The sequence below is a fragment of the Electrophorus electricus genome, chromosome 16, assembly GCF_013358815.1.
Source record: "Electrophorus electricus isolate fEleEle1 chromosome 16, fEleEle1.pri, whole genome shotgun sequence".
In the NCBI taxonomy this organism is placed as follows: domain Eukaryota; kingdom Metazoa; phylum Chordata; class Actinopteri; order Gymnotiformes; family Gymnotidae; genus Electrophorus; species Electrophorus electricus.
The window spans coordinates 18,629,683-18,701,771 of record NC_049550.1 but is presented as its reverse complement, the minus strand read 5'-3'; the positions used below and the strand labels follow the sequence as shown (position 1 = coordinate 18,701,771).

The following is a 72,089-nucleotide window of genomic DNA, read 5'->3' as shown; positions in this document are numbered from 1 at the left end:
CAGAATCTGCCCCTGAACTACACCCAGAGCCCCCCCAAAATCTTCCAGGAGCACTCTCCCCTGTGCCGAGATTGCCCGGGAGGGTGGGAGGTTTCCCCGTGAGGGGAGGAACGGTTATGCGCTTCTTCCCCTTCTGCTTCTTACTCTTCTTTCCCAGCATCCTTCGGGGGTCGATGTTTCTGTGTCGCTGAGCAGGCAGAGCGGGACGCAGCACAACGACGACGTAGCTCACAGGCTATCACGGTTAAAAAACATTCACACTTAAACACCTGACTTATATACACGCACACTAACGATACACAATGGGGAGCAGGTGTGAAACACAGGGAGGACGTGGCCATATGGACTAACAAACACACACACACACAAACACACACACAGGGAGACATTTGGGAGGAGGGGCTGTATTGTGTCATATACACATATAAACTCAAACATGAGTAACATTATATGTTATAAGAGTGCTGACCCATGATGACAATGTTGTGTGTTTTGTCATAAGACAACTGACCCATGATGATGATGTGTTTTATAAGAGCGTTGACCCATTATGATGTGTGTTATGACATAAGAGTGCTGACCCGTGAAGATGAGCTGTGAGTATATTAGAGCTGAGAGTGTATGAGAGCTGTGAGTGTATGAGAGCTGTGAGTATATTAGAGTTGTGAGTGTATGAGAGCTAAGAGTGCATGAGAGCTGTGAGTGTATGAGAGCTGTGAGTGTATGAGAGCTGTGAGTGTATTAGAGCTGTGAATATATTAGAGCTGAGTATATGAGAGCTGTGAGTGTATTAGAGCTGTGTGTATGAGAGCTGTGAGTATATTAGAGCTGTGAGTATATGAGAGCTGTGAGTATATTAGAGCTGTGAGTATATTAGAGCTGAGTATATTAGCGCTGTGAGTGTATGAGAGCTGTGAGTGTATGAGAGCTGTGAGTATATTAGAGCTGTGAGTATATGAGAGCTGTGTGTGTATGAGAGCTGTGAGTATATTAGAGCTGTGAGTATATGAGAGCTGTGAGTATATTAGAGCTGTGAGTATACGAGAGCTAAGAGTGCATGAGAGCTGTGAGTATATTAGAGCTGAGTATATTAGAGCTATGAGTGTATGAGAGCTGTGAGTGTAAGAGCTGTGAGTGTATTAGAGCTGTGAGTTTATTAGAGCTGTCAGTATATGAGAGCTGTGAGTATATTAGAGCTGTGAGTATATTAGAGCTGTGAGAATATTAGAGCTGTGAGTGTATTAGAGCTGTGAGTGTATGAGAGCTGTGAGTGTATTAGAGCTGTGAGTATATGAGAGCTGCGAATATATGAGAGCTGTGAGTGTATTAGAGCTGTGAGTATATTAGAGCTGTGAGTATATGAGAGCTGTGAGTGTATTAGAGCTGTGAGTATATTAGAGCTGTGAGTATATGAGAGCTGTGAGTATATGAGAGCTGTGAGTGTATTAGAGCTGTGAGTATATTAGAGCTGTGAGTGTATTAGAGCTGTGAGTGTATTAGAGCTGTGAGTATATTAGAGCTGTGAATATATGAGAGCTGTGAGTGTATTAGAGCTGTGAGTATATTAGAGCTGTGAATATATGAGAGCTGTGAGTGTATTAGAGCTGTGAGTATATGAGAGCTGTGAATATATGAGAGCTGTGTGTATTAGAGCTGTGAGTATATTAGAGCTGTGAGTATATGAGAGCTGTGAGTGTATTAGAGCTGTGAGTATATGAGAGCTGTGAGTATATTAGAGCTGTGAGTATACGAGAGCTGTGAGTGTATTAGAGCTGTGAGTATATGGAAGTATGAAACGTCTTGGTGAGTATGTGCTTGGTGTGCACCATCTGATGGGTTTGTTACACATGCTGACTGATATATGCAGGTCTCCCTTGCCCTCCTCTATCCTTTCAAAAGCTACTCTGCTTGTTTTTAAAAGAGGCGGTTGCTGTGGCAATGGTGTGAACATAGTGGCTGTTGGTTACTGGTGTGTTCAGGCAAGCTTGAGCAGTTCCAAAGAAATAAATCCATGTCAAATTACCAGAATGGAATCGACCCAACTCTTCCCAAAATGGAGAAAAGAGAAGACATCAGGACATTACTCACCTTATATATTATGCATTACGCTGCACAGACGAATTCTGTCCTCCTCCGAATGACTCTCCATGGGTAACTGAATACAGGAGATAAGATACATGCAGTCATAACGGAGGAAGGCGGTCTTATTGTTAAAGAGTCTGTGCAAGTGCTTTGATGTGTGTGTGTGTGTGTGTGTGTGTGTGTGTGTGTGTGTGTGTGTGTGTGTGTGTGTTGAAGGACCTGCACCTGGACAGAATGATGAGCTTCTGCATTGCATTTGGTTCATTCTTATCAATCATATTGATATCCAGGGAAAAAAAAAACAGTTCCATGTAGCACGGGACAACTAAATAACAGTCAGGTTCCGAAGATCATTTGCCTTCTAGAGATCTGACATGATCACTTAATGAATAGAGTTTTGCACAGTTTCTAGCACACTACAGACTGTGTAGTATACTTTAGTCTGTTTAGAGCACACTGCAGACTGTTTAGAACACACTTTCCCGTCCTCTGTCTACTGCACAGTTTAGAGCACACTGCACTGTTTATAACACACTGAAGACTGTGTAAAGAACACTGCACTCTTTTTAGAACACACTGCACACTGTTTAGAACACATTGAACACTGTTTAGTACACAATGCACTGTGTAAAGCACATTGCAGTGTTCAGAACACACTGCATATTGTTTAGAACAAACTGCACACTGTTTAGAACACACTGCACACTGTTTAGAACACACTGAACAGTTTAGTACACACTGCACTGTGTAAAGCACACTGCAGTGTTCAGAACACACTGCATATTGTTTAGACCAAACTGCACACTGTTTAGAATACACTGCACACTGTTTAGTACACATTGCAGACTGTTTAGAACACACTGCAGGCTTGGTAAAGCACACTGCAGACTATGTAAACGTACTCTGAATGAACACTGGAGCCCCCGTTTCCCATGACTGGCTCCAAAAATTTGTCTGGTTGCTAGGTGATAGGTGATATGTATATACAGTGCTTAGACGTCTCAGGTATGTGAGTATTTTGTGAGTCTTTTCGAGTTGAGTCACAAGTCATCAATTTTGTTAATTAAGTTGGATGCAAATTCAAGTCATGTGACTTGAGTCCACACCTCTGCTGTTTAAAGCACACTGCAGACTGTTTAGAGCACACTGCACACTATTTGGAGCACACTGCACACTGTTTGGAGCACACTGCAGAATGTTTAGGGCACACTGTTTAGAACACACTGCAGACTGTCTGCAGCACACTGCACACTGTTTAAAGAACACTGCAAACTGTTTAGGACACACTGCAAACTGTCTACAGCACAATACACACTGTTTAGAGTGTTTAAAGCACACTGCACTGTTTACAACACACTACAAACTGTTTAGAGCACATTTCAGACACACTGCATAGTTTAGAATGCATATTTTAGAACACATTGCAGAATGTCAACAGTACAGTGCACACTGTATAGAGAGCACTGCAAGCTATTTAAAGCACACTGCACTTACTTTACCAAGCAACCTTATTTTGAGTAAACTTCTTTCTTTAGAACATATATCACTCTTCAGAGTGAAACACGCATTGTTTAGAAAGTATAGCATTGTTTAAAACACCCTGTACAGTTTAAGCTCTTTAATGTCTGAACTATTTAATGCAGATGGGTTCCAGTCCTGTACCTGGAGCATCTTTACCCTGCATAATTTAGGTTTTCACTGCGCTAACACAGCAGTTTTCTCCTGATGGAGGGACTGGGAATCAGCTGATGAGGTATATAATGTTCCTGGGCATGCACTCTTTCACACTCTGGTTTAGATCATAATGTTTAGAGTGTGATACTCAGTTCCCCAATAAAACAATAATAGCACTTCACATGAGCTTAGTGGAGGAGAGTAGGCCACCCCCACAAGTTACTGCATCAACAAAGCAGAGTTGACCCCCCTCCACCCCCCACCCCCCAGACCCCTTGACACCCCAGAACACTAGCTGCAGTTTACCATGGAAACGGAATGGTAATAATCTGTTTAAGAATACTGAAGTGCAGTAAACCTTAGCTTCAACTGTGTGTGTGTGTGTATGTGTGTGTAGTTTAGGCTTTCTTAATTAACAGCATTAAGTCTTGATTATAAGCAGGAGTGTGCATATGGCTAAGTGGTGAGTGTGTGTGCATGTGTGAGAATGTCTGTATATAAGAAAATGTGTGCGTGTGTGTGTGTGTGTGTTTGAGACAGAACGTGTGTGCATGTGCATGCGTGAGAATGTTTTTGTGTGTGAGAGATAACGTGTGTGTGTGTGTGTGAAATGCATGCATACATTTGTGTGTGTGTGTGTGTGTGTGTGTGTGTGAGAGAACTTTGTGTGTGTGTGTACATGTGTATATGTGTATGTGTGTGAGAGAGAGAGAGATGGGTATGATTAATGGAGTGGGGTTTGAGTATCCAAGTGGACCAGTTCTCCATATCTCTCTACCACAGACACACAGATACACAGACACACAAACAGACAGACAGACAGACAGACAGACAGACAGACACACAGACAGGTCCAGCAGATGAATTACATTACCCCTGTGTGTCTTTGCCACAGGCCTCTCACAGCTGAGGCACACACACACACACACACACACACACACACACACACACACACACACACACACACACACAGTGCTTGTGTGTATGATAAGAATCAGTCTGTAGAGCTCTTCTATCAATCTGCAAACACTCGCATAATGAGCTGTTTGTTTCCAAGGAGATGGCTCACGGCACAACACTCCCCATGACTGAGGACACGGTGGCTTCATCGCTCCCAAGCATGTGTGAGAGAGATTGTGTGTGTGTATGTGTGTTAGAGTGAGATTTTTTAGGTGTGTTTTAGCTCACTCACCCTAAATAATAACTCAGGTAGACAGCTGTTGTTTTTGTTATAGTGTGTGTGTGTGTGTGTGTGTGTAAGTTTGTGTGTGTGTGTGTGTGTGTGTGTGTGTGTGTGTGTAGGTTTGTGTGTGTGTGTGTGTGTGTGTGTGTGTGTGTGTGATAACAGTAAGTGATGTGGAATGTCTCTCTCTTGCCGTAGGAGTTTTAACATGCTTAGGGCGAAACACACCAGTAAGCAAAGAGAACAGCATAGATAACCAGAGTGCAGCCACTGGTACAGACCAGACCAGCTCACTTTTTGTCAGTGCACACACACACACACTCATACACTCACACACACACACACACACACACACACACACACACACACACACACACACACACACACACACACACACACACACACACACACACACTCACAGTTCTGCACACGGATCAATCTCAGCACTCTGTGAGACATAAGCAGAACTGTGTGTGCATGTATAGGTATGAAGTTTAGATTTATGTTGTTTAGCAGACACTTTTATCCAAAGTGACTTACAATTCTGGCTGAACACAACTGGAGTAATAGAGGGTTAAGCGTCTGGCTCAGGGGCCCAACACTGGCAACCTGACAGTGGTGTGGCTTGAACTGGCAACCTTCTGAATAGTAGTCCAGTACATTGAGGATTAGGGTGTGTGTGTGTGAGAGTGTGTGTGTGTGTGAGAGAGTGTGTATGTGTGAGTGTGTGTGTGTGTGTGTGTGTGTGTGTGTGTGTGTGTGTGTGTGTGTGTGAGAGCGTGTGTGAGAGCGTGTGTGTGTGTGTGTGTGTGTGTGTGTGTGTGTGTGTGTGTGTGTGTGTGTGTGTGCTGAGTTACCCCTGGCCCTGTGAGTTTCCATCTGTATGTATGTTTGTGTAATATTGTGATCTGGAGTTGGAAATCATTTAAGCAGTTCCCCACCATTATATGATCACAGAATATTTTGTGTCAGCCGTTACCAGGTAACATAGTCACCCAGGGTTCAGCTACATTGCTATCTGCTGCTCTGTGTGTGCACAGGTGTGTATGTGTGTGTGTGTGTGTGTGTGTGTGTGTGAGTGAGAGAAAGAGAGATAGAATGTCTGCACAGATGTGTATGCATATCTCTGTGTGTGTGTGAGAGAGAGTGATAGAGAGTGTTTGCACAGGTCTATGTATGTATGTGTGTGTGTGTGTGCGTGTGTGTGTGTGTGTGTGTGTGGCAGAGAGAGAGTGAGAATGATAAAGCGAGTGTGTGCACAGGTGTGTGTATGTATGTATGTGTGGGAGAGAGAGAGAGAGCAAGAGAGAGTGCATGTGTGCACAGACGTGTGTTTATATGTGTGTGTGTGTGTGTGTGTGTGTGTGTGTGAGAGAGCTAGAGTGTGTGCACAGATGTGTGAATAAATAGGAGAGTAGGCACGAGTGTACTGATTTCTGCAGAAAGAACTCAGTACTGCGCAGTTTTAAAGTTGGTAGGGTTCATATATGTATTGGCACTAAAGAGGCTATTTGTCTAGCTTGACCTTGAGAAGCTTGTCAAGGATAGAGGAATAGAGGAGAGAAAGAGAGAGAGAGAGGGAGAGAGAGAGGGGGAGAGAGAGAGAGAGAGAGAGAGGGAGTTAGTTGAGAGGGAGAGGGAGAAGGAGAGGGCTGTGCAGGATGTTTCAAGGGGGAAATAGGATCCATGCGATGAGGAAGGCTGATATTCCAGAGCAGCTGCTTATCAGGATCCAGTTAACACAAAAACTCTTTAATATCCACTATGGGGAAAAAATGAGAGACAGAAAGAAAGAGGGAGAAAGAGAGAGATGGATGGTATATCCAGACAGAAGGATAAAGAAGAACAGTAAGGAGAGAGAGAAATGGAGAGAGACAAAAACAGTCCAAGGTTTCCTTGACTGCATGCTGGTTATTCGGTGGGTTAGCTGTCCTCAATAGAGGAGAGCATTTTGTATCATTTTTCTGTCCTTTTTCAGAGTTATTAAATAACTTATCACTCACTGAGTCCTTTTATTCTGGGATTCTCTGCGTAAGCAAACACAAAACACATCATTGTACTTTAGATCTGATTGACGGTCTCAGTGGATTCTCAAGTTGCCATCATTCTGTTTTCCAGTCAGACAAGACCCAGCTTGCACAGTGGGCCATGAGAATGAAACTGTTCTCAGGTCAGACAAGACCCATCTTGCACAGTGGGCCTTTAAAAAGCCCTTGTTGTTTGGCCATTTCACTTTATCCTTTACCATGTGTTGTTCTGGTCCCCATTTGTACAGGTCTTTCAGACATTTCAGACATCACCTAATCCTAACCCTAGTTTTACCCTAACTCTGACCCTAAGTAACCCTAGCTCTAACCCTATCCGTAACTGTAATCCTATCCCTATATATAACCCTAGCTCTAACTGTAACCCTAGTCCTGACTGTAACCCTACCTCTAACTATAACCCTACTCCTAAATGTAACCTTAGTCTTAACTGTAACCCTAGCTCTAACTGTAACCCTAGTCCTAAATGTAACCTTAGTCTTAACTGTAACCCTAGCTCTAACTGTAACCCTAGTCCTAAATGTAACCTTAGTCTTAACTGTAACCCTAGCTCTAACTGTAACCCTAGTCCTAACTGTAACCTTAGTCTTAACTGTAACCCTAGTCCTAAATGTAACCTTAGTCTTAACTGTAACCCTAGCTCTAACTGTAACCCTAGTCCTAACTGTAACCTTAGTCTTAACTGTAACCCTAGTCCTAACTGTAACCTTAGTCTTAACTGTAACCCTAGTCCTAACTGTAACCTTAGTCTTAACTGTAACCCTAGTCCTAAATGTAACCTTAGTCTTAACTGTAACCCTAGTCCTAAATGTAGCCTTAGTCTTAACTGTAACCCTAGCTCTACCTGTAACCCTAGTCCTAAATGTAACCTTAGTCTTAACTGTAACCCTAGTCCTGACTGTTTGATTTCATGGATCATAATAACTTCCAATAATCAGCAATAGTCAGTATGATTCTCATTCATATGATTGAATGCCACTGTTTAAAGATTCCTATGCAGTCATTCCCAGAGACATGTAAAAACTCCTTCTCTTTCGAAGTAGGGAAAATTCCCATTTTACCTGCTTTGTGCAAAATAGTGTATTCATAACTTGGGTTCAGCCAAGAACTAGCTTATGTGAACATGACTTTTCAATTGAATACCTTGTATCAATATACTTGAGTAAGAATCATTAGCCCTTTTGTTAATGTACCAATTCTGCAATAATTTTAAATCAGTGAGTAGAAAGACACTGTCACCCAAAAGACTGCCTTAAAACTATTACAAGCATTAATATCAATGTTAGTGCATCCAATAACACCCCATTACTTTTAAGGATATCTAGGGTTTAATTTGTTTCACTGTTTATTATGATGCACACATTTGGATAGTTTTTGGTTCCCACTACTTTTCCAATGACCCCACGGTCTATGTTTAATGACCCCAACTGTTTAATGTCATAATGTCCTTGATATGTGTAATGCATCTCTTCTTCTGCATCTTGTGATCTTGCACCACATTGAGAGGAGAGGTTAGTTACCTCATTCACAGACCTGCTAGACTCTTGGGCTAGACTGCAATGGCTGATGTGGATCCACAGGTTCAGTCCAATTACTTTAACTGCTGTAGCTGTTTCTAGGGTCCCTGGACCCTAGGTTGACTCTAGTTTATGAGTCTACTTTCTATGTTCTTTCACATAGACTTTCACATATGTTTGAGTCTACATTCTTTGTTCTTTCATATAGACATTCACATGTCTGAGTCTACTTTTTTATGTTCTTTCACATAGACGTTCATGTGTTTGAGTCTACTAGACCGACTTGTCCAGCTTTGGTAGCTTGTCAGGTTTCTCTGATACTTTGGGATAAGATGGCATCCTTCACCTGGTGGTACAGAGACTGGTGTATAAGAGTTAAACCTGTATTTAGATAAGTCAGTCTACAATCCTCTCATTCCATTTTAAAGAATTCTATCTGTGGGCCTAGATACTCTGGCCCTGTGTAGGGGACTGACATTGGTCTTCCATTGGTCTTTCTTGTGGTGTTAGATGCATTCTTTGATTTCCTGTGTGCCTTATTCTCATCAGGACAAGGGGTAATATGGCTACCCGATTCAATCCAGTGTCCTGGCACATTTTTGCCATTTTGGATTTGATGGTCCCATTTGCTCTTCCCACAAGTCCCACTGATTGAGGGTGGTTCACAAAGGAGAGCTTTGTAGTTGATACCCAATTGTTTTGTCAAGCAGATTATCATGCTGTTTACAAAATGAATCCTGATCTGATTATCTGATAATCTGACATTATTTGACAATATCTGATTATCTTGGCTATGCCAACATTTAGCAATTTGTGTCTTTGTGGTTGGATGGAAAGGCTTCCACCTCTCTAGTGAATCTGTCTACCACTACTAGACAGCATCTTTCCCCTTCTTTCTTTCATTTCAATAAATTGTCAATAAAGATGTGTTCAAAAGTGTCTAAGGGACTTATGTGTCCTGTGTAAGGTTGAAATGACTGATGTGCATTATGTTTCCTGCAAATGTCACAGTTTGCAATGCAACTGTCAATTGTGTGTTGCAAACACAGTGTAAATCAATGTTATTCAATATATTTGTTCATTTCCCCCTTGCAACATTGGCCCTAAGCTACAAGAAAGAAAGGTAACAATTTCACTGGTGCTATCACTTTCCTTGATGTTACACTTTGAAACAGGCCCATTTGTTTTGTCATGTGTCATTTTGGGTTGGCCAGTCAATGTTGGCCACTCAATGTTGTAGGTCAATTAAGCAATTAATTGTCATGGTAGCAGGAACGAGGTCTGATATTCTGGTCTTAAAACTATTTCCCGGCACAAGTCCAATTTGTTACGTTCGCAGACCTGAGCGATCCCCGTTTCCATGGCAACACAGTCACTTCTGGATATTCCGTTTTTGTCTCCATGGTTCTGTGTCTCCTCCCCGTTGTGTCCAGCTGTTTCGAGTTTGTCCCTGATTGTAGTCCTATGAAAACCCTGTCCCTGCAGCTCTTGGTTGTTGGTCATTGCCTCTTTGTCATGGTAAGGTTGGTTTTCATGGTTTCTAGTGCGCTTTGTCAGTGCTTATTGTGTTTCTAGCAAGATTCAGTTTGTCCTAGCCCCTGTTTGTCTCATTAGATTTTGTTTTTGTTCTCACTTGTATGTATTTTGTATATTTCTGTTGAATCTTGCATCTCGTTCCTTGCCCCGCGTTCATGTTTTCTTCCCAGGCTCCGTTTAGTTCCCCTTGCTGTCTATGTTGCTTTCCTTGTTTAGTTCTCTGCTGTTCCCTCGTCTGTATTACTTTCTCTCTTTTCATCTACGTTACTTCCCCGTGAGTATTCATGTTTTATTCTGCTTTCTTTTCTCATTCGGTTTTCTCCTGTCGCTTCACTTCAGTTTAGGTTACTCTTCCCCTGTTGATATATGCAAGCATTGTTTGGTGTTCCTTTCAAATTCTGTTACTTGTGTTTTTCTCTTGGATAATGTTTATCATGCTGTGTATTCCACATTAGTACTAGTTCGAGTCCTTATCGTTATTCTTCGTTAGTCTTCCCTAAGTGTTTCTGCCCACTTTACCCAGTTCCCATACTCACCTTATTAGCCTGTTATTCATATGTTAACCTGTCTATTCTTTGTTCTGTTCTGTTTCTGTTATTAAACCTATTAGTTATTTATTCTATTATCAGTCCTCTTCATAATGGCATCCTCAGTTAATTCCATTCCTCATCACATCCAAGGCACTGGCACTTTGCAAGTGTGTTTGCTCATCACCTCTCCCACGTTACACAATTGCTTCCTTAGCTTGTAGCCACATTGCCTAGGTTTGCAGGCAGAAGTGACTATGGACAATTATGCAGTTTGTGCTGAAGATAATTGGGAAAGTTGTATGCATAGTATTATTTCAAAGACATTAATAAGTTAGTCTACATACACTACATATCCCATGTATCTTTGGTTGGCTTCCATAAATAAAGAGAAGTCCACAAAGAACACATTTCAGAATGGGATTACAGGATTCCTCCAGTTGTAATTTCAGAAATTTGCCAAAAGTCTCAATATAGTCATGTGGAGTGAAACATCCCTCCCCAACCAGAATGGTGGGTTCTTGTTCCAATGTCATGGTACCAACTGGCAGTTGGCAGGCACTTGGTAGTGGTAGTGGGTCACAGATATTCTCTAGGCATCTATATTTACAGAGTGCTTTGTCCTAGGAGTTCTGTCCTTGCCACTGAGGTGGTGGTAATGGTGGTGAACGTAGGGTTGCTTGTTGATATTGCTGCTGTTGTTCATTCTGTTCTGGAGCTGACTGATGTTTGTAAGGCTGTTGCGGTAGTTCTGATGGTAACTTTATCTGCATTCTCTCAGGATGTCTAAACCTTTTACTTCCCCAACACTTGCATCCTCTTCCTGGAACTCCCTGTCATCGAGAGCCAGGGCCTGTCCAGCTGACTGTGTCAAGTAGAACTAGACTGTACAGTTTGTGCCACAAACTTGGATATCCAGGCTTGTCCACCTGCTTTCAGTTTGGTTGGTCATTGACAGCTTTGCATATGCCTTTACATCTTAGCATTTAATATCAGAAGCTGGAGAGCTGAAGGTTCCACATAGGGATCATCAGTTTTATCACATGTCGGGTTGATTTTACTCTGTGACCCTTGAACATGTCAAGGTCTACTTGGCACTTTCTTTTTATTTTTGATCTATTTTGAGATGGAATTTTCTGAAGTAGTCTGCAAACTGACAGTAAGAGTGTTCTAGGACCAAGGTTCAGATTCCATGTTCAACAGCTGTAGGAGTGTAGGGCAGTGGTAGCTCAGTGGTTAAGGTACTTGACTTGTAATTGGAAAGTTGCATGGCCCGCCACTGCCAAGTTGCCACTGCTGGGCCCCTGAGCAAGGCCCTTAACCCTCAATTGCTCAGGTTGTTCTCAGTCACAATTGTAAGTTGTCTTGGATAAAAGCATCAGCTTAATGCTGTAAAGTGTTAGGATACTATGTTCAACAGCTGTAGGAGTGTTCTAGGGCTAGTGATAAGGTTCTGTGTTCTACTATGTTTTTTGTTAGGACAGGGCCTGATTTTCTCTTCAAGGGCTTTGGAACTTTAAATCATTCTACTGGAAACTTACCTCAGTTGTTTTAGTAGTTTATTTGTCTCTGTTTCAAACTTTAATTTGCTTCTGTTACATGCAGGTCCTCATTGACATTGCTGTCCCTCGCTGTTACACTCGACTGTGTAGTCTGTAGTGTCATCCTTTTCCTCTCCATCTGTTCCTCTGCTAACTAGGTTTTTCTTTGCTGCAGCATATTTCTTACTTCTATGACATACATCTTGGTTTTCCTGTGTTTTTGTTTTTTGTTTTTCTTGGTGTTCTGTTGTTCACTCTTTCCTTTGGACCATGGTTTGGTTTAGAGCTTCATAAACCTTGACCCTCCTCTGTACTCTGGTTTGTCCATCTCAGATAGTTCTTTACCATATCTCCTTCCATTTATACTTCCTCTTCTTGGAAGTACCCATATAGGTGGGGTTTTTTTTGTGGTGTTCTCCACATGTCAGCCATTCCATCTAGCTATAAATATTCCACTACTTTTGCCTTTTCTTCCATTCTTGTTTCCATATCATGAATTCTTCTTTCCTCATCACATCTTTGTTCTTCTGTCTTTTGTTTTTGTCTTTTGTTTTATGCTTGCAGTACTGTAAAATTTTCAGCTTCTTGTCAGATTTTCTGGATTTGATGTACTGTTTATAAACCTTTTTATTTCTGCATTGCTTGAAGGGTCAAACATCTTCAGGCCACTTGAAGGTGCCATTAGTCCTGGCTGTTCACTTGTTGCTTTGCTTAATGATGTATTTCCTTTCTGCTATTACAAACATCTTCTAACAGGGTTTGCATTGTTCTCCTAACCTGTCCTTTTTGCAAGTTTCTTGTTTTCCTGGATGCTTACAAAAAATAGTTTACAGTTTCTCCTGTTTTTCTATTTATGCTTTCTCATGTTGGCCCTTATTTTTATTTTTTTTTGTTATGTAGATTTGACCTGTGCAGGAGGAAGAGGAACGATGGTATTAATTCTAGGTTCACCATCATGATACTGTTTTCTATGTTTAGTACTGATATCCAGGATGAAATGGGTAATCTGATCTTAATTTCCCTGTAGTAAGATATCTAAAAGGCTGGGTCCTTTCAGTGTCTGAAGTGCTAAGTCTTGATAAGTCTTCTAAATCTAAACTCTAATGTCTGATTCTTTTACTCCATCCTCTAAACAGGTTCTTTCTAACCCCAAATGGATCTGTTGTCCTCTAGTGGACTTTTCATTCTCTCTCATTTTGGGATATTATTGACAATATTTATTTATTTTTTTGGTTTTATTCTATAAGTAAATGACAAAGCACTTTTGTAAGTTGCTCTGGATAAGAGTGTCTGCTAAATGCCATAAATTTAAATGTAAATGTTTTACCGTAACCCCAGGCAGCACATAATAGTACAGATAATATAACAATTATCTTATCTCTAACACTACTTATTCATGTGCTGCTTTTAACAATAATCACAAAACATCTGCTAACAGATTCAGTCCCAGGCTGTTCTCGTTCTGGTTTTATGTTTTTGATCTGGGGTCAAGGGGAGTCCCAGATGACTCTGGTCTGTATCCTGTCTCAAAGCTCCTGCTCAGCTAATCTGATCTGGGGTCAGTGGGAATTCCAGATGACTTGATGGTCTGTATCCTGCCTCATAGCTCCTGCTCAGCTGATCTGATCTGAGGTCAGTGGGAGTATCTGATGACCTTCTGGTCTGTATCCTGTCTCATAGTTGTAGATCTCTCATTGTAGGTCATATCCTGACTCATTGCACAGGAAGCCTGTTTACTCAGGCAAAACTTCCAATTTAGCCCAAAGCAGTCATTTCCACACTTGCACCTGCAGGTCCCTGGCCCAGCAGGTTACAGTTCTCCCTGTGCTAACACACCCACTGTGAGCTTCTGATGGGGTAATTAGCTCAGGAGTTGAAAGAGGTGTGTTTAGAGCAGCAGACTAATGCTGAAGCAGCACTATCTTCAGCAGTGCTTTGCGGACATGCACAGGCCGACTGCAGAGCGCCCGTCCGGCTGCTGGCTGTCTTGGCCTGGCTGGTTCTGCTGTATCGGCACTGAGCCGCTGCGGATCTTCCTCCCTTAGCTCTCTGTGGGCGACGCCCCTCCTTGCTCATCAGAGCTGTCAACATGCTTCTGCTCAGTCAGTGCTGTTTCGCACCACACAATTGCCAAAGAATGCTGACTGCTAAATAAAATGTTTTTAATGGGTTACCAGTAGAATATTCCTTTAATCCAGAGCCTAGATTAAAATGACATTTTCAGATGCACACCTTGAGACTTTAAGAAGTTATGCACTGGATTTAGGCTCTGTGGATTTAGGCTCTGTGGAAGTCTGTGAATTTATGCTCTGTGCAAGGTCATTTTCAGGCTTGTTACTCTAAAACCCAAACACCCCAAATGCATTTAAAATTACTCTGAATGCTGAATCAATTTATATATAAGTCCAATGTTGGAGTATCCATTTAACCCAGAGTATTTCTTTAATCCAGAATATTCCTTGGCAATTATGTAGTGTGTTAGTGAGCAGGTCAAAGAACTGTGAGTCTCCACAGACAGAAGGATAGTCTTCACTACAGCACTGCATAGAGTGGAGTTCATTATCAAGAACAGATGGGTCCCAACCATTTAATGGAAACTCCTTACTATGTACCTCTCCCCCTCCCTCTGTCTGTCTGTCTGTCTGTCTGTCTCTGTGCCTAAATGTTATAGATTGAGAAGATTGATTTGTATTTTTGTGAGTGTAAATTTCATTGTGTTTTTGTAGTGCAGAAACAGTGTGTCCTTTTAAAGCCGGGACTGCTCATTTATAAAATAATTACCTGCTCCACACACACTTTAGACATAATTACTGTCTGATTGTAGGCTCACGAGATAGCTGTGTGTGTCTGTACCCAAATGGGTGTGCTCATAAGTGTGATGGCCTGAGCATTGGTGTGTGTGTGTGTGTAAGTTAATCTGAGTGTGTGTGTGTGTCTCCCTGCTGCTATAACTCAGATTAGTGCTGTGTGTGTCTGTACCCAAATGGGTGTGCTCATAAGTGTGATGGCCTGAGCATTGGTGTGTGTGTGTGTAAGTTAATCTGAGTGTGTGTGTGTGTGTCTCCCTGCTGCTATAACTCAGATTAGTGCTGTGTCTAATTGCATTCGATCGGTTTGCCCTGGCGTGTCATGCGATATTTTCCTATCAGTATTTAACGCTGGCCAAATGACTGATGAGACGCAGCCTGCATAAAATCACCCACAGCGAGAGGGATAGAGAGAGGGAGAGACAGAAAGAACAGGAACGGAGTGAGAGAGAGGGGGAGAGAAATAGAGAGAGGAATAGAGCAAGGATGAGAAACAATGAGGGAGAGAGGAAGGGGGAGAAACCTAGTCTTGATTCCTGTTATGGTGGAATCTGGTTAGCGCCAGGTGCCACTTGTGCACATGACCATAGCCCTAAACCCCTAACACAGATGAGGTAGCTAACAGCCCTAACTCTTTAACCCTACAGCCTGGATGAGGGCTAACGGCCCTAACCTCCTAACCCTTCAGGATGGATGTGTCAGCTAACAGCGCTAACCCTACAGCCTGGATGAGGTAGCTAACAGCCCTATCCCCTTAGCCCTACTGCCTGGATGTGGGCTGACAGCCCTAACCCCTAACTGTACTGTACTGTCTGGATAAGGTAGCTAGCAGCACTAACCTCCTAACTCTACTGCATGGATGAGTCAGGCCTAAGCTCCTAACCCTACTGCCTGGATGAGGTAGCTAACAGCCCTAATCCCCTAATTTTACTGCCTGGATATGGGCTAACATTCCTATGAACATAACGCTACTGCAGTAAAGAAAATGAGGCAGTAAATTAAATTCAGAACACTCTCATTCTCAGTACACTTTCAAGTCTCCTTAACAGTCTCATCTCCTTCAAACTCTCATCTCCTTAGCAGTCTCATGTCTCATTAGCACAGTCTTGTCTCCTTATCACAGTTTTTATCTGTGCAATATTTACAATATTCATGTTCTAATAATTTGGACTCTCCTGACCCTGCAGCCCTGACAATGTTTCTGCTATTTCTGCTGCATTTGTCAGCTCTGTTCTTAATTGGAGATAAAATATTTAAGTCCAGGGAAGCTTTGTTCTGTCGAACACAGACTCTTGTTCATTCATCAGCAGGAGTGCACGATCAGCTCCAACTCTGACCCTGGATATGTGGGTTTTCATCCTGCCTCTTCTCGTAACTCTCCATCATTATTAAGAAGGTGGATTAGGAATAATGTCTGTCTCTGCCTCTATCTAAACCTCTTAATCTGCTCAATTTTATTCTAACCTAAATCACTGTTCATAAACAGTGTGTCATTTCATAACTGAGTCAGTTTCCATCAGGGATGAGTGATACAGATCATGCAGAAACTACAGTCCATGGCTTTCATAGATGGGGCTATAACTAAAGGGTTAGAATCATATTTAGAAAACTCAACTATTCTCTGAAACATTTACTGAAGTGAAATGTTTCAGATGGTTTTCACTGCTGTGTAGGCGCACCAGTGTAAGTGAACGGCCTTACTTAAGATTACAGCTGGCCAAAAAACGGATCTGATGTGTGTTCTTGGAATTTTAATGCTGAACCTTTTGATTATCTGTGAAGAGTGCAAGGGGGGAGTAGTGAAGAGTGCAAGGGGGGTAGTCTCCACTGATGCCCGACTGCTGCACTTGATCACTGGACTGTCCAGCCATGTGATTCCCTCTCCACTACCACCACACAAGTTACTTTTGAATATGGTATATTAATTGCAATATGTTCGAGTATGCTAGCCTGAATGTGTTAAATGATATAACCTTTCTGAACATAAACTTCCAATCCTTTGGTAATTTTGTACTTTGCACAGTCATGTTACCAAGGACATGACTTGACAGAGAAAGAAAAGGAGAGAAGAGAGAAGAAGCAAGAGAAAGAGAGAAAAAGATGAAAGAGAGATGGGGAAAGAGAAAAAGCAAGGGAGAATGATGGACAGAGAGAGGGATCAGAGAGAGAATGACAGAGAGAGAGAATGATGGACAGAGAGGGATCAGAGAGAATGATGGACAGAGAGAGGGATCAGAGAGAGAATGACAGAGAGAGAATGATGGACAGAGAGGGATCAGAGAGAGAATGACGGAGAGAGAGAAAGATGGATGGAGAGATGAATCAGAGAGAACAAAAGCAATACAATGTGAAACAGGGGTGAGAGAGTGTAAGACCAGCGTGAGGGTGTGTGGGCCATCATGGTTAAAGTGGTTAAAGCACTTTTAATAACCTTCACAAGCACTCAGAAGAGTGATGTTGTTGCACACACGACACTTATGCCCTCTCATTTATTGCCCTGATGCGCGCGCTCTCTCTCTCTCTCTCTCTCTCACACACTCACACACACACACACTTGCATGTGAGCACACAATTGCTCTTATATGCACACTGCACACCCAAATAGTAGCTCACCACACACTGCATCTGGAGTTGCATATCCACAGTAACAGTGATCAAAAATCACCTTTTATTTATTTTCAGTGGATGAAAAGCATATGTGGTGTATTATGGGAAGGTAGTTGAAAGAACTGTATCAGTTCCTGCAAAAATAAACAATGCCAATCCCATGAGAGCAGTGCGTGGCTGAAGCAACACATCTACCAATTCTATGACAGCAGGGTGTGGCTGCTGTGTTCTTTGTGAATCATGAAGCGTTCATTCCATCATGGTGATTCCTGGTTCATCTATAATCTTGAAGAAATGTGTGTCTATTTATCAGCTACAGAATGAGCAGTTTCTTGCTCACTTGGTCTTTATGGCAGAAGAAAGAAACCAAATGAAGTTAGCATGGAATAGAGACTCTGAAACTGTAGTGGTCAGAAGTGAGTAGTTAATAAAATCATATTAGTGATATTGATGCTCTAGAACTTGTATACCATGAGTCAGTTACAGGGAAAAGATGCTATTTTAAAAATGTCTTTCACAAATCAAATCTGACAAGTTCAGATACACCGTATAAAAAAACAAAACAGAAAACACAACAATGGTAACAAAAGCCTAGGTTAAAATAACTACTCAAAATGGACACACTAACGCAAATAAACCACACACAGAAAACTAACACATTTTAAACACATTGGTTTTATATAAAATTAAACAGCTCCAGTCTTACCAGTCTCACTCACCAGAAGCATGTCCAGGTGATTGACTCACCAGAAGCATGTCCAGGTGATTGACTCAGCAGAGGAGATGCCCAGGTGATTGACTCAGCAGAGGAGATGCCCAGGTGATTGACTCAGCAGAGGAGATGCCCAGGTGATTGACTCAGCAGAGGAGATGCCCAGGTGATTGACTCAGCAGAGGAGATGCCCAGGTGATTGACTCACCAGAGGAGATGTCCAGGTGACTGACCCACTACATGCTTTCTTCTTGTTGCCTAGGTGCTTTTTGTATACATTTTCAGTGCAGTATGGCTTTACAAAAACTACAGGTCCCATGGTGTATTGCAGTAACATGATCTTAAACTCTGTTTATTTTCAGAGTACATTTTATAGTGCTAACAATTTCTTTTGAGGAGGCAGTGGATGAAGATTTTGAAAGGAAAAAAAAACAAAACCTGAAGCACACAGACTTGTTGGGCAGTGGTAGCTTAGTGGTTAAGGTACTTGGCTGGTTCAAGCCTCACCACTGCCAAGTTGCCACTCAAGTTGTACTCAGTCATAGCTGTAAGTCTCTGGATAAAAGCATCAGCTAAATGCTGTAAATGTAAACTTGGTGGCTGAGGTGAGAGAACACAGGTGGCAGGTGCATATAAGTGCAGTAGAGACAGGTGTTAGTCCAGTAGAGATAGCTGTTGGGGGATTTGTATGCATTGTGTAATATGGCTGCTCCAGATGGAACCAGAACCACTAAGCATGCATTAATAGTGTCAGTGGGACTGGGTTATGGCCTTATTAACCAGGGAGGCCAGTTTTGGTTTATATTTAGAGGTGCAGCTTGGTTTAATAGTAAGCTTGGAGGGGGGTGAGACAAGTCTCACTGTTGAGCTTTCTGGAGATGTTATGGGCTTAATTTAGTGAAACACTAATGAAGGGAGGTGCCTACCTGATGACCCCAGTGAAAAGCTTATGATCAGGATATTTGAAATCCTACATTATATATAATTATATAATGATTTATGTATGGCTTTATAGACCTCAAAGGCAAACTGTTTAGAGAATAGTGAAAGACCCCATTAATGCAGTTTGTTTTTGTCCCAGTGGGTGAGGAGCTGAAGGGAAGCTGGTTGTATTTACATTTACATTTATGGCATTTAGCAGACGCTCTTATCCAGAGCGACTTACAAAAGTGCTTTGTCATTTACTCATGGAATATTTCCAAGTACAGTATAGTAGGTTAGAATTAAACATACCAATGAACTAGAATACTGTAGAATACAGGGATGAATGCTGATACCTAGAAGTATACATAAGGTCTATCTTAAACAATGATAAGTGCTAGAGTTTGATAAAAAAGCATAAATAATGCCCTACAATAAGTACTAAATTAGTCAGTCAATAAGGGAGCAGTGTCAGTTGTCCTTTTAAATATTCTGCAAATAGATGAGTCTTCAGTCTACGTTTGAAGACTGCAAGGGACTCTGCTGTCCGGACAGCAAGTGGGAGTTCATTCCACCATTTTGGATCCAGGACAGAAAATAGTCTCACTGCTTGTCGTCCATGAGACCTGAAGCAAGGTATTTCAAGCTGAGCCGTACTTGAGGTTCGAAGTACTTGAGGTATGGATTGGGCTTTGACCATTGACCTCATGTAGGAAGGGGCTGGTCCATTTTTGGCCTGATGCGTGCAGCTACAGAGAGCCAATGAAGGGAGCGCAGCAGTGGAGTAACGTGTGTGAACTTCGGAAGATTGAAGAACAGTCATGCTGCTGCATTCTGGACAAGTTGTAGAGGTTTAATGGCTTTTAGAGGAAGACGGGCAAGTAGCGAGTTGCAGTAGTCTAGCTTTGAGATCACAAGACACTGCACAAGCACCTGGGTAACTTCCTGCGAAAGAAAGGGTCGAATCCTTCATATGTTACTAAGGAGGAATCTGCAAGACCGGGTTAGATTAGAAAAATGAGTTGAGAACGACAACTGGTTGTCCAAAGTTACGCCCAGGCTACAGGAAGCTTCGGATGGTGATACCAGGGAGTTCTCAAACAGTAAGGTCGTGGTAAGGGTTGGGAGTACCTGGGATGAACAGAAGCTCAGTTTTACTGGGGTTGAGCTTCAAGTGGTGGGCTGTCATCTATGACGCGATGGCAGTCAAGCATGCGGCGATACGTCTGGAGACCTGCGTGTCAGAGGGTGGAAAAGAAAAAGAAAGAAAGAGAGAAAGAGGGAGAGAAATAATTGAGTGTCATCGGCATAGCAGTGGTAGGAGAACCATGAGAAGATATTACATCACCCAGAGAACGAGTATACAAAGAGAAGAGAAGGGAGCCCAATACTGAGCCTTGTGGAACATCAGTGGAGAGTCTACACGGTTTGGATATGGATCCTCTCCATCTCACCTGATAGGACCGTCCATCCAGATAGGACTGAAACCATCTCCAAGCAGAGCCAGTCACACCAAGCCTGAAAAGAACAGAGAGAAGAATGTTGTGGTTCACTGTGTCAAAGGCTGCTGAAAGGTCTAGAAGAATCAAAACAGACGACTGTTTGGCAACTTTAGCGACATGAAGTTTCTCAGTCGGGGGCCGTTTCTGTAGAATGTGCCGGTTTGTAGCCAGACTGATTGGGATCATGCAGCTGGTTCTGGGTGAGAAACAGACAATTGATTATAAACTGCTCGTTCAAGGGCTTTTGAGAGGAAAGAGAAGTGATACCAGTCTGTAGTTGGTACCGCTAGAGCTGTCAAGTGTTGTATCAGTGGGTGAGTTGTGAGGAGCTGAAGGTGAAATGGTTGTATCAGTGGGTGAGGTGTGAGGAGCTAAAGGTGAGCTGGTTGTATCAGTGGGTGAGGTGTGCCTTGTGGCTGTTTATTCCACACAATTTAGGGGTCTGTGTCTCAGTAAACATCAACTGCTGCAGAAATGCTCATACAAACAGGTCATCTCACAGAAAAAACTACAGCTTAGCTCATGCCTAAGGAGAATAAAAATGAAAAGTTAAGTTTTGTTTTTGAAAATACCGCCAAGTATGCTAAAATAAAGGTTCAGTTATGTAAGCTTCTTTTTGAGGCTTAGGTAGCCATTCTTTTTGAGGCTTAGGTAGCCATTTGTAAAACAGTGGAAAAAAAAAAAGTTCAATTATTTTTTTAAGTGATTGCTTTTTCAGGGACAATAGACATTTACAGCAACTGTTCTGTCAGCACAGACACAAATTTACCATGTTGAAGATAGCACACAAAAATAGATTTTTTTAAAAAGGAAAGGCAAATGACTGACTGTTGTTTTCCTAATTATGTTACATTAGAAAAACTGGACATAAAGTTGTTGCATTAAAACTGAACATTGTCATGCAACCAGTTTCTCCCAGCTCAGGCAACAATCTATATCACTACATTTCCCAGAATCCTGTTCATAGCAAGGAGCAACATTCCACCAATCACTGATCACTTACTTGTTCATCCTCACCTCACTATTGAATTCAGCTGTTGCTTATGATCATGCTTATTTAAACCTGTCTGTTTCTTAAGGTCACTGTGAAGTATTGGTACTATTCTTCCTAATGTGTACTGAGATTTTTTTTTTTTGTTTGTATTTTTTGGTCTTTGCCTGTTTTGTGCTTTTGACCCTGTTCTGCTTTTTGGATTTTTGCATCATCTTTCCCTTTGGGTTTGTTTACCTGGTTATATTTTTCTCTTGATATTGGATTTTTGGATTGGCTCTCTCTCTCTGGCATTTTGGATTCTCCCTATAACTACATTCTCTGTATAAATTAACTTCTTCCCTTTATCTGCGAGCATCTTACCTGTTCTGAACATGACAAACATACTAGCAATTGCACAAATGAAGAGTGCGTACTCTGTGGTCACAAGATTGTATCCAAGTATGTACATTGACTACCAATCATTCAAACATTTAGAAAAGCTACAGCTAAAAGCACAGTTATATAAACAGACATAACCACTAATGAATAGTCAGATTTTGAAGTGTTGGTGCAGAAAATGTGTTATTATAAAGACAAAGAACATCAAAACTTTATTTGGAATATATAATCTTGATAAACACAGGATTATTTTCTTCTCTAAGGGTGGCTCTGAAATGAGTGTTGCATTTAGAGTACAGGACTACATAGTCTGCTGCTAAAGATTTTACTCAAACATCGACTACCATATAAATCATCCCAGGTAAGGGTCCTCAGACATGGACAACCCTATAGATTACTGCTATAAACCATCTTCAGACAAGGACTACACCACAGATTACTACTATAGACCTTCCTCAGACATGGAATACACCACAGATCACTGCTACAGACCTTCCTCAGACATGGACTACCAAACAAATTACTACTATAGACATTCCTGTACATAGGTTCTGTACATTGTACATAGGTGACCTTCACACCTCAGATATGTGAATTTCACACCTGAATGAAACGTAAGTGAACGTTTACAACTTTACAACTTAAACAAGCTTCACACGTGAGCTGGATGGTTTTACGTCTCTGTACGTGTTAGCACTCTGCCAGCCTAGTCTAGCTCAGGTGGTCTTTGAACCTGCTGATACCTGGATAGGCCTCACTGTGGTGCATCAGTGAATGTGGAACTTATCAGTAGGCCAGGCAGTGGATGTAGTCCTCCTCAGTGTAGACCAGGTAGTGGAAATAGACCTCCTCAGTGTAGACCAGGCATTGGACATAGACCTCCTCAATGTAGGCAAGGCACTGGACGAAGACCTCCTCGGTGTAGGCAAGGCACTGGACGAAGACCTCCTCGGTGTAGGCAAGGCACTGGACGAAGACCTCCTCGGTGTGGACCAGGCAGAGGATGTGTAACAATAGGAGGCTAAGCAAGATGCGGGGACGAGTTACAGAAAACAAGAACATACATTTATTCACACCGAGAACAAGGATTACGTAGCCATTGAGCTAGTGTAACATCAAACACTGACAATAGACAACAGAACCATAGGGGGTTATATACACACATTAATGAAAAGCAATTACAAACAGGTGTGACAAATGGGGGGCGTGGCCACATGGACGAACACACACACACAAACACACATGGAGACACTTGGGAAGATGGGCCATACCATGACAGAGCCCGTCCTCAATGGTGCGACTCCCGGTGTGCCAGCCTATCGGGCTATGGCCCTGAAGCCAACACCAAATAACGAAGCCAGAGGTCCGAGTGACCTGAAACGGGCCAGTGCGAGCAGGACAGAGGGGGGAAGGACAGGGACCAGGATGACAACAGACACAAGGATGGACACACTCACAGGCACAGACACAAAGGGGGACAGAGCGACTGGGACAGACAATGTGATGGGGATGGACACAGTGACAGGGATGGGTACAAACTACATAAACTACATAAAGGACTGTTAAAGAGTCCAGGCAAGCTGGCAGGAGCCCCGGCCTGTCCCCCAGTCGTGGGTGGGGCTTGAGACCTACCTGCCTGTGGGGGATCCTATCTGCCGGGGCGGTGACTTCTGTTCACCCATTTCAGGAGGTGCACCAGTTACTTTGCCAGTCTCTGGGGTGGGCACTGGTGTGGCCTCCCTTTTCCTCTATGAGGCTTAGGTGCACGCACATGAGTTCTGTGGTTGTGTGCCCTCGTAGAGGGAGTTCCTTCCTCAGATGAGGTCACCTCTAGGAGTTTTGCACTTGCAGGCTTGCTTGTGCCTAGGTGACACCTCCTGGGTGGAGCCTTGGGCAGTATCCGACGTACCGGAGGCTCATTGTTCCCGGAGATGGCAGAGTGAATGTCACTGTCCACGAGAGAATCCCCATGGAGAACCTCCTCCACCTCCATCGGTGGATCCTCCCAATAATCGGACCCCAAGTCCGATCGCAGACTGATGTCATTGTACTTCCTCTCTCTCCATACTCAGCATAGCCCTCCGAATAGTCCATGTAGGGGTCGTAGGTCCCAGCGGAGTCAACCTCCGAGTGCTGGTTATTGTAGTCAGGCTGGTCTCTGTAGGAGTCAGCAGAGTCTGACCCCGGACCATACACAGGGCCCCCCAAAATCCTCCAGTGGGTTCCTCCCCCATTGTGAAGCCAGGATGAGCGAAGGTCTCTATGCGGTATGGGAGCAGTCCACGGAGTCCAACTCTTGAGGACTGGAAATCATTATGCCAGTCCTGGTAGCCAGACGTGGTTCCGCACAACTCCCCCGCTTCCGCACCTGGGCCACTCTCACCTGGACCACACTCACCTGGGCCACTCTCACCTATTGTAGGAGTCAGGAGGGTGCCTGAGAACATGGGGGGGCTTCCCTGAAGGGCTGTAGGAGGGCATTTACTTCCCTTCTTTCCCTTCTTCTTTTAAACTTTCCCAGGCATCCTTCGTCGGTCAGTGTTCCTGTAACGATAGGAGGCTAAGCAGGATGCAGGGACGAGTTACAGAAAACAAGAACATACGTTTATTTACACCGAGAACAAGGATTACGTAGCCGTTTAGCTAGCGTAACATCAAACACCGACAACAGAACCATAGGGGTTTATATACATATGTTAATGAGAAACAATTACAAACAGGTGTGACACGAACATACACACACAAACACACACAGGGAGACACTTGGGAGGAGGGGCTGTACCGTGACAGGACATAGACCAGGCAGTGGATGTAGACCTCCTCAGTGCAAGTCAGGCTGTAGAGCTGGACCTCCAGTAGATGTGGACATTTTCACTGCAGACCAGGCGGTGATTGCAGAATTCCTTACAGTAAACCAGTCAAAAATGTCAAAATATATTTATATAACGCTTATATAGTACAACAGTTGTCCACCAGTGAGCAAGCCAAGGGTGACAGTGGCAAGAAAAAACTCCCTAGAGCATGAAGAAGAAACCTTGAGAGGAACCAAGACTCAAAGGGGGGCCCCTCCTCCTCTGGCCAACAACGGTCACTACAATAATAACAATATAAACAATAAGGAGCAGAATATGTAGTGAAAGAGAGAGAGAAAAAATAAAAATGAAAAAATAAGTAATCAATGTCTAATCCAGTTTTCTAGAAGTCCTAGTCTGGTCCTGACAGAGGATGTGTGTCGTATGACAACGTCATTCAAGGGCAATGGAGAAGTAGTTGGAGGTGTGGTGGGCTACAGCAGGGGGCATTAGGGGGTGGTGGGAGGAGCCATGGAAGCTGAGAGGGGTTGAGGCTCAGTAACATCATGACATCAGGAATAGGTGAACCTCGGCAGAAAGAGACAAGATTATTAGGCATGTCCAGGTACAAGGGTGTGTAAATTAGGGAACTATAATGTGCAAAGATGGACTCCATCAGATCTGGCTATGGCACAACAGCTAAAAGGAAAGAGCCAGAAGGAACCATAAGCATGAGGACACCCTTTAAAATCAGCAGGCTGCTGCTCTCAGTCAACAAACTTAAAGGAACAAAAGAGAAGTGAAGTGACAGCTTGAAGGGAAAAGGCTATGCCCCCTGCAGTAATGTTCTTATTCTTGGTGGTAGTAGTAGTAGTAAAGAGCTGCATCTTTTGATCTAAGCAGATGTAGTGGAAAATAATGCACTAAGAGTTCTCTAAGGTACTTTGAGCCAATGTAAAGTAGCTAAGATAGGAGTGAAGTGCTAAAATTTTCTAGTTCTAGTTAGAACTCTGGCTGCTGCGTTTTGAACTAGCTGGAGCTTGTTTAGGCACTTAATGGTACAGTCAGATAGTAAGGCATTAGAGTAATCTAGTCTTGAAGTGATATAAATGCATAGACTAGCTTTTCTGCATCATGTGAGGAGAGCATGTTCCTAGTCTTTACAATATTCCTGAGGTGAAGAATGAAGGTCCTAGAAACATTATTTAAATGAGCCTGGTCAAATGTAAATGTAAATGGTCAAAGCCCAATCCGTACCTCGAATACTTCGAACCTCGAGTACGGCTCGGCTTGAAAAACCTTGCTTCAGGTCTTATGGACGACAATCATCGAGACTATTTTCTGTCCTGGCTCCAAGATGGTGGAATGAACTCCTACTTGCTGTCTAGACAGCAAGTCCCTTGCAGTCTTCAAACACAGACTGAAGACCCATCTATTTGCAGAATATTTAAAGGACAACTGACACCGCTCCCATATTGACTGCCTAATTTAGTACTTATTGTAGTGCATTGTTTGTTGTTTAACAAACTTTAGCACTTATTGTTTATAGCACATATCATTGTTTAAGATAGACCTTATGTATTTTGCACTTCTAGGTATCAGCATTCATCCCTGTATTCTACAGTATTCTAGTTCATTGGTATGTTTATGAGTAAATGACAAAGCACTTTTGTAAGTTGCTCTGGATAAGAGCGTCTGCTAAATGCTGTAAATGTAAATGAGCTTCAAACAAGAGACTGGGATCCATAATAAGTCTAAGATCTTTAACTGTTAAAGAAGATGTGATCTGGAGACCATTGAGGTTCATTGAGTAATTAGAGAGCAAGGACCTAGCTGTCTCTGAGCCTAATAGAAGCACTTCAGTTTTGTTATGATTAAGTAAGAGAAAGTTTCTCAGTATCCAGTGTCTGACATCCTTTATGCATTTGTCAATAATACTAAGCTGATATGTCCTCTGACTTGGCTAAGACATATAGTTGGGTATCATCAGCATAGCAGTGGAAACTAGCACAGTGTTTATTTATGTATGTCACCTGGAGGTAGCATATATATATATATATATATATATAGTCTCCATTTATGTTACTGTTAGTGACCAGCTAGATAAGATTTAAATCAGGAAAGGGCTGTTCGCCTAATCCAAACAATATCTATCTAATCAAATGTTGTGACCTCTTTATTAAAATGCTACACTCATATCAAGCAATATAAGCAAAGAAACATAAATCTGGTCAGAAGCCAACAGGTCATGAACAACTTTAATCAGTGCTGTCTCTGTACTATGATGAGGCCTAAACCCTCATGTATCTGGTTCTGATTCAGGTATCCTTTTTCTAGGATCTTGGAAATAAATGGGAGGTTTGAGGTCTGCCTGTAGTTTGACAGCTGACATGGGTTGAGGGTATATCTTTTTGACAAATGGTCTGATTACTGCTAATGTGAATGATTTAGGAACATGGCTAATGTTCAAGGAGGAGTTTATTAAATTTAGTAAAGGTTCGATTACTTCAGGTAGGATTTCCTTAAGAAAGTGTGGGGGCAGTGAATCTAGTAAGCAAGTGGAGGATTTTGGGTGCAAGATCAGAGATCTAAGTTCTTGCTCTTGAAGGTGTAAAGGATTCTAGAGTTGTTTTTGGCTTGGTTATTCTGATCTCTAAGTAGCTGCCCAATGTCATGTTGATACTCTGAATGTTATCTCTAATGTGCTTAATTTTCTCATTAAAGAAATTCATGAACTCATTACTACTATGTGAAGTTGTAATCTGAGCATTGGTGTCAGTTGTATCCCTAGTTAGATGCACACTTGTACTAAATATAAATGTAGGATTGTTTTATTTTCTATTAGGGTCAAGCGATAATGTTCGAGCAGTAATAGGTGCCTTTCTATACTTGAGAAAGCTCTTCTTCCATGCCAGCTGGAAGACTACAAGTTTAGTGTGGCATCATTTACATTCGAGTGTTCAGTTTTAAACTGTGAATGTGATCTTTATACAAAGGTACTAATTTTTTGTCCCTTATTTTTTTATTCTTAAGTGTGCAGTGAAATACTAATTCTGAGCATTCAGTTATTTGATCATGTTCTGTGGGGTCTGAGGGCATCCTAGTCACAAATGATAAATCTGGGAGATTTGCAATAAATTTAGGTGCAGTGGCTGACATGATCATGCATCTGGTGTGGTAGCGAGGTGAGGTTACTATATTGTGGCTCATACGTAGTTCAAATGAAATGAGGGAATGCTCCGAAATGGCACCAAAGTGGGGTAGTATGACTACGTTCTCTATGTCTACACCATATGTCCACCAGAGTGTGTGTGTTCTCTCATACATTGGATGAAAACAATTGATTCTAATATAGAAATAAAGGCCCATCTCAGAGGGTCTTGGGCACAAGCAAATGAATATTGAAACCAACAATAAATCAACCAACAATATATCCAACAATATATCACCAACAATAATGGCTCTTTCTACTAGAGTGACTAGATTAGAGAGAACATCTGCAAACTTGTTAATAAATTCTGAATAGGGTCCTTGTGGCCTGTAGATGCCAATTAATGGAAGAGGCTTGGCAGGCTTCTTATCGCTGGCTACATTGTTTATGCTAGTAAAAATAATTTGAAAGCACTCAAAATCATAACCAGCTTTCTGGTTTATGCCTAATGTGACAGCATAAACCGACATGACACTCAATTATTTCTTTCTTTTCCACCCTCTGACACGCAGGTCTCCAGATGTATCTAGGTATGCTTGACTGATGTGCCATGGATGACAGGCCACCACTTGAAGCTCAACCCCAGTGAAACTGAGCCTCTGTTCATCCCAGGTACTCCCAACTCTTACCATGACCTGTTTCCTTTGAGAACTCCCTGGTATCACCATCCAAAGCTGCCTGTAGCCTGGGCATAACTTTGGATAACCAGTTGTTGTTCTCAACTCATGTTTCTAATCTCACCTGGTTTTGCAGATTTCTCCTTTGTAACATACGAAGGATTTGGCCTTTTCTCTTGCAGGGAGCTATCCAGGTGCTTGTGCAGTCTCTTATGATCTCAAAACTAGACTACTGCAACTCACTACTTGCTGGTCTTCCTCTAAGAGCCATCAAACCTCTACAACTTGTCCAGAATGCAGAATGGTCTTCAATCTTTTGAAGTTCACGCGTTACTCCACTGCTGCGCTCCCTTCATTGGCTTCAAGTAGCTGCACGCATCAGATTTAAAACCTTGATGCTTGCTTACAAAGCCAGAAATGGACCAGCCCCTTCATACATGAGGTCAATGGTCAAAGCCCAATCCATACCTTGAGTACTTCGAACCTCAAGTACGGCTCGGCTTGAAATACCTTGTTTTAGGACTCATGGACGACAAGCAGCGAGACTATTTTCTGTCCTGGCTCCAAGATGGTGGAATGAACTCCCACTTGCTGTCCGGACAGCAGAGTCCCTTGCAGTCTTCAAACGCAGACTGAAGACCTATCTATTTGCAGAATATTTAAAGGACAACTGACCCTGCTCCCATATTGACTGACTATTGACTGACTAAATTAATAATTATTGTAGGGTCTTGTTTATGTTGTTTCACAAACTTTAGCACTTATTGTTTATTGCACTTATTATTGTTTAAGATAGACCTTATGCATTTTGTACCAGCATTGATCCCTGTATTCTATAGTATTCTAGTTCATTGGTATGCTGGACTATAACCTACTGTACTGTACTAGGATATATTCTATGAGTAAATGACAAAGCACTTTTGTAAGTTGCTCTGGATAAGAGCGTCTGCTAAATGCCGTAAATGTAAATAAATAACTGCAATGTTGCCTCCATGGCCAGTATGACAAGGCAGTGGATGTGGACATAGACCTCCTCGGTGTAGACCAGGCAGTGGATGTGGACATAAACCTCCTCGGTGTAGACCAGGCAGTGGATGTGGACACAAACCTCCTCGGTGTAGACCAGACAATGGATGGCATCAAAACTGCCTAAAACGTCTGAGAACCGGATGATCCTCAAATCAACATTTACAGACATACCTCTGAAATGTCCTTTACAGCTGTTCAGCTGGACTGGTAAATGGCTATAGTTTATAGCTATATTTTGCCAGTTATCTCATTACAAAAATGTTTAAAATATATTGACCTGTTTATTTACATTGCAGGCTAAAATAAAATGCAAAAAAAAAAAAAGCAGAAGGATTCAGCACTGTCAAAACATGATCATTGTATATGTTTAAAAATAATGATTAATAATATATGATTAACATGCAGAATTAGGTTTTTATAAACAATTTCATGCTATTATTTTTGTGAAAGATTATGTGAAACCTTTGAAGGTTTTAAGAGAGCAAGCAGTGTAGAGCAGCTACAGTCTCAGTGGCCAGGCAACACTGTAGCTATCAGAACACAGTCTCTGTGGCAGCGCTGTAGCTATCAGAACACAGTCTCTGTGGCAGCGCTGTAGCTATCAGAACACAGTCTCTGTGACCAGGCAGCACTTTAGCTATCAGAACACAGTCTCTGTGACCAGGCAGCACTTTAGCTATCAGAACACAGTGCACTATATCAGAACACAATGTGCTCAGAGCTCACCCTGCCATTGTTCCTTTAAGATGCATCTTTGTCTGACTGAAACAGATATTTAGCCAGTCTGAGCTACTCTCCTCAAACACTTGGGCTGATTAGGCAGAAATAGTTAGTGGTTAGGATTCTGTCTGTCTGTCTGTCTGTCTGTCTGTCTGTCTGTCTGTCTGTGTCTGTGTGTCTGTGCGTGTGCGTGTGCGTGTTCGTGTGCGTGCGAGCTTCCTTACACACACACTCTCTCTCACACAGTGATGGTGTCTGACCTCACAGATGGCTAAGATGAAGTTTGCCTTAATCTTGTGTGTGTATATGTCTCTCTGTGATCAGTCAAGTGTATAAAACCCTGAGAGCAAATGTCTGTCACAACAGTTCATTCAACACACACACACCTTTCTCTCCTGGTTTCCCCATTGCTTCACCATCATAGCTGATTGTTTTTTTTTTGTTTTTTTTTTTTTACAGTGTTGCCATACTAATGGTCAGCTGCACGAAGTATAAATAAACAGGAAGCCCAAGATCTGCCAGGGAAGGTCAGGGAGGTTAATTTATATTTGTCGTGCACCAGTAGGCCTCTGTAGGAAGACGACAGTTGAAGAATTGCTCGGAGAACCAGTGCTTATTGTTCTCATTCCATGGCGCTGTCTGCCGCAGATAAATGGCCTGACCTCTCCTCTGTTTTGAAGCAAAATCCCAGAGCTACCCCCCTAGTCTTTGCGAACCTGACATGCGTAAAATACCGCGCTTTAAGTGACCGCGAGTCCGCCGGTCCGTCTGTCTCGCGGGAGGAGGGATGAACTATTTAATTCGAGTTGTTAGGCGTTTGTAACTCCTGTGAGGTGAACATTCCGCTGCGGGGACACACTCGAGTTTGAGGTCCAGCTGAGTGACATTATCCTCACGCTGGTGGGTCGCCGACAGTGATTACACACTGTGCGCAATAGGAACCTGTAATATATCGCCAACTGATAGAGGCCAGTTTGTTTTTGATGATGATGATGATGACGAATTTGCTGCTTCATGTTAGTATTTTAGTTTTCACTGAAAGAGTCACAAACAGTATGATGTGACGAGTGTTTAAAGAACTTAAGCGCTTGCATGTCTTTCTGTTCACCTGCATGCGCAGAGCGATGAGCACACGGGACGTTGTCACACTGCAGTGATGGATATGCCTTTTTTAAGCGTTTGTCCCGTCCACCCTCATTTTCAGACGCGCGTCACGCCTGGTCAAAAAGTCTGACCCCTTACTGCTGCAAGCCGGTAGCTGCGGCGCCACCACGTGACGCGTTCTATGATATTCTTCACGCAGCGCGAGTGGAAATTATCTCATACTGACACACTGCCTCTCAGCGCTGCGCGCCTATCGCGGTATGGACGCTGCGCGAAGCCTCCCGGAGACTTCGTGATTGTCTCGCGTGGTAGCAGCACTGACCTGCACGCTGTGGAGCATGCGGCGGCTGCTAGTGTGCGCGAGCCTGCTGGCGGTTCTCCTCAGAGCGGGTGAGTAGATGCACGCGCTATTTATGATGCAGCGTGGTGCAGGTGCGAACCTGTTACGCATAACATGACAGAAACTACAACAACAACAACAACAATAATAGTATGGAAAAACAGAGTATTGAGTCAATACGAGAAAGACGTAGTTTCTTGAAGCTTGTGCAATATTTCTGAACTGCTTTAGCGATGCAAACCGTAGAAACAGCCGTGGCGCCTCGCGGTAATAGTTGAGCGCCGCCCTTCTTATTAGGGCACCGAATCTCTTAGTTACCGGGAACGGCGCAAGAGGGTGAGAAACGGTCAGTTTAATAGTGTTAGTTTTGCTCATGGCTTTAAAAAAGACATACTCTTTTCCAGAACGACGGCTGGCGTGAAAGCTTAATGAATATTTGTTTTTTCCCCTGCAAGTTAACTGCCTGTCCCTGTGTTGTTTTGATCAATATTCGATTCTGTCTTGCCAAACGTGCGCCATCAACCTTAATAACTAGTAATAACGGTTTTAATTACACACCGCTCAATCTCCGCGGCGGATGTCCTAATAGGCGTAGAGATTTTTTATTTATTTGCGTGTGACTTATAGTTCACTTGGAACGCCGTCTTAATTACGATAAGTTCCACTTTTGAGTTGAGTCCAAGTTGAATGTAATTTCTCTGCGCAAAGTTTGTGTTTAATCATAATTAAATCTGCGGGTAGTTTCTCGGTAGCGAACGGGGCAGGCGGACGCAAGAACGGAGTTTTATTAGTGTCGATTCAAGGTGACAGGGCGGTTTTATCTCGAACCCTACGCGCCTGAGTAACGCGCTGTCAAACACAACGTTAATGACTACTTCCTTTTAATTAATGAAAAATAAAATTATGCCCAACAGTCTGTAATTACTCCTCCAGGAGTTTTGCGACTATGACGGCCCGGGAGGTGACAGAAACGCAAATGATCCAGATTTAGTTTACAATTAAATGTACTTAATATACTACAGGTGGAAAAGATAACTGTATATTTTAAAAGTATGGTATAAGTTATTTTTTTCTTAACAAAAAAGATAAATATTTGTTAATATAACATTATATTGCACACGCACTGTCACTAAGACTGACGTACGTTTTTAAACAAGCTCTAGATTCACACTGAAATACTAAAAGGATTGAATGACCTTTTGTATATAATATTAGTATGTGTATACAAAGGCGTATCAGTGATTTTGCCAGGGGAGGGTGGGTCTTGGAGCATGTTCCCCAATGTCCAAATCTAGGGAAAAACAAAATAACACTTCTGGAAAATAGAACATTTAATTAATCTGTCATTCATTAATTGAGTTCAACAGTGAACCAGAAAAGACTGCTAGCTTTTAACCTTCATTAGTGATTAATTATTATGTGCTATATTCATATTCTCTTTCTTTCTCTCACTCCATGTTTCTCTCTTTATCTCTCTCCATCTCACTGTCTCTTTTCCTATCTCTTTCTCCATTTCTCACTTTCCATATTCCTCTCGCTCAAGAAATTAACAACAAAAAACAATAACACAGGACATGGTGTAGTTTAAAGGCTGGGTGTGCAGATATAACACAGGATATGGTGCAGTTTAAAGGTTGGGTGTGCAAACATAACAGCACAGGACATGGTGTAGTTTAAAGGTTGGGTGTGCAGACATAACAGCACAGGACATGGTGTAATTTAAAGGCTGGGTGTGCAGACATAACACAGGACATGGTGTAGTTTAAAGGTTGGGTGTGCAAACATAACAGCACAGGACATGGTTTTAGTTTAAAGGTTGGGTGTGCAAACATAACAGCACAGGACATGGTTTTAGTTTAAAGGTTGGGTGTGCAAACATAACAGCACAGGACATGGTTTTAGTTTAAAGGTTGGGTGTGCAGACATAACAGCACAGGACATGGTGTAGTTTAAAGGTTGGGTGTGCAGATATAACACAAGACATGGTGTAGTTTAAAGGTTGGGTGTGCAGATATAACACAGGACATGGTCTAGCAAGTTTTAATGGTTGGGTGTGCAGACGTAACAGAACATGGTGTAATGTTTTAAAGTTGAGTGTGCAGACATACCTCATTTGCACATATATAATCTGTGCACATGTTATTGCCTGTGTCTTATTGTGTGTGTGTGATTGTGTATAATTGTGTGTGTGTGAGTGATGCTGTGTATCTGTGTAAAATCCTCTATCAGCTTGCACACCATCATTATTCATCATTATTCATTAGGCACATTTCTATTATTTTTAATATTCAAGTTTATTACATATTGCACACTTGATCTAGGGGACTGATCCCCACTGAACCCCACTGATATCCCTTATTGGTATCCCACTGATATCCCATATTTAATGCATGACTGGGTGTGCTTTTTTAAAGATGGTGTGTAAAATACTGGTTTCACACTGGCAGTAGGCCATATTACACACTAGAGATTGTCACTGTCAGGTGACACAGGGCATCCATGAGGATGATAAAGAAGGAGATGGTGATGATATCTCAGTGTTGCTGCATTTGTAGAGATTTTCATTAGTGTACAACAGCTGACTAACCATTTTAATGATTGTTCCTTTGAAGCCCTTGGTTTGTGTGGGTGTGTTTGTACGGTGTTTGTGCACGTGTGTGTGTGTGTGGGTCTCCCGCTCCCTGAGTGGGGACTGTCAGCTTGTGTCTCCTGCTCCGTGAGTGGGGACTGTCAGCTTGTGTCTCCTGCTCCGTGAGTGGGGACTGTCAGCTTGTGTCTCCTGCTCCGTGAGTGGGGACTGTCAGCTTGTGTCTCCTGCGCCGTGAGTGGGGACTGTCAGCTTGTGTCTCCTGCGCCGTGAGTGGGGACTGTCAGCTTGTGTCTCCTGCGCCGTGAGTGGGGACTGTCAGCTTGTGTCTCCTGCGCCGTGAGTGGGGACTGTCAGCTTGTGTCTCCTGCGCCGTGAGTGGGGACTGTCAGCTTGTGTCTCCTGCGCCGTGAGTGGGGACTGTCAGCTTGTGTCTCCTGCGCCGTGAGTGGGGACTGTCAGCTTGTGTCTCCTGCGCCGTGAGTGGGGACTGTCAGCTTGTGTCTCCTGCGCCGTGAGTGGGGACTCTCGGTCAAAAGTCTGGTGTGTTTGATCAGGACTGCTGTAAGCATAGCACAGATAGGCATGTCAGAAATTGTGTTTGAAATTTTGTCCGGTTTAAGAGGACACTAAATGGAGTACAATACTTCAATGACAGGAATAATTCAGTGATTTTAAATCTAATCTAAAATTAAAGGAATATTTCAGTGTTTTTAAACCTAATCATAAATTTAAGGATTACTGCAGTGTTTTAAAACCTAATCTTAAATTAAAGCACTACTGCAAAGTTTTGAACATAATCTCAAATTAAAGGAAAATTTCAGTGTTTTTAAACCTAATCTTAAATGAAAGCACTAGTGCAATGTTTTTGAACATAATCTCAAATTAAAGGAATATTACAGTGTTTTTAAACATAATATCTTGATATACCATATATGGTTGATTACTGTGAGCACTTTAGCTTTACTAAGATATGAATGGAAAACTCATTAACTTGAAACATACCCTTAATGGAAACAGTTGGGCAGTTGTTGAATTCTACCAATTAATATTTATGCAAAATGCATAATTTTGTAGAATGAATTAATTTATGAATTCTTCAGTGAAAGGTAATTGTAATGTGAGTAAATCTGTATAATTCATACTTTTAGGTAATTAATTTATGAATTCTTCAGTGAAAGGTAATTGTAATGTGAGTAAATCTGTATAATTCATTTGTATTTACGGTTGTGCCCATTTGTGTACGTACACCACAAACCTTAGAGACATATAAGGCAGTTTTACTGTGCTGTGGATTTTTTAAAGGTGGATAAAAAAATATAAGAAAATATTTGGTAAGACATTCTCTCATATGTGTAAAAAATGTATTTTTGCAGTATAATGCAAAATAATTACAATAATATAATTCTTGAATTCATATTTATTTAATCAACACTTTTCCACTTTTCCCCTAAGTACAGGGAAATATGTTAAAAATGTTGTCGTCAGTCTGTAATTTCAGTAGATGGAGATCAGGCTGAAAAGTGCTTGAAGAATGCAGGAATATGGAAGTGTTTCTTTAAAGAGCACTGTCAGTCACGAGTACCTTTATTTATAAATCCCTTTTTAATGAATACTTTTATTTATAAATGTTTGTTTAAAGAGATTAGAGCACTGTCAGTCATGAGTACCTTTATTTATAAATACGTTTTAAAATAAATACCTTTATTTATAAATGTTTTTTTAAAAACACTGTCACTCGTGAATACCTTTATTGATGGCATTAACTTACATGGGGCATGAGTCAAAAGATTTTTCTGCGCACAGAACTTAATAGAACTATAATGAGGATCGGAGGACATTTACACTACATCAATATTACCTGATGAGGCAGAACCTCCAGTATGTAATATTTCTCAGCCCTCACACTGTGGGCGGCCACATGTGTCTCAGTCCTTACACTGTGGGCGGGTACATGTGTCTCAGCCCTCACACTGTGCGCGGGTACATGTGTCTCAGCCCTCACACTAGTTGTGAGTACATGTCTCCACCCTCACACTAGTTGTGAGTACATGTGTCTCAGCCCTCACACTAGTTGTGAGTACATGTCTCAGCCCTCAGCCCCTAGTTGTGAGTACATGTCTCAGCCCTCACACTAGGGTCATTGATGTGTGATAAAATGCAGACATTTGTTTCCAGTAAATCAAATAACATTATCTTCATGGATATATCATCTTTCTTCATGCATGACAGTAAGCACACTCCTAAATTAATCAGGAGTAGTATTTTACTAGGTCATTACCCATTTCTTAAGTGAATAATAAATTTAAAAAATACATTTTGAAGAAGTGTACCACAGTGTGTTGAACAGAAACTTGTCTGCACAGGAAGCTGGAGAGGAAATGGAGCCCAGCAGTCAGATGGTCTGTGTGCTATATGAAGAAACCCAAAAATAATTGACAGCCTTTGTTCTGCCAGTACTGGCAGTGTACTAATGTTTTGAGCTGGCTTTTAAAAAAATGTTTTTAGATAATTTGTGATCACAAATGAAATTCTGTTTCAAAAATACTTGCTGAGTTTTCAGTAACATTATTATCAGGACACAGGCCTGCATTTCTAAATATATAAAATAGGCTATTAGACAAAAATAGACAAATATTTTCATTGTATAATTACATGATAGGGAAAGCTTAATTATCATTATATAAATCATTCTTTTATCTTTTCTATATAAACATTTAATTCCATATAAAGCACAAATCTAAAGTGAAATATAAATTACAGAATTATGCAAATAAGATGATGATACTAATCGTGACTTACAGTTCTCCACTAGGTTGGTTGTACCAATCATGATCTTCTACAGTGCTTAACTAGGTTGATAATGATACCAGCCATGATCTTCTAAAGTTCTCCACCAGGTTGATAATGATACCAGCCATGATCTTCTAAAGTTCTCCACCAGGTTGATAATGATACCAGCCATGAGCTTCTAAAGTTCTCCACCAGGTTGCTTTTAGTTCCCATCACTTTTCATTTCCTATTTTGCCACCAAACACACATTCATGCTGAGAGGCATGTATACACACCCAAACACAAATGCGCGTGCACATGCGCTACATTATTTGAGTATGTTTGTAGGGGTAGATTATGGCTCAGTGCTCTTATTAATGTTTGTTTTGTTGCATCTTTTGTAATTTCTCACCTAATTAACTAGCATTAGAGTTCAAGCAGGTCTCATACTCTCTTCCTCTCTCTCTCTCTCTCTCTCCTGCCACTCTGTGTGTATATCAGAATACACACAGGTGCTGACAGGTGCTGATACACGAACCACAGACTGTTAACCCTAGGGTTATAATTTACATTAGTAGTTCAGCTCTGTGAAGCTTATATGCCATATAAAAAACACTAGATTTTGAACTGATTTATGGCATAAATTTGTTGTTTTCTTTAGGAAATATTTTATGATATGGCAATATAAGGGCTGAGAGTAAAATGAATGTATGCCTCTTCATGTCTGCTAAAAAAAATCAGATTATTTTTGTAAAGCACATATATGCAAAAATGGGCACGAGTTTGAGTTTTGGTTTCATTTTGAATTGAATGGGGTTTAATACACTGTGACTCCTAGCAAAGTACTATTGAATCACTGTTATAATAACTCCAAAAGCAAAACACAATGATATAATAATTCAACAAGTAAAACAACACAGAAAATAATTTTATTGCAAAAAAAGATTTCTACCTTGTTTTTGAAAGGTGTGGCCACTTCAGAGGTTCAGTAGGTCTGGAAGGGGTGGGGCCAAGGTGGAGGCAGGGCTGCCTGTCATGGCAAGACTGTACTATACAGAGCTAGGGCTAGGTTTAGATTGTATTATAAAGGACTAGGATTAAGGTTAGACTGGACTATAAAGGACTAGGATTAAGGTTAGACTGGACTATACAGGACTAGGATTAGGTTTAGACTGGACTATACAGGGCTAGGGCTAGGTTTAGACTGGACTATACAGGGCTAGGATTAGACTGGACTATACAGGGCTACACATTATATAATTTGTTAATCACTATTGCATTATCAACCTCTTCATTACTGACCTCTGTAACACTGACCTCTGCAATACTAATCCCTAAAGTACTGATCTGTACAATACTGACCTCTACAATATTGACCTTTTCTAAGCTGATGTCTACAATATGGACCTCTACAATACGGACCGCTACAATACTGACCTCTACAATACTGACCTCTACAATATGGACCTATTCAATACTGACCTCTACAATTCTGACCTCTATAATACTGACCTCTAAAGTACTCTGCAGTACAGTATCACCTGAATTCATAATTAAAAGCGTGTGTGTGTGTGTGTGTGTGTAGGTGTTGCTCTGCAGATTCAGTGTTATCAGTGTGAAGAGATTCGGCAGGATGACTGCTCGTCTCCTGAGTTCATCGTTAACTGCACCGTCAACGTGCAGGATATGTGCCAGAAGGAAGTTCTTGTCATGGAGGATGGTAAGAAATTTGACCTCACTTCTTGTCCTCATTACTTAATCATTTCCTGTCTTCATCACCTCTTGTGTAGGTCAAAACAATGCTACACCAGACAGGCTTGTTAACTTTAAACACACACACACACACACACACACACACACACACACACACACACACACACACACACACACACACACACACACAAGCAGACTTGCATGCACATACACATGCATATGCACTCATATTTTGTGTACACACAAACATGCATGCTGTCGTGCACTTCACACACCCATGTACACAAGTCTGTGCAAGACTAATTGCAGATACACAGATGCACACATAATAATAATAATAATAATAATAATAATAATAATAATAATAATAATAATAATTATTATTATTATTATTATTTACATTTATATAGAGATTTTCAGACACAAGGTCGCTTTACAATGACAGTGAAGAAAAAAACAAAATAAAAAAACAGTAATGCAGTAATGTGTAAGACATGCACATGCACACGCACACACACACGCACACAGTAATATGTAAGACATGCACATGCACACACACGCAGTAATGTGTAAGACATGCACACACACACACACACACACACACACACACAGGCACGCAGTAATGTGCAAGACTGATTGCAGACACACACACACAGTAATGTGCAAGACTGACTGCAGACACACATGCACACACATGCAGTAATGTGTAAGACTGATTGCAGACACACATGTACACACATGCACACACACACACACGCAGTAACGTGTAAGACTGATTGCAGACACACATGCACACAAACACACACACACAGTAATGTGCAAGACTGACTGCAGACACACATGCACACACATGCAGTAATGTGTAAGACTGATTGCAGACACACATGTACACACACACATACACACAGTAATGTGCAAGACTGACTGCAGACACACATGCACACACACGCACACAAACACACACACACAGTAAGTGCAAGACTGATTGCAGACACACATGTGTACACACACACACACATGCAGTAATGTGCAAGACTGACTGCACACACATGCACACACACACACACACACACGCAGTAACGTGCAAGACTGACTGCAGACACACATGCACACACACAATGTGTAAGACTGATTGCAGACACACACACACACACACGCAGTAATGTGCAAGACTGACTGCAGACACACATGCACACACACACATGCACGCAGTAATGTGTAAGACTGATTGCAGACACACATGCGCACACACACACACACACACACACACGCGCACACACACACACACACACACACACACACACACACACACACACACACACACACACACAGTAATGTGCAAGACTGATTGCAGACACACATGCACACACGCATACACACATGCAGTAATGTGTTATGATCTACTTTGTTACACCCAGCATTCTACTTTGTTTTACAATGCTTTACTACATTACACACTATAGCACTACATTAGGCTTTACAATGTAACAAGATTACAGTGTTACACTTTACAAACTTACAACACGTCATGATATACATGGTGCCTCAATTAGAACCCTACATCTGCTAATGAACACAGGGCTGTATGGAGCCTCAATTAGAACCCTGCCTCTGCTAATGAACAGAGGGATATATGGAGCCTAAATTAGAACCCTGCCTATGCTAATGAACACACAGGGCTGTATGGAGCCTCAATCAGAACCCTGCCTGCGCTAATGAACACACAGGGCTGTATGGGGCCTCAATTAGAACCCTGCCTGTGCTAATGAACAAACAGGGCTGTATGGGGCCTCAATTATAACCATGCCTGTGCTAATGAACACACAGGGCTGTATGGGGCCTCAATTAGAACCCTGCCTGTGCTAATGAACACAGGTCTATATGGAGCCTCAATTAGAAGCCTGCCTTTGCTAATAAACTCACAGGACTGGGTGGAGCCTCAATTAGAACCCTACCCCTGCTAATGAACACACAGGGCTGTGTGGAGCCTCAGTTAGAACCCCGCCTGTGCTAATGAACACATAGGGCTGTATGGAGACTCATGCAGGTTATACATCTATACAAGCTGAATCCCCTTGAACAGAATGTGGACATTCACAGATATTTCCTGCATCCATAGGTGTGTGGGCACACACCAGCCCTGTCATATTATTAAAGTTTCTAATTGGCTTTTTAATCAAAATCTATTTTAATGACTATTTGAAAAGAAGCATCAATTAATGGACACCACAACTCTCATCCTGCTGAATTACACCTGAGTCATATTCCTCTCCTCTCCCATCATGTATGTATCTGTGTGTGTGTGTGTGTGTGTGTGTGACTGCGTGGTGCATCTCTATAACTGTATACATTGAGGTAATCTATATGTGGTCGTATGTATTTACGTGTGCGTGTTTATGCCACAGGGTACAGATGGCCGAATACTGCAGCTTAACACACACACACACACATGCACAGACACACAATATTCATGAAAACATATGGTTTGTGAAGCTGTAGATTTTGCTCTATTATTCATTAATATGCATATGTGTATGTTATTAATACGCAGATTTCTATTTTATGAATATGGTGATTAATGTACTATTAATATGTAGATTAGTATGTTGGGCTTTGGGGGTATGTCAGTCTGCTTTGTGTGTTTGGGACACACACTGACAGCAGGAGAGAAGCACTGCTTGCAAAATACCCACTTGCATCTATGGCTGTGTCTGCGTTAGCATTTTTCTGCAGTGTAAAATGTCTGCCACATTTAAACTAATGAGCACAGCCTGCCTAGCTAACCTCTGAATTAAAACAATTAACACCAGCCTGACTAGTTAACCTCTGAGTTGAAGTCACTTAACACCAGCCTGGCTAGCCAACCTGACTTAAAACCAATTAACACCTGCCTGCCTTGAATTACCTGGTGAGTTTCATTTGGACAGTTAATCCAAATGAAACTTGCCAGTTTCATTGTGCTAGCCAGCGTGTCTGTCACTCTAAACACTGGTCCAACTGGTCCAGCGCCTTCTATTGTTGTTACTCGTCGCTGCAGACTGTATTACCACTTCCTAAATTTCCTCCCGATGTCCCGTCCACAGTGTTTGACAGCTGTAATTGCTGGACAGTGTGCAGATGACCGAGTGTAGAGAATGGAGAATGAAAAGACTGATGCTGCTTCTTCATATATGACACAATCACACACTGAAAATAAATGGTCAAATGGACTTTCCTCTTCCATTTTAGATTTAGCAGCTGTTGTACATAAATGTGCTAATGCAAATACATGTTTCACAATTTAATTATCATTATACCTCAGTATGTACACTCTCATGGGAAATGCAATTAAATGACTGAATTAGCACATTCTAATTAGCATCTGATTAAAGTCTAGATTATGCTGCCGTTGTAATGATTGGCCACCCTCCTAGCATCCTTGTTTTATGATTTCCCTGTTGAGTCTTTGTTTTCCTTTACTTCCTCGTTCCATTCCTTGGTTTAGTTTTCTCTGCCCCTTGTCTGTTTCTCACTTCCAGTCTGTGTTTTGGTTCTGCTGTTATGTTCATCTGCGTCTGATTATCCTTGATTGTTCTGGTTATTTTATCCCTGGGTTTTGTGTTCTAGTTTGTCAGTTATTTTGTAAGTTATGCTCCTTCCCTCGGGTTTATATTATGTTCGTTGTACTGTCGTCGCCATTGCTTTTCCATTTGCTCCATTCATATATTATTTTACCCTCAGTGTTTCCCCCTTGCCTCTTTTATTTTGCCCTTTGTGTTTGTATTTCCCTTGTTAATAAACACCTCCTGCATTTGCGTTCTGCCTCTTTCCTGAGCACCATGCTCAGGAGGCAAGGACAGTGGTAGGTTTTCTCTGGTTTCTAACAACATGATTTGCTGCACCTAAGTAGTCTGCTGTAGCTACCACCCTCCCAGACTCCCTGTCCGCCCCTGAGCCTGTTCCAGTCCCCGGTGTGAGAGACGCCGCCCGTCCTGAGCCTGTTCCCAGCCTAGTGGATGCTGCCAGTTCTGTTCCTGCTCCTGGCATAGTGGATGCCACCAGTTCTGTTCCTGTTCCCGGCATAGTGGATGCCGCCAGTTCTGTTCCTGTTCCAGGCATAGTGGATGCCGCCAGTTCTGTTTCCTGTCAAGTCCACTGACCGCCATAGCCATGCCTCTGGTCTTCCCAGACCCGCCGCTGAATGCCGCAGCCCCGCCTCCGGACCCCCGGAACCTACTGCCGCTGAACGCCGCATCACTGGACCTGCCAGTTCCTGTTCTTAGAGTGGAAGAGCCCACTCCACAAGTCTCCTTGCCTCATGTGAAGCCTGTCCCCGTGCCTTGTGCTAGGCCTGTCCCCATGATTGTTCCTTGAGACTGCCCTGTGCCCCCACTAGCTGCTACAGGTGTGCCTCCAAAGATGTTTAGGACTCCTTCGGCCACACCTCGCAGCGAGCCAGTGACCCTTAAGACCTCTTTGTCGGCCTACCGGACCCCTACGGTTCCTGTGTCCACATCATATACACTTCCTGTACCTCTTGTGCCCCTTGAGGCTGCTGCAACAGCCCCCCTACTACCCCAGAGTAGGCTACTAATGTTTCCTCAGTTCCTGTTTTGCCTGCTCCTGTTCCCGATTTTATCTGTGTTCCTGTCCATACAGCCATGCCTGTGTTACCCTCCCATGTGTTACCCTGGTGAAACCTGTTATCCTGCCTGTTACTCTGCCTTGTGTTACCCTGGTGAAACCTGTTACCCTGCCTTGTGGCATTTGTGTTCCTTTGGCCGTCCCAGTATCTGTATCCGTGCCAACTGTGTATTTTGTTCCCGTTCCTGTGTCTGTTGTGCTGAATGTACTTACCTCTGTCCTTGTTTCTGTTCCTGTCCCTGTTCCCACACCCAGCGTGTATCCTCGCCTTTCCTCTCCTGACTCTGTACCTGCCTCCTCTTCCAGCCCTGTTGCCAGTCTGACTGCTTTTCCCCATCCTACTTCCATCCCTCAATCTGCCCTGACTCCTGCACCTGTCCAGGGTTTGGCCTCGTATCCCGTATATGCCCCTGATCTTGCCACAATCCCTGTCTGTAGTCCTGCCCTTAGCCTGGCCTCCACTTCTTTGTTTGCTCCGGATCCCCCCCCCCCCCCCCCCGCCGTCTGTCTCCTGTCTCATCTTCCCTGGCTGCTCCTTTTGGCCCTGTCTCTGCCATGTGTAGCCCTTTTGTTCCCGCTCAATGTCATTCCTGATCTCCTGCCTCTGTTTCTGGGTCCTGTCCCTGCTCCGCGTCTTACCTGTTCCGCTTGCCTGTGTCTAGTCCTGTTTTGTTTTTGCGCACCCTGGTGTTGTGCGCCTCGGTAGGGGGTTATGTAACGATTGGCCACCCTCCAAAGCATCCTTGTTTTATGATTTCCCTGTTGAGTCTTTGTTTTCCTTTACTTCCTTGTTCCGTTCCTTGGTTTAGTTTTCTCTGCACCTCCTCTGTTCCTCACTTCCAGTCTGTGTTTTGGTTGTGCTGTTATGTTCACCTGCGTCTGATTATCCTTGATTGTTCTGGTTATTTTATCCCTGGGTTTTGTGTTCTAGTTTGTCAGTTATTTTGTAAGTTATGCTCCTTCCCTCAGGTTTATATTATGCTCGCTGTACTGTCGTCGCCATTGCTTTTCCATTTGCTCCATTCATATATTATTTTACCCTCAGTGTTTCCCACTTGCCTCCGTTTTATTTTGCCCTTCTTGTTTGTATTTCCTTTGTTAATAAATGCCTCCTGCATTTGCGTTCTGCCTCTTGCCTCATTCCTGCTGGAATCATGACCGCTGTAATGAAAGTTGTAATCAAATTTTCAGCAGGTTAATTGTTGAAAGTCTGAATTATCTTTGGCTTGCCCATTTTATTTATTGTAATATTTATTTTATTTTACTTTTAAGTAAAGATCGCACCAATCCATTATAACATATCAGAATGTGGTCGATTTCAGCAGCGTATGTGATAGTCACATGATCACAGCTGGGTTACTTTGAGCAGGTGATGTGATAACAGCTGGGCTAGTTTTAACACAGTTTATACACCACTGTAGAATTTAACTGTAGCTGGGCTAAGCACCACCTAATGGCCCTCCCTAAGATTTCACATCATCTTAGCTACTGAAAAAATGGATCTGTGAATTAAAATGAAAATAACATTCATTTATTTAAAAATATGATTTAAATATCTGTAAATTGACGGAAAAACCTGATGTTGCTCCGGAAATTCCAGTTGCCTAGTGATGTCACTGGTGGACAATAGTGAACAATGCCATGATCAAACACCATTATGACTGGCTTGGACTGTGAATTTTCCATGGCAGGTTATTCAGATTCTGAAGATATTTTTGAATTGGTGAATCTGCAGTGACAGTGGTGGTGACTGTAATTCACAACAGTTAAATTCAACCATTTAGATTTGAGCCAGAGACAGAAGAAGCTGCACCAGAGAGCAACAAACAACCTGACCCAGTCAACCGAATTGGGAATTCTGACTGGTAAAAACCTTTTATGCTAGCTATTATACTGAAATCTGATCCTAAATTTAAAAAACTGTTAATTCAAGTAATATCTTTCCTGTTAACAATTACTTATAGCAGGAGCATTTGATTAGCTAGCGAGCTAGCTACTAGTTGTGTAGCTAAATGCAAATGTTCAGTTATCGTTATTATTGTAAAAGCAGTCTATGCTGAATTTGCATTCATAAGGTACTCTATAAATCTTCGTAATGCAACTATGTGAAGTAGCTTTAGCCTAGTATGGCTACAAGCTTAGCAACACAGGCACTTGAACACCTTTCTTAACATACCCATATTGTTAGAAAAGCAGCAGTCTTAAGATCAAGTCATTGTGTGAGCGCAGCTTTTTGCATCCCATAGCTGTGTAATCTTCAGGCATAAAATGAGCACTATGCAGTAAGCAGACGGTCCTTTCTAATGTGGCCTTTTAAAGTTGAAAAAAATACTGTACATATTTTTGGCTATTTGTGCACAGGGGTCCTACTGTACATTGAATTATTGCACCCAAAGAGAACAGACCTTTTTGTCATTTTGCATTACTTACAATGCAACTTTGAGCTTTTGTCCACCATCTACATCACACATATGATGTCTATGACAGATTCCTAAGACAGTGGGAGAGGCTAAACAATGTTTAACCGCTTTCCTTGCGTTTGCAAAAAAAGTTTTCTAACTTTCAAGAATCACAAGTCGGAAACGCAGCTTTTGCTGGTTCTTAGCCTTTAACGATTAAAACTGTAATGTCCAAATCAGTGGGAGAACCACTGTGGTCAATACACCCAAATGGTAGAAATTATTTTAATTTTAAAAACAAACAAACATTCTTAAAAGAATCAATAACTACTTATTTTAAGTATGAGTGTGATAAAATGCAAAATAATATGTAATATATAAAATATATTGGAGGAAATGAGCTTGCTGGAAATTAGGTGCTGGCTAGCCAGATAGAAATATTGCCCCATTGTTGCACCAATTGCTGACCGTTGCTGAAAAGACATGCACCTAGCAACATAAATTTAGCCAATCAGAAAAAATTTAGCCAAGCTGATGCCTAAAAGGTGCATCATTTAATGCCCGAAACAGAGTCAGTCAGTGGTGGAGTAGAGACATCTGATGTTATTGATAACAGAGTCAGTCAGTGGAGTGGAGATAACTGATGTTACTGATAATGGAAACAGTCAGTCAGACATTAAGGACGATGAACACAGCTACTCAGCCAGTGGTGGAGTTGAGACTGATGTTATTGGTAATGATGAATGTGGTTTATCAAGGCACTGCATTTCAGATGCTTCCAATTTCATTAAGATCTCCAAAATCCATTTGAGAGAACCTGCTAAGATGGCTGGCTAGCTACTCAAGTTGTGTATTGTGTGTGAGTTTTTCATTTCTATTACCAATAAACCATCTAATATAGTCAAACCTAAGGTGTTGGTGCTAGTGATGCACACAGTCCCTTCTATCTGAGCACATTAGAGCTGCAATTATTGATAACTGTCATTTATTATTCTGTTGATTTTTAATAAATAATTACTGGCTAGTTCACAGATCACTAGTAGTTTCTGTTAAGTTGTATTTGGATGGTTGCTGAAACTTGAGCATGTCATCTCCAGCCCCACCTAGAATATTTTTCACCAGCCATCATGAATGGTTCCACAAATACACACGTATTCGCACACGTCATTTCCATTGCTATCAGTTTGATAACTCAGTGTGGGGCACAGGCCTTCCAATGAGAACATTTAAACGAGACCATGTAGCCTTTTAACACTGTCCACTTCCATCCATGACCAATTGTGTTTTGTTTTATTAATCCGTTCTTTTTTTTTAAAGAAAAAAAAAAGAGACGTTTCCAGTTTGACCGTGAAGTAAAGGACGTTCCGGGTCGCGGAAAGGAGAAAGACCAGTAGACACCTGACAGAACCAGAGCCGGAGAGGAGACAGAATAACCAAACTACTAAAATACTCTAAATTCATTAAGTTAATTACTCTATGGTTTTAGCATATTCTAACCGCATGGGTAAAACAAAAATACGACAGGTTTTTCATTAGCCTGTCGAGTTTTACGGTAGACTTGATATTTTGAATAAGAAGCTTTGAATTAGCAAACCTCAACTAACTATCCATAGATTTTTTAAAAATAATCATCTAAACACAATCAGATTGCATTTTGGTTATTGGTTAAAGCAGAGCTCGAGTGAAGAGTGACTCTTAGTACAGTTGGCCTCTCACTCTCCGTAGGACTGTTGTTGCCATTGCTTTTCCGTTTGCGCATTTTTTTTCCTTCAGTGTTTTCCCCTTGCTCAGTTTAATTTACCCTCCGTGTTTGTGTTTCCCTCGCTTAATAAACCACCTCCTCCTGCATTCACATTCTGCCTCTTGCCTGTTCCTGTTGGGATCGATACAGAATAGTGGGTTCCTTCACACCAGAGACAAGCGCTAACAGGGTGTCTGGGAGGGCGGTAGCTAAAGCAGGCTGTTTTGGTGGAGCAAATCGTGTGGTGAGCAACCGGAGAAGCAATGGCGACAACAGTCCCACGAGCATAATTTAAACACAACAGAACAAATGCAACTTACCAAAATAACCAACAAACTTCAAGACAAAAGCCAGGGCTAAAATAACCAAAACGCAGGTGAAAAAACAGGGAGAACTAAAACACGGACTGGAACTTAGGAACAGACGAGGTGCGGAGAAAACGAAACCAAGGAACGGAACAGGGAAGTGAAGGAAAAACAAAGACACGACAGAGAAACTAAAGGAACAGTGATGTCAGGAGGGTGGCCATTCGTGATATATAGCAAACGTATTAATCCTACAGATTAAGTGAGAGACTTTGGCTGACAAAGAAAGTGAACATTGGATACTTGTAAGGATTAAGAACTGATAAAAAGAGTTTAGTCATTATTTTGAAATTGGTATTTTGTGATCTGTGAGATAAGGCTGCTTAAATGTATGGAAATGTGCATTTCTGAGCTACAAGATTTAATTTTAAAGGGTAATGTCAGTTCATAAATTACTCCTAAGCACACCTTGTTAAAACTTTAAAGGGAGATATTATCTGATTGTTGAATATCCACAGCACTATCGTGACATTTGCTTTGGCCCAGTTTGCTAAAATACCTTGAGTGTCCATATAATCGGAATTGTCTGGCATAGGTATTGTTAGTCAGTGCTAGATATAGGTCATTGCTCACTGAAGTTCAAAACCAGACAAAAGGTCATTTAAAGGCTGTAGTGAGACTGCAAAAGCCAATCATATGCTGCCACCTATGGAGGAACCAGGTAACCTCAAAGACACACAACAGGTCAGATCAAGCTCCCGTGAAATAAGTTTAACAGAGAAGGGCAAGGTGTTGCATGATCAGAAAGCTAAGAAACATGAGAGAGCATTTAGTAAGGCTGATGACTCCTGGAAGCAGTTAACAAGAGAGGCAAGAACAAGACTAAAAACATTTTGCTCTAAAGATGACCTTGTAAAAATCTAACAAGATATTCAAATTAGACATGACATCATATACCAATGCTATGAACCCATTCGACGCAATCACACTACTCCTCCAGGCATTGTTAAGAGAATGGATGCTTGTGTTGCCTTGACAGCAGAGATCCCTGACCTTGTGACTAAGTGATTAGAGACCATTGAAGAAACCTTCAATGACCAACTGGAGAAAGAAAGGGTGAGGATGGCACTAAAGATGAATATGAGTCTGTCTTTGGATACACGAAAATGGAAACAGTAATTTCAGATTTATCACAAAGATCAGACAGCCACTCAAAGGCCATCTCCAGGACATCTAGTAAGCGAGCAGATGCAGAACTCGCAGCAAAAGCTATGCAAAAAAATCCATGCTCAGCAAGCAATACTTCATAAACTGGAAAATGAGTGGGAATTGAGTGAGGCAAAATTGTTGGCTGAATTAAGACTAAGGAAAGCGGAAACACAGCTATGACTGGAGGAGGAGAGGGCAAGGCTACAACAATTACAAGCAGATGAGGAAGTCAAGGTAGCCACAGCCTGAGTGAGGGTATATGACAGTTATGAGGGTGAACATAACTACAGAACCTTGAATCCAGAAGCCATGTCATTCCAGCCTCAATGAGTGCCCCGAGAAGCAGCAGCTACTCAGGAGACAGTCAGTCTAGCCCAGGCAATTGTAAGCTCACTAAACATGAACCGGTTGTCTGCCCCAGAATCAACAATGTTTAGTGGTGACCCTTTAAAATTCATAGATTGGAAGATGTCTTTCATGGCCCTTATTGACCATAAAGCCCTCCTAGCATGCGAGAAGATGCTTTATCTAAAAAACTCAGAGGATTCATACAAGAGTGCCTGGTCAGTCTTGCAAGAAAGGTATGGAAATCCATTTATTGTTCAAAAGGCTTTTCGAGACAAACTTATGAAATGGCCCAAAATCAATGCCAGTGATCCTCTAGCACTTCGAGAATTTGCTGACTTCTTACAAAGATGTGTCGAGTCTATTCCACACATCAAAGGACTAGTCATCCTAAATGATTGTGAAGAAAATCATAAGCTGCTTAAAAAACTACCTGAATGGATTGTGCGCAGGTGGAGCAGAATTGTGGTGGATGAGTTAGATAAATCTGGAGACTACCCAAGTTTTGCACGTTTCACAGAGTTTGTGCGAAAGGAAGCCCGAACAGTCTGTAATCGTGTTGCTTCTCCACTCCTAATGAGCTTTAAAGTCACAGATGAGAGAACACCCAAAATAGCCAAGGCCTTCAACACCAGTGTTTAAATGAACTCCATCTCAGTGTTGCAAAGAGCATCAAAATTAAAACCACCTTGCTCTGTCTGTGAAGATGAAATATGTGGTATTGCTATGTGGCCCACTTTCTCAAGAAAGACAACTGAAGAAAAGAAAGCCTTCATTCTTGAAAATCACCTTTGCTTTGGATGCCTTAGAAAAGGACAAACCACCAAAGACAGCAGAAAGCAACACATTTGTAGCACATTTGACAGACGCCATCCTACCTGCCTGCATGAAGAACGAGACAAAAGGTCTTCTGACAAACCAAAGAGGGATTCCGCCTTTACAGAAACCCAGTCTAGTCAGAGTGTCCACAGTGTCACATCACATGCACTGATGCAGCGTGCTTCTGCCACCACCAGCATTGTCCCAGTCCTTGTGTCACCAGTAGGGGACCCCCAAAAGCAAGTTCTCACCTATGCTCTACTTGATACACAGAGTGATTCAACTTTCATATTGGAAGACTTGGTAGAGAAGTTACAGGTGGCTGCACAGCTAGTGCAGTTGAAACGTAGGACAATGACGGCTGTAGACACAATGATAGCGAACAAGAGCGTTCCTGGGTTACAATTTCGAGAAACCCACTCTGAAAATCATATCCATCTACAACAAGCTTATACTGGAGACTTCATCCCAGTTGATAAGTCTTACATTCCAACTAGAAAGGCAGCATTGCAGTGGCCCCATCTTAAACATCTAGCAAACAAGTTTTTGCCACTCCAAGACTATGAAGTAGGACTCTTAATTGGGTATGACCACCCCTGAGCACTAGTTCCCGTTGAGGTCATCATAGGATGGGAGAATGAACCCTTTACACAGAGGACTGAACTTGGCTGGAGTATAATAGGCTCATCTAATTCCCAACTGGATAGACAGGGAAGCCAGTGCTTTGTGCCATCGAGTTGTCCTAAAGGAAGTACCAGTCCCTTCAACTACTGATATTATAAAAACTTTGTAGTCAGACTTCAATGAAAGGAATTATGAGGACAAGTATGTGTCCCAAGATTATGTTTACTTCATCCAGTTCCTTAGTGAAAACAACAGGCAAAAGAAAGATTGACACTATGAAATGCCCCTCAGCACAAACAGCAAGAAGCTAGCCATTGTTCACCTTCAGTATTTGAAAAGGAAGTTAAAGGCCAACAAACAATATCATGATCACTATAAAACCTACATGGAAGAATCAATAAAGGTTATGCGAAGCTCACTCCTACAACACCTGAAGGAGAGATTGTGTGGTACATTCCCCATCATGGTGTATACCACCCCAAAATCCAGATAGGCTGAGAGTTGTATTTGATTGTTCCGTGGCATCTCTCTAAATGACACTTTATTGACAGGCCCCGATCTAATTAACTGGTAGGAGTTCTGTGTTGTCTCAGGAAGGAAAGTGTAGCTGTGATCTGTGATATTGATAGGAAGTTCCACCAGTTCTCAGTCACTCCCAAAGTGTGGAACTACCTGGGGTTTCTTTGGAGGAAGGAAGGTGATTTGGAAAAGGAGCCATAAGAATATAGGATGACAGTTCATCTCTTTGGTGATGCTTTGTCACCTGGATGTTCCAATTTTGGCATTAAATATTTAGCACAGCAACATAAAGCTGACTATCCATCTGCATCGGCCTTTATAGAAGAATTTCTATGGAGATGATGGGCTGATCAGCGTTCCATCAGTTGAAGATGCCAGAGAGGTGATCATTGGATCACAGAAGCTGTGCAAAAAGGGAGGCCAATGTCTTCACAAATTTGACTGAAATAAGAAAGCACATAACCAGCATGTAACCTTCTCCCGACCACTGCTACACCCCATAAAAGGACAGCTAAAAGGCACTATCTCATCCACCATTTGGTAAGTCGGACCACACCGCTATCTTCCTCATACCAAAATATAAACAAAGCCTGAAACAGGAAGCTCCGGTTCAGAGGGAGGTCGCGCACTGGACAGACCAATCGGTGGCCGCTCTGCAGGACACTCTGGATGACGCAGACTGGGACATGTTCCGGCGCAGCACTGATGATGTCAGCGAGTTTACGGAGGCAGTAGTAGGGTTTATTGGGAAACTGGTGGATGATATGATTCCAAGAGCCACCATCAAGAAGTGGACAAAACCAAATGCGAGGCTCTGAACTCTCGCACTGCTGCCTATAACGGGGGGATCATCAGCGAGAACATGGACGAGTACAAGTCTGCAGCATACAGAGTGCGCAGGGCAGTGAGGGAGGCAAAGTGGCGCTATGGGAGGAAACTGTAGACACAGTTCCAGCAGAGTGGCTCTAGATCCCTGTGGCAGGGTCTACGGACGATCACGGACTACAGGAGCCCACCCTCTGGACTGATGAGTGCGGATGAGTCTCTGGCGAACGAGCTAAACACATTCTTCGCTCACTTCGAGGCTACATCTGGCAGCGCTAATGCTAATAGCGCTAATAATCCATGCTTGAACAAATAAGGGCATGGACAACCTTCTCATGGCCAACGGCGCATGCGCAGAGCCCACCATAGAACAGCGCCCTCTCATCATCACGGAGAGTGACGTGAGGAGAGTGTTCAAAAGAGTGAATACCAGGAAGGCAGAGGGACCAGACGGTATCTGCGGGAGAGTCCTCAAAGCCTGCGCAGACCAGCTAGCCCCGGTATTCACTGACATCTTCAATCTCTCCCTGACGATCGGTATCGTCCCATCCAGCTTCAAGTGATCCACCATCGTCCCCATTCCGAAGAAACCTCGGCCCTCTGGCCTCAATGACTATCGCCCTGTTGCCCTCACATCAGTCGTGATGAAGTGCTTTGAAAAGCTAGTCAGAGATTTCATCACATCTTCACTGCCAGCCTCCATGGACCTACCGCAGTTTGCATACCGCCACAACCACTCCACTGATGATGCAGTTGCACATCTGCTCCACAACACACTGACCCACCTGGACAAAGGGAGGGGTAATTATGTTAAAATGCTATTTATCGACTACAGTTCAGCATTTAACACTATCATCCCATCCCTACTCACTACTAAGTTGGAGGATCTAGGACTGCATACATCCCCGTGCGACTGGATCTCCAACTTCCTAACAGACAGACCACAATCAGTATGGGTGGGCAACTGTGTCTCATCCACCCTCACCCTCAGCACTGGAGCTCCTCAGGGTTGTGTCCTAAGCCCCCTGCTCTACTCACTGTACACCTACTACTGCGCAGCCACTTCCAGCTCCATCATCATTGTCAACTTTGCTGATGATACCGTTGTCATGGGCCTGATCTCGGACAACGATGAGAGGGCCTACCTGGAGGAGATGAAACACCTGGAAAACTGGTGCCAGGAAAATAATCTTTGTCAGCAAGACAAAGGAGCTGATCGTGGATTGCCGCAAGAAGCAGGAGCGGCACTACCAACCTGTGAGGATCAGGGGAACCACGGTGGAGAGAGTAGATTTCAGGTACCTTGGTGTTCACATCTCGCAGGACCTGTCCTGGTCCCGCCATACAACACCAAGCAGGACAGACAAGCACTTCAAAGGGTGGTGCCTTCAGCAGAGCGCATCACTCATACAGAACTTCCTGACCTGCAGACCATCTATTACAAGCAGTGCCAGACCAAGGCCAGGAGGACTGTGAAGGACCCCACCCATCCCAACAATAGGCTGTTCTCTCCACTGCAGTCATTTAATGGCCAAGGCGAGAGTTGCACCTACAAAGATCACAAGCATCCCAAGATTAAAACTTTCAGCAGCTGTGGTCTCTGCCAAAGTGAGCATCATGCTGAAAGCTGAACTTGAAATAAAGATTGATGATGAGTTCTCTGGACAGACTCTCAGGTTGTGCTGGCTTACATCAGCAGTGAATCTCAAAGGTTCCACGTATTTGTTGCTAATCATGTTCAACTGATAAGAGAAACCACAGATACTAGGCAGTGGCACTATGTTGATACAGCAGAAAACCCTTTGTACCATGCCTCTAAAGGCCTTCGTGCATCAGATATCTCTTCACCCACCTGGTTATCAGGACCCAAATTTCTGTGGGAGCAGGAAGTGCATGCTACACCTAACCCCTCTGCTGAGCTGCTTGTTGGCGACCCCAAGGTCAGGTCAGTTCAGGCCTTTACTGCCTAGAGGAATGAATGTGTAGAAATTCTTAGCCATCTTGATCGGTTTTCTTCTTGGTCAACACTTCTTAAACTGGCTGCAAGAATTAAGAGGTTAGGGTCTAAGCAAGAACATCATAGAGACTTTATAACAACCAAAGAATGTGAGAAAGTGGCTGAGGTAGTGATTAAGATCATCCAGCAGCAAGCCTTCTTCCAAGAAATGAAGACACTTCAAAGAGGAAACATTCTCCCAAGTTCAAGTCCACTCTACTACCTTGTCCCCATTTTGGATACTACTTTGAATTACTTTGTGTAGGAGGGAGACTGAAACAGTCATCCCTCAGCCAGGAGCTATGCTTCCAAAGTATGACCACCTTAGTATAACCAACGTATGGCTGATCTCCCTAAAGAGCGTGTTGAAGCTTCAGCCCCTTTCATTTACTGTGGTATGGATTGTTTCAGGCTATTCCTCATTAAGAAGGCTCACAAAGATTACAAAAGATATGGATTGATCTTCACCTGCCTTTTTTCTCATGCTGTTCACATCGAAATGCTTGAGGATCTGTCAACCAATGCATTTGTTAATGCCTTGAGGTGCTTCATTAGCCATCCCAACATGGACTGGCCAAACAGGGCAGGTGATTTTAATGCTGTCCCAACATCATGTTTTACTTTCCCCAGGCATTCGGGCATTCATTATTCTTGAACCTTGGTTCAGTTTTGTTAGCTGTGTTTGGGTTGTGTTTTGTTAGCTGTGCTTATGTTGCATTCTGTTAACTATGTTTGGGTTCCGTTTTGTTAGCTGTGTATAATTTTATCATGGGGTAATTTTTTATTCATTTCTCACCCCTCAGGACCTTGAGAAGGTTGTCCATGCCCTTATTTCTTCATGCATGGATTATTGTTTTGCGTTCTCTATATATAACTTGTTTGTAAAAGATACTAAATGGTGCTGCTAGATTGCTCACAGGGTCCTCAAAAAGAGAGTATGTCTCTCCATTATTAGCATCACTTCATTGGTACCCAGTATACTCTAGAGTTCAGTTCAAGATACTCCTATTAGTATATAAGGCCTGGCTTGGTTTAGCACCACTGTATGTCACAGAGTTGCTTGAACCTCTTGTCCATTCCAGACTGTTAGGTCATCAGTCAAACCTCTTTTAACTGTCCTGTGGTCTTGGCTGAAGTCTGAAGGGCTTTTGCTATAGAACCTCCCAAACTTTGGAATAGTCTACCTATGGAGATTAGGGCTGCACCTTCTATTAGGGTTTTTAAATCGAGGCTGAAGTCTTATCTGCATTTTCTTATCTGCATGTGAGATGTGAATTGTCATAATGGGGCTTAGGTTGTATTTGTGTGTCCGTTACATGTTTTATAGGTTTTGTTTGTTGCATTTTGATCTTAAAATGTGCTTTATAAATACATTACTCTTACCATTACTGTTAGCTGTAAATAACTTTGGGTTCTCACAGAATGCAGCTGTCATGGAATGCTCCCCCTCCCACTGTTCACGTGGTACAGCCTGCCACGTGCAGTGGGGGTTCACTAACTGTGTTGTTTGTAACCACACCCCTGTTGTTAGCAGACACCTACACCTGGTTTGTTATGTGTTTATGTATTTAAACACCTGTTGGTGTGTGTCTCTGTTTCGATCTTTGATTCTGTTTGCGATTCTAATCATGGCGCTCGTTGTGACTATAGTTGTGCCCATGTTTGTTTTACATGAGGGCCGTTGTGTTTATTGTATCGTGTTTGTTTAATAAATGTCTGTCTCTGTCGAGGGAGTCTGAGCGTCCTGCTCCTTGCCCTGCAGCACTCGGGCTGTCACAGCAGACTATTCCCCCTGCTAGCTTTCCTACTGTAGGCTGTAATTTTTTCATCAGACACCAGTACCCAGTCTAATTCCAACAGAAACCTCTTTGTGTTGGCTGATCAGATGATTTAAACAGATCTGTAAGAATTTTAATTATTTTATTAAAATATCTTGGTTGTATTTGAATTATTTGTTGAGGAGACAACTGCTCCCACAGGGCACAGCATCCATTCAAGCACCAATAGGGAGTGATGTCAAACAAAAAATTTAGTTTTTTTGACATCATGGGTTTTTCTATGTTTTTCTATATAAAAGCAAATTCCCATGAACCTGACATAAACTTTAACCCATCCTAACTACAGACCATGTAGAGATATCTGTGTTATTTACTGCCTTGGTCATTTGCTGTTTGGGTCTCAGCTTTACTGTACTCATCCTCAGCACACATGCTTGGTCTCTCTCTCTCTCTCTCTCTCTCTCTCTCTCTCTCTGGCTGTCTCTGGCTGTCTCTGCTCAGTACAGCTGCCTCCCTCACTCTTCAAATTTACACTATAGTTTGTTAGTTCCTGCTCAAACCAACCTGGCTGTTATCACATGTGCTGCGCTGCCATGCTATTTTCAGGATTGTATCGGATCAGTTCCTTAAACATTTCTTCACCGATATCTGATCAAGCATTTTTGCTGGTATCGGCCTGATTCCCGATACATGATATCAGATCGGTGGCCTGTTTGTGACAGTTTCTAAATCCTCACTAGACAATGTTTGTGTGCTTGTCTGTTTGTTCCTTCTGAATGATTGTAAGTAGTCCATAGTGTGATGTTTAAGTATCAGTAAATACTGCTGCTATAATTCTGAATCATGTTCTAACTTTTTCTTCCCTCCTACCCTCTATCTCTGTGTATGTGTGTGTGTGTGTGTGTGTGTGTGTGTGTGTGTGTGTGTGTGTGTGTGTGTGCGCGTGCAGGGATCCACTACAGGAAGTCATGTGCGTCGTCGGGGGCATGTCTTATTGCATCGTCGGGCTATCAGCAGTTCTGTACAGGGAAGTTGAACTCCGTGTGCATTACCTGCTGTAGCACTCCTCTGTGTAACGGCCCACGCCTCAAACGCCAGCCCCCTGGCTCTGAGGCCCCGCCCTTCTCTACACCTACCCTGTCTAACCTCCTTTATAGCCTTCTCTCCATCTCTCTATCACTCCCCAACTCTCTTTCTTTCTCTGTCTGGTAATGCAGCTGTGCTCACTAATGGAGAAGTTTTGAAAATTCAAACATTAATACTTAACACATTCTTGCTATTGCTCACCCTTTGCTCTCTTTAACTGGCCTTGTATGATTCCGGGTTCTGCCAATGTCCAATTCTGCATCTTAGAGTGTACAAATAACAGATGAAAAGGAAGAAGCTTTGGATTTTTTCCTGTGCTAAAATAATTTTTGTTTGGTTGTTTACTCAGCTTTGGATGAATGATTTTCACTGTGTAAAAAGGATTTTAGTAAAATTCCAACTCATTTGCTCATCAACAGCCATATACTCATTCTCCCCTCAACTCCCCCTCTGCTCTTCCCCTCCCCCTTTAGACACCCCATCCCCTCTCTGACCCCCCCTCTCAGACCACCTACCCCCCTCTCTGACCCCCCCTCTCAGACCACCTACCCCCCTCTCTGATTCCACCTCTCAGACCACCTGCCCCCATCTCTGAGCCCACTCTCCTCTCTGACCCCACTTCTCTGACGACACTCTCCTCTCTGACCCCACCTTTGTGAGTCCACCGCTCTGACCCCACCTAACGTTCTGACCTCATTATGTTTTTGATTGTAATGTACTGTAAATAAACACCTATAATTTGTGTCCTTGCTAAAACCAGTGTTCCGTATTCCATATTTTCAATTTTCAATTAATTATTCACTGTTTCATAAAAACTCTGAAACTGCTTATTATTTATCAGTTAATGATTGTAAATGTATTTGCTTACTTTTGTTGACAGTTTGAAATAAATAAAGCAACAAATAACTCCATAAATAAACAAATGAAGACTAATCTGTTTATACATTCCTCAAGTTTAAGCGCCTAAGGAGGCCGGTTGTATAGTGTATGTAGTTCAGCAGTGTGTGTAGTACAGAGGTGCTGATGGAGGCCATGTAGTGTGTAGTTCAGGCTGTGGTGCAGTGCCAGATTTAGGGTATCGATACACAGCCTTCACTTTTATAAGCTGTCTACAAAACTGCGCCTCTCCCCAACTCTTTTCTCACCCTCTCTTTCCTGCTCTCTCTCTCTACCTCTCTCTCTTCTCCCCTTTCTCTCTGCATTTTTCTTACTCACTTTCTCTTTCTTTCTCTCCTTCTGTCCCTCTCTGTCTCTCCCTCTTTCTCTCCCTCTCGCTCATTTGTGTCTCTGCAGTCGTGTGTGTTGAGGCGTGGATCTCTTAGACAGAAGTTCTGTTAGGGACCCTAAGGGCTTCATTAGGAGAAACTGTGTGTGCGTTCGTGTGTGTGTGTGTGTGTGTGTGTGTGTGAGAGAGAGAGGTGTGTGAGATGGGACTGGATGTGTGTGTCTGCTGTACAAGTGAGAGGTTATAGAGATAGACAGAGTGTATGTGTACCTGTGAGACAGAGAGACAGGAGTGAGGAATACTGTAAGGATTTTCATGCACTGTGCAGGATTGGATGACTTTTCATGCCATCAGGAAGGAAGATATTACTGCAAACACAACCAGTTATTACAGTGAGTGAGGGAAAGAGAGAGGAGATAGTGGGAGAGGGAGCTTGCCCTATATTTCTGGAGAAGACAGAGAGGAGGAGTAGTGCATCTTCTTCTCCGGCCTGCTCTCCTGTCTCCTCGGAGACAGCCACGCCTCCTGCCTCTATTGTCCAGCTTGCCAGCACATGTATTGATTGGCACGCTTGCGTCTGAGTGCCGGTGCAAATTTCTGCGTGTCTCAGGCATCTGTGCCTATCCCAGTGGGTACGTCACGCACGGCCGTCTGCAAGTCGATAGTGAAGCCCATCAGTAGAGGGGCCGCTGGAGGGACCAGAGCTGTAATTGGCTGTAATCGGGTGGGTCGATGCTGATCTGTGGTTGTCCAGATTCAGAACATACGAAGTAAACACTGTCAGTTTGAACACTGGTCGATACATGTGCTCCAGCCACAATCAATGCTGATGTCACAGGAGGTTTATGATCACAGTTCTCACTGAGCATTTCTTCCTACACGGCATCTACGCCATACTTGTTCTCTGAATGAGGAGAGTGAATGTTCGTCCATGTGTTCATTTGTCATATAATCATATCATTTTGAATTGAATTGGCCCCCAGTTCTTTCACATGTCTCCTGGCTAGTGTCTAGTTCTAGTGTGGAGATTATCCTGCTGTTACTGAGTTCTGGGTGGAACATTTGACCCTGCCCACAGTCCTACCCTGGCCTCGACCTGACTCTGCCCTGGTTCTGCCCCTTGCTCCGCCTCCTCATCAGCCTGATGCCCACCCTGTACTCATTAGAACTGTGTGCAAAGCAAAAAAAAGTTTATTTATATAGCTCTTTTAACAACGGCTGTTGTCACAAAGCAGCTTTACACTTGTCCGAGTCTAAGCCCCCATTGAGTAAGCCCAGGGTGACAGTAGTGAGGAAAAACTCCCTGAGGCTCAAGAGGAACCAAGACTCAGAAAGGGGAACCCATCCACCTCTGGTTGACACCGTACAGCATGGTGACATGGATAAAATAAGTGAAATATAACAACAAATGTGAACTAGAAATATTAATCACAGTAAATGGGGAAATATATTGACATTATAGTCTGTAATTCTGAAGTGTGACATGGCAATAGTGTGTCCAGTGTCCAAAGCTAGGTCTGGTGGAAGGACTCGGGAAGGTCAAGTGTTTGCATTGTCTGGTGTGCAGTAGCAAAACTACCTCGTCGTTACTGTTACAGATGTATTTGCTCTCATTGGATGCGATGTCTCTTGTGCCTCTACATGTGATCCATATGCTTTTGCTTGAAGTTTCCTGTTTTCCATTTCACCTGTGTACTGTTACTGTGCCTAGTGTTGCTATGGGACTTTCATTTGAACCCCTTCCCTGTCCTTTACACCTACCTACATTCTACCTATGCTCCACCAACATTACATCAATACAGTCCCCACTCCATTCCACACATATCACACCTACCTACATTCTACCTATGCTCCACCAACATTACATCAATACAGTCCCCACTCCATTCCACACATATCACACCTACCTACATTCTACCTATGCTCCACCAACATTACACCAATACAGTCCCCACTCCATTCCATACATATCACACCTACCTACATTCTACCTATGCTCCACCAACATTACATCAATACAGTCCCCACTCCATTCCACACATATCACACCCATCTTCGGTCATTTTCACAGAATTTATATTAAGTACCTGACTAGACATGTTTAGACCTTACTAGGACAAATATGATCTTGCAGTTCAGTTTCTATGGCAACAGAGGCTTTAAAATCTTAACTAGCCCAATGAGTTCCCCATACATGTACCATATGTAGACATGTAGTCTTCATTTCTATATGTACAATAGGTACCTATTTAGTCTTCATTTCTTATACTCTCTGCTACTCCTTCAGCTCCTATAGACTATCAAGGTAAAACAGATCATTATGGATAAATCATTATTATTTAGAGTGAAACAGATCATTATTGATAAATCATTATTACTTAGAGTGAAACAGGTCATTATTGATAAGTCATTATTATTTAGAGAGAAACAGATTATTAAGGATAATTCATTATTATGGAGAGTGAAACAGGTCTTTGTAGTGAATATAGACTACAAATTATTCCCCTGGTGAAACTTTGACCTGGTCAGGGTGGGCATTTTCTCACCTCCGGGTCACAGACAAGACCCAGGACCCTGCTAGCTTATCATGCTGGCCTGGCTCTCTGACTTTTTTCCCCTTTCCAACCCACAGATTGGAAGGCTAGAAACTCTTACCAGTCTGGTTATACTTCAAGGAACTGTGACCATAAATTCCATAAGACTCAAACCCTTACCAGGACAACCAACTTTTCTCATCCCACAGAAATATGTTTACAGACATATGTTTCTTTTTTTCCACAGATGGACAAAGTAACAACTTGCCATCAAGTTGTTACTTTGGTGTTGTTACATCAACACCATCAGCAGCTGGAATCTCTTGGTAACATGGTGGAGGGGTTAACTAGGCAGACCCAACAACTCACACTTTAGTTTCCATTGTTATCAAGCTTACTCACCATCTGGCTACCCAGTGAGGTGAGAATTCCTACTGTTGTTATGCTTCCTCCACCCACAGCTAGTGTTTCTCCCTTTAGTTTAGCCCTTCTAGAGGGGGGCTTTTTCTTGCAAATCAGCCCAATATTTACATTTATGGCATTTAGTTGACACTTTTATCTTTTGAATAAGTACAGCTTGAACAATTGAGGGTTAAGGGTCTTGCTCAGGCACCCAACAGTGGCAGGGCTTGAACCAGCAACCTTCCAATTACAAGTCAAGTACCATAACCACTGAGCTACCACTGCCCTAAGTGAGACTTTTGGAGTGAGGCTGGAGAAATCACTAGAGACCATGCCCTTTTTACAAATCAGTTTTGTGCAGTTTTTGATCTCCCCTTGGAAGGCAAGGCTAGTGGGGAGATTTTGTATAGATTAAAACGTTTCCTGATCGGCAGCAGAGTATGCCCTAGAATTTTACACTTTGGCTGCCAGTAGTGGATGGAATGAAGTGGCATTGACTACAGCATACAGGCAGGGACTCAGTACAGAACTGCTCACTGAACTAGCCTATAAAGATGAGTCCATATCATTGGAAGAAGTGATTAGTGAGAGAGAGAGAAACCAGAAACAAGTACAATCCAATTACTCATCACCACTGCTACCTCAGTCTGACAAGATGCAAATCAATATAAAATAATCATCTTGGCTTCTGTGTTTTATTGTGGGGAGTCTGGCCATAATCTAAGGGACTGTCCCACTCACCCTTATAGAAATCGATCTGTAACACCCACAATAAGTATCCCTGGGATGCTTCGTACACTAGGGCGGCGAGTATTCCATATTTTTCCTTCTGTCAGAGGTTACTTGTGAGAAACATGGAAATACTTCTTTCACTATTGTCACAGCATTCATCAATTCCAGAGCAGCCGGTAACTTTCTAAAGCCAACCATGCAATGGTCTTGGGCTGCCCTGGGCTTCAACATCATAATCCAGTGATTTCATGGGAGGAACTAGATATAGATTCATAGTCAAATTATTGTATGGACAATTGTTTAAAGACACCTAGATTAGTTACTTCCTCAATGTCAGTGGAGAATCCAGAACATGAAGAGGGTTTTCAGATACCTGAGGATTACCAGGACCTGGCTGAAGTGTTCAGTAAAAAGAGAGCAGCCCCTCTACCACCACAGCATCCTTATGACTCAGCTATCGAGCTAGTGGAAGAGTGTTCTTCCCTGAGTTTATTCATACCCCCTGTCAATTGCCAAAATTGAAGCCATGGAGGTGTATATAAAGAAGGCACTGGCTCAAGGATACATATGTCCATCCACTTCCCCTGCAGCTGCTGGTCTCTTCTTTATTTCTAAGAAGGACAGAGGACAAGGTCCTTGCATTGATTATCATGGTCTCAATGGAGTCACTATCAAATATCCTTATCCCTTGCCGTTGGTCCCTTCAGTACTTGAACAAATGAGCGGGGCTCGATTTTTCACAAAGTTGGCTCTGAGGAGTGGTTATAATCTTGTCCAGATACATGAGGGAGATGAGTAGAAGATAGCATTTGTCACCAATTCTGGACACTACGAATACTTGGTCATGCCTTCCAGCATGGCTAATGCCCCTTCTGTATTTCAAGCATTTATTAATGATTATAATGAAATTATAGGTATGTTTGTAATCACATACACTGATGATATTTTGATATACTTCAAAATTCTCCCTGAATACACTGACACTGATCATGTGAGAACAGTCTTGCAAAAGCTCCTACATAAATGGAGAGAAATGTGCATTTCATCTGCAGAAAACCTCCTTCCTTGGTTATATCATCAGTGACATGAAGGCCAAAAGGTAGATGCTGTAGTGAATTGGGCAGTACCTCAGTCTAACAAGGACCTTCAAAGTTTCTTAGGTTTTGCAAACTTCTACTGAAGGTTTATATAGATTTTAGTTCTATAGCTCACATGTGCTTATTAAGAGGGATGCCTAAGTCTTTGTCATGGAATCCAAGGGCAGAACAGGCTTTTCAGACACTAAAGAGAGCCTTCACTGAAGCACTTGTACTCCTGATCCAGGAGTACCTTTTGTTGTCGAGGTGGATGCCTCTGAAAATGGAGTAGGAGCCATACTTTCTCAACGTCATGGCATGCCCCCAAAGCTTCATCCCGTAGCATATTTTTGCATAAACTGTTACCCGCAGAGAGAAATTACGATGTAGGTAATAGAGAACTGCTGGCAGTAAAAATGGCATTAGATGAATGGAGACATTGGCTAAATGGGGCAAAGAATCATTTCATGGTATAGACAGACCACAAGAATCTTGAATACATTAAGAAGGCTAAGAGCATCACTTCACATCAGGTTCGATGGTCATTGTTTTTTATTCGATTTATCTTTCAAATCACTTTCAGACGTGAATCTTGTAATGCCAAAGCAGACGCTCTCTTTCGAGTTTATGAAATAAACTGTTCAGAGAGGGTTCTTGAACCCACTTCTATTCTGCCTCCAGAGTATGTAATCAGTGCTGTTCAATGGGACTTTGACAACAACTTGCTCTGTCACGTCATCCTGCCCAGAAGACAAATTATATATACTGCCAACATTCAGAGATCGACTAATCACTTGGGTGCACTCTTCCCTTACCTCAGGTCACACAGGAGAGGTAAAAACACAGCAATTGCACGAAGGCACTAGTGGGAGTCTATGAATAAGGATATACACCACTTTGCATCCTCGTGTTCTGACTATGCAGTGCTTTCTACCTGCCGGTAAGATCAAGCCTTTGCCTGTGCCTCACTGTCCCTGGTCACATATATTTACATTTACATTTACAGCATTTAGCAGACGCTCTTATCCAGAGTGACTTACAAAAGTGCTTTGTTACTCCTAGAATATATCCAAGTACAGTACAGTAGGTTAGAATTAAACATACCAATGAACTAGAATACTGTAAAATACAGGGATGAATGCTGATACCTAGAGGTGCAAAATACATAAGGGCTATGTTAAACAATGATAAGTGCTATAAACAGTAAGTGCTAGAGTTTGTAAAACAACATAAACAATGCCCTAGCAATTGACCTTTCACTGAGCTGCTGAGATCTGAGAATAAACCCTCCATTCTTACCATAGTAAATCATTTCTCCAAGGTTTTAAGGTTCCTGCCCTTACCTTTTCTTTCTTTAGCATTCAGAACTTAAGAATTATAGTTTCAACTATGGAATTCCAGAGGATATAGTGTCTGATTGTGGACCACAATTCACCTCACGTATATGGCAGGCCTTTAAGGAAAAGACAGGAGTCAAAGTCAGCCTAACCGTTGGGTACCACCCACAGAGTAACAGCCAAATTAAGAGAGTGAATCAAGAACTTGGGGAAATTCCTCAGACTATACTACAGGGATCAGCAAAGTGAATGGTCCAGGTACCTGATATGGGCTGAGATGGCTCAGAATTCTATTGTTCACTCTGCATCTGGATTAACCCCATTTCAGTGTATTTTAGGATATCATCTTCATTTGTACCATGGGACCCAGAACCCTCTGCAGCACCTGGTGTGGATGAGTGAGTGAAGAGAAGTGAGCACATCTGGGAGAACTTACATCAACAGATCAGAAAAGCCATTATGCATTTTCAGCATCGTGTGGATCGCAGGAGAGTGTCAGCACCATCATTCCAGCCAGGGGACAGGGTGTGGTTATTCACCAGAGACTTAAGATTAATGGGCAGCTATAAATTACCACACTGTCTGGGACCTTTTCTACCTCAAAAATGAGAAGATTAATGAGGTAATGTACAGACTGAAGTTACCGCGTACATATCACACATCTCCCTCATTTCATGAATCCCTCCTTAAGCCCCATGTTCCAGGACCATTATCAGATAATGTAGGGAGGACTCTGCACAGCCACTGGACATTGAGGGTTTGTCCACCTATACGGTTTGTGAAATCCTGGATTCAAGATGAAGGGGAAATGAGATCCAATAGCTCATTGATTGGAAGGGATATGGTCCTCAGGAGAGAAGTCCTCCTTACTGCTGTAGTTTCACCATTCATCCTCGCAACCATTTGGTGGTTCCTATTGTGTTGGACTCCTTGGGGAGGTTACTTTCATGCAGCCTGGATGGACTATAGGTCCTCATCTGACTACATTACAGATTACTGAACTCACCTGTGTCTTGTTTTCCCTAATGTTTATTTTTATATAAATTCAGAGTGTCTTTGCGAAGTCTCGTTTTGCCTGTCATATGCTTCTGAGCTGTTGTTATGCATTAGTGTTCTCTGGTTACCATCTTATGTTTGCTCCCTGGATTCAAGCTATTGCCTGTTCCTGTATTGGATTTGTTTGCCTATCATTTGTATACTGGATATTTTGACCTTTGCCTGTTCCCTGACTATGCCTTTGGATTACCCCTGTATTACATTATACTCTGTCATATTGCATATGCCTCTGCACATCTTTAATTTTTTAAAATTCACTTTCTTGCAACCAAATTTTATTTCTGTGCAGTATTAATATAGTTCTATCACATGTTGAAATTATTTGGTGCTGCATTAAAATTTGTGGGAAACATTTTATGGGAAATGTGTTGGAAATATATAATGTAGATATATAATAGACTTCAACAACAATAGTAAGTCAACCCTTTGCACTGACATTTATATGAAAAGAACAAATTAAATAGTTCTTTCAGCATTTAATAACTGCACACACAAGCAACAACACTCTTAGTCTCCTAGTTTTGTTTTTAAAGGGTTTACTATGATTAGGGTTTAAAAAGGTGTTTACCAGGTTCTTTTACAATATTCAGATAAGTACATTGAGAAGTAAAAACTACACTTAAATTTAAATCCCCAAAATGGAATAAGAAAATGACTCCTATCCAGTTTCCTACATTTCATGCATTTCTTTATGGGCTGACCTCTAATTATAAATACATAAAATAAAAATGAAATGTCCAACACCTGGAGTAATGAAGATGCAGCGATATATACTGCCATCTGGTGTTGAGAGCCCTGAATGACAGTGGGTGCTGTATTCAGTGAAGGATGGATGTACCTGTGAGTTTTTATTTATCTTTCATAAGACAAGTAAGTTGAAATAGCTGATTGTCATTACATGTGTTTTACACTAGCTGTGTTGTATATATTGAATAGTTGATTTTGGCAGCGAGGATATAGACTAATGAAACAAACAGTGAAAAGCTATTCTTAAATATTCATGTTTGAAAATATTTTAATATGAATGGCAATATAAATATTGGGAAACACCCAGTGTAGGCTAGCCATTATTTAGATGGGTGTTTCTATTGAAAGAATACAATAGGCCGTTAACAGCGTGAGAACAAAAGCCTCGGAATCAGAAATGCTTGAAACAGCAGTCCACAGCGACATCTAGTGGCTAATGATGGTCAATGAACCAGTCTCTTGGGTAAGTATATAATGAGTGATGAAACTGTACTGATGAAAGGAAAAGAGCGTTACAGAAGTGTAAACACCCACATCATATCCTAATGCAACAAGTGGAACCAAATGTCGTTAGCATCAACGTTAGCATAGTGCAGTGAGTAGGCTGTATTGTATTGTGGGAGAGAAAAAGGTTATCCAGGATAGTCACAAAAGACAGTCTTGTACAATATCAAAACACATATTAACATTTCTGATAAGCCCAGTACTCACACAATCCAACCTAACACATTATATGAGTAGTGTGAGGGGACACTGTTCACACCACCCAGCCTAACATATTATACGAGTAGTGTGAGCAGGAATTATTGGAGGGGTGGTAGGGACAAGGTTTTGATTTGACCGCGACATATGCAACCAACGAGGGCACTGTCTGCCCTTAACTGTCTGGCAGTGGCTGCATGTACTCATTGTTTCGCATGAGCTTAGTGAGTTGTTCACTGACCTTGTGGTGCTTACTAAGTCATGAGTGCTAAGTTACTGAGTGCTTACTGAGTGCTGAGATACTGAGTGTTTACTGAGTGGTGAGTGCTGAGTTACTGAGTGCTTAATAAGTGCTGAGTGCTGAGATACTGAGTGTTTACTGAGTGGTGAGTGGTGAGTTACTGAGTGCTTAATAAGTGCTGAGTTCTGAGTTACTGAGTGCTGAATTACTGAGGGCTTTGGCCTTGCCAAAGTCCTGTCTTCCTTTTCTTATGCACCATATTCACAGGATGTCTCATATTGCACAAAGGGGGTTAGGGAACATTGAGCCATGCTTTTGCATTATGGATGTCAGAAAAACAACAAATATGATCATAGACATTTGTTTAATTTGTGCACAAAATTATGCCACACAAAATGTGGCAATAAAAACAGCTACAGATGATGCACTCCCACCTCCCAAGGCCCTTTTCAGTCTGTCCAGATTGATTCCACACACTTGCTCATTTAAATTAATGTTGGTAATTATTGATCATTTTCCTAAATAGCTTGATATTTATAAAATAGGCATGACTCTGAAAGAAACAAAATGTCACCATTCAAAGCTTTGATGGGAAGACACCCTTGTCAGGGGGCCATTCTGGCTCCATGCTGGCTGGCAGTTTAGACACAATTGTCTCTGATAATACTGCAGCACTCATTGAAAAACTCACTGGTGCTCTAGCTAATGTTGCTTATGACTCCCTTTACCAACAGGTTAACCAACTCACCAGTTTAAGCCTGGAGACAAGGTGTTAATCAAATGTTCCTAGGACATTTGGTGAGGCCATGAGATGTTTATTGGGAAGTCTGGATATCATGGGAAAGAAATGCTTGCATTAGCATTAATCTTATTCTTGTACCATATTGTAATGTGATCATTCAGAGTCAGATTGCTCTTTCTCTAAAAGTGGTATCCAGTGTCAGTAGATCTGAACCCTGCCATGTGTTTCATGCCTTTGATATTGGGTGGGACAATTGAAATATAGACCCACCCCTTTGGCTGAAGCCAGATCTGATCCTTGCAAATGCATTTTGCCTTCAGATGTAGTTAATGTCATTAACCTAACTACCCGTCGTCTTATATCCGTGAATCAATCATACAGGTTCCTGTACCTCATGTAGTTGTTTGTGTATATAATAATAATGGCATAACACTACTGGGTCTCTCCGAGTGCATCCACACAATGGGGATAGCATACTTACATAATTGACCATGTAATATACCGCAATGAGCAAGTGCCTATTTACTGCACTGTGCGTTTTTAGGCAGTGGGTCATGGACCACTGCAGCACTGAACAAGATCAGTGGTTTATCCTGGTGAGTCCTGAAATTAGATAATGATACCACTAACTCAATGTCATTGTTTAATGAAGAACCTTCAGCTGTTCATACTACTGTTGCTCAACACAGGCTGGTCCTTCACCTTCTGTTAGCTAAAGAAGGAGGTTCATGTTACATGCTACACCTCATGTTACATTTCTGATCATTATGCCAAAGTCACTAATATTATTAAGCATATGAAAAATTCACAACCCTGCCAACTGATGGCCATTCCTGCTTTGACTAGTTCTACAACCTTTTGTTTGGTTTGGGTCATTGGCTGATTACTGTTATGTTGCCTGTTTTAGCCATGTTTCTTCTCCTTTGGTGATATCTACCTCCAGTTGTGAAGCCTTTGATTACTAAGTGTAACAGTGAGCAGTAAGGAGGCGGACGCATATGTGGAGAAGAGCGAGATTTATCATGGGCAAATCCAAAATCATTGTAGCAGTTCAGGGTTATAGAGCCAACAAGGAGAGCATGGGGATACATGATTAAACAAACACACAAGTACATAAAAGCAAACAGGGGAATCAGGCTATAGCAAAAGACCAGGGAGCACAAAGGCTAGGATAACAAGGCACAATGAACATCCAAGACCAACGGTACAAGGCATGGTTTAAATACATTAATTAAATGAGGGACAGGTGTGGAAAATCAAACGAGGGGAAACTATAGCATGGAACTAAAATACACAAGTCAGGGAAAACACAGAACATGGAAGCTGGGAAGAACAAATTGTGACACTAAGAACATAGCAATGATGATGATAACCCTCCTGCTGGAAACATGTTTTTTTTGTTCTATTATCAGTACTTTCAGGAGAGAATTCTCTGTGACAGCTGAGATGGTCAGGTCAGGAATTTTCTCCACAAGAGTGGGATTTTTCACCTGACCCTGGAGGGATTTTGTTCAACGCTGTAATTATTTTTACTGTGGTGTTGTTTGTCAGTAGTCAATTTATTAATTCCTCTCTCTTCAGAGGACTGCCTGTGGTTTTGTTTTCTATCTGGGCAAACTACTGGGTCTGGCTATGATTTAGATATTATTTCTAAATGAATTTGTTCTTTATTCTTATTCTGTTAGAATAAAAGAGGGCACTGTTAGGATAAAGTTTTTCTTAGAACAAAATCACTTATGTTAGTCTACTATGAAGAAGATCATGTACTTCAGGCATGGAGTGTCAATGTCTCCTCTGATCTAATGATTTAACACTCTCTGCTCCTCTTCTGTCCTCATGGACTGTCCATGTCTCCTCTGATCTTATGATTTAAAACTCATTGTTCCTGTTCTGTCCTCATTGCCTGTCCATTTCTCCTCTAATCTTCTGATTTAAGACTCCCTGATCCTCTTCTGTCCTCATGGACTGTCCATGTCTCCTCTAATTATAATAGATAAAAATCTAGAGCTTCTCTGACTTCAACTGACTCAAGTTCCTTGATTGGGGTTGCTCTCCAAGTTTGTAGAGAGGACAGACTGGACAGAGAGGGGGCACTGTTACACTGGGGCTGAGTGGAACTTTTATATTTAATGTTAATAATGTTATCAGAAATGATGTCTATAATAATAATGTACTACTCTAATAATGATGTCTACTTCAGAAACACAGGAACAATTAGAATACCAGTGGTTTACCTGTGCATCCATATTCGTAGGGCAAAACTTTAAAGAAATTATGATTCCAGGTTTTCTGAGCAGATTAGTTTTTTGAATAGACATCATCAGGGGAGCTGTCACATTCTGCCCTCTCAGAGGCCAGACACCTGCTGACAATGACTGTTATCATCATTCAGCATATAAATCTATTTATTATCATTAAGCATATAAAACAATTTCTTTTTTAGGAACAAAACTGTTGTTCTGAGTTCTGTTTCACCCCTCTTCTGTTTTCATATTGTAATGTGGAACGATCACGAGGCAGATGCACATGCTGAGAAGAGCGAGATTTATTAAGGGTAAATCCATAATCAAAGTCATTATCAAAGTCATTACTGGAACAGTCCAGTGAGCCAACATGAAGCATACGAGAATACATGGTGAACAAAAACAGACAAAACACACAATGATAAAAAAAGAAAGAAAAAAAAAAGACACAAGCAACGATAAGAACAAATAACTAAGACTAGAGATACCAAACAGACAGAAAAAACTCAAGGATTTGGAACGTGAATGGCAGTTAGGATTTGACATGAATTTCAAGGCATGGATTACAATGACCAGCAAACACACAGCCAACAAGGCAAGGTTTAAATACACGTACAATAAGACTTAACAAGACACAGGTGCTGGTTAGGGGCAGAGAAAAGAAAACTAAGCAACGGAACTAGAACAAGAAATTAAAACAAAACAAAGACAAGAGACAGTGAAACCATGACAACGAAGACAGTAGGGAGTGGCCAATCATGACACATACATGAGTAATTTTCATATTTATGTAAGAACTTTCTGAGAGTCATCAACCACAAATTCCATAGTTTGAAAACATGTACCACTATTATACATGGTTCTGATTTGTTGTCCACACTATTTAAGAGCACAGATAACTGGTAGTCAGGATACAACTATAATCCGTCTTTATTAGTAAAGATAGATATACATTCTTTATTGGTAAATGGACAACTAGAAAATAAAGGATATTTTATGTAGTATTAAAAAACAGAAAAAAAAACATCAGGTAAAACAGCTTGTATAGTCTACAGTGGAAAGTATTTAGTGTGACCTGCCCTTATGCTTGAACAATAATGGGAAAAGACAGTCTAAATTTAAATAAGAACTCAGGGAATTTCCAAAAGAAGTCTGGTATAATATATCGGAGGATTACTTCAGAAAACTTCAGGACAGTCTCTCCAAAACAGTTCAAGATGTGCTTAGTGCTATACTAAATACTGACATTAGCCTGTAATAGTCATTTGTTCTTAAAATTGTGTTTTTTATTCATTTATTTTTTTAAGTTCATATACATATCTCCTGCATTTTTCTGTTTGTATTTTAATAAAGACAGTGAAAAATAATTATATGTGTCACGGAACGCTCGCTTCCCCCCGAGTCACGTGGTTTGGCCCGCCACGTGCAGTGGGAGGGTGGTTTTGTTTGTAACCATACCCGCACCTTGTTCGTCTAAATGTATATAAACCCGTGTCAAAGTGTGGAGGGTGTTGGTTATTGTAGGAGTAATGTGCGCATGTTTCGTCTTAATGTAAAATGTATTCTTGTATCTGTCTAACGTTAACCGTTTCATGTTCCTCGTGTGTGAATCTTGTGAGTGCCGTTAGTGTGCTATGTTAATAAATGTACGTCCCAGTCAGTGGAGTCTGTGCGTCCTGCGGTACTCTGGCCACCGCACGTTACAGAATAACCAACCGCCACAAGACGCACGCTTCTGCGGCGAAAAACGGGCTCACTAGCGGTGCGTCCTCACCCCCTGCACCGCTGTCTGGATCCCAGGATATTGGGGAGATGATCGCGATCGTTGTCTGCGTCTTCTCCGGAGGCGGAGGGGACCACCCCCAGGAAATT

At 42.1% G+C, this 72,089-nt stretch overlaps 1 protein-coding gene and 1 long non-coding RNA gene across 2 annotated transcripts; both read left to right on the top strand.

Moving 5' to 3' along the window:
- The first annotated feature begins 31,659 nt into the window (after positions 1 to 31,659).
- On the top strand, positions 31,660 to 57,689 carry LOC113585181 (ly6/PLAUR domain-containing protein 1-like). The gene is made up of 3 exons (XM_027022535.2): positions 31,660 to 31,889; positions 38,784 to 38,918; positions 57,044 to 57,689. The coding sequence occupies exons 1-3, from the start codon at positions 31,838 to 31,840 to the stop codon at positions 57,304 to 57,306; spliced, it is 450 nt and encodes a 149-aa protein (XP_026878336.2). The 5' UTR covers positions 31,660 to 31,837; the 3' UTR covers positions 57,307 to 57,689.
- Positions 57,690 to 61,266: 3,577 nt separating this feature from the next.
- On the top strand, positions 61,267 to 65,881 carry LOC113585182. Its single transcript, XR_003411485.2, has 3 exons — positions 61,267 to 61,360; positions 63,970 to 64,089; positions 64,825 to 65,881. It is a non-coding gene; the product is annotated as an uncharacterized LOC113585182 (long non-coding RNA).
- The last annotated feature ends 6,208 nt before the right edge of the window (positions 65,882 to 72,089 follow it).

Excerpts from the sequence above, each read along its gene's own strand:
- LOC113585181 (XM_027022535.2), top strand. The coding sequence starts at position 31,838 with ATGCGGCGGCTGCTAGTGTGCGCGAGCCTGCTGGCGGTTCTCCTCAGA. Across the intron at positions 31,890-38,783 it reads GGCGGTTCTCCTCAGAGCGG|GTGTTGCTCTGCAGATTCAG; the intron begins GTGAGTAGATGC and ends GTGTGTGTGTAG. Across the intron at positions 38,919-57,043 it reads AGTTCTTGTCATGGAGGATG|GGATCCACTACAGGAAGTCA; the intron begins GTAAGAAATTTG and ends GTGCGCGTGCAG.